Source organism: Vulpes lagopus, chromosome 4, assembly GCF_018345385.1.
Source record: "Vulpes lagopus strain Blue_001 chromosome 4, ASM1834538v1, whole genome shotgun sequence".
Classification (NCBI taxonomy): Eukaryota; Metazoa; Chordata; class Mammalia; order Carnivora; family Canidae; genus Vulpes; species Vulpes lagopus.
The window spans coordinates 28404661-28475663 of NC_054827.1; the positions used below are offsets into that span (position 1 = coordinate 28404661).

At 46.3% G+C, this 71003-nt stretch overlaps 2 protein-coding genes across 5 annotated transcripts; both read right to left on the bottom strand.

Annotated features, from left to right (window-relative positions):
* Positions 1-241: 241 nt before the first annotated feature.
* RNF122 (ring finger protein 122) lies at positions 242-15103 on the bottom strand. Of its 3 annotated transcripts, none has more exons than XM_041751233.1 (6): positions 14716-15103; positions 9795-9951; positions 4022-4067; positions 3669-3710; positions 1611-1693; positions 242-1344 (listed from the first exon to the last, which is right to left on the bottom strand). In XM_041751233.1, the coding sequence occupies exons 1-6, from the start codon at positions 14738-14740 to the stop codon at positions 1230-1232; spliced, it is 468 nt and encodes a 155-aa protein (XP_041607167.1). In that variant the 5' UTR covers positions 14741-15103; the 3' UTR covers positions 242-1229. The 3 variants fall into 3 exon arrangements, with proteins under 3 accessions (XP_041607167.1, XP_041607168.1, XP_041607169.1); XM_041751234.1 differs by lacking the exon at positions 14716-15103 and adding an exon at positions 13915-14360; XM_041751235.1 differs by lacking the exon at positions 14716-15103 and adding an exon at positions 10341-10722.
* Positions 15104-26604: 11501 nt separating this feature from the next.
* On the bottom strand, positions 26605-32599 carry DUSP26 (dual specificity phosphatase 26). 2 transcript variants are annotated; one of them, XM_041753377.1, is made up of 4 exons: positions 32360-32596; positions 30057-30352; positions 28654-28868; positions 26605-28117 (listed from the first exon to the last, which is right to left on the bottom strand). In XM_041753377.1, exons 2-4 carry the CDS (start codon positions 30275-30277, stop codon positions 27918-27920), a joined length of 636 nt encoding a protein of 211 aa, XP_041609311.1. In that variant the 5' UTR covers positions 30278-30352; positions 32360-32596; the 3' UTR covers positions 26605-27917. The 2 variants fall into 2 exon arrangements, with proteins under 2 accessions (XP_041609311.1, XP_041609312.1); XM_041753378.1 differs by lacking the exon at positions 26605-28117 and adding an exon at positions 28133-28281 and having other exon boundaries at positions 32360-32599.
* Positions 32600-71003: the final 38404 nt, after the last annotated feature.

A 71003-nucleotide genomic window follows, 5' to 3' on the forward strand; every position in this document is an offset into this window, starting at 1 on the left:
ACTGCTTCTCTGTCTGCCTGTGTCTCTGCCTCTCTGTGTGTCTCTCATAAATAAATAAAATCTTTAAAAAGTACATTGCTGTTAGTCCTAGGTCATACACATAATAACCTGATAGCAATTTTTCTTTTCAAGATTTAGGGTGCTCTGCGCATGGGGAAGTGAGAAGCAGCAGTAAGAGAACTCTTTCCTCTGCTGGCAGAAAAGTGCCCCAGAGACATAGGCCACAACCACAAGCAAAAAGTTAGAGAAACTTGTTATTAAATTTAATTTTCTTTAAATACATACCTTTGCCCCACCCTCACCTGCTCCAGGTGGGGGCGAGGACACCCCCCTCCCTCCATTCAGGGGCTCCCACATATAAAGCCTGAGATGGTGAGGAGAAAGTATAAAAATACTATTTACAAAGGGGAAGAAGGTACCTGTTGCTGCCCTAACCTTCAGACACCCCTAACCCCAGGCCCCTTGCTCCTTTAGAAAAAAGCCTTTAGGAATTCATCTGGATATAGAACAAGCCCTTCCTCTAGGGGGGGCACTCAAACCTCAACACGGAATAGGAAACTTGGAGATTAACTGAGGAAGAGAGTGAATGGATAGCACCTCAGACTCCAGCAGGGAGTGGAAAGCACGTGCCCTCCATGACCCTGCAGTCACAAAGGCCCCATGTAAACATTGACTTTCCTTTTCCCATGTCCCTGCTCTTCCTGACTTCCTACAGAGCCTTCCCTCCCTTCCACTGGAGGCACTTGGTTCCTTGATGGTTCCTTGACAGACCAACCTTCCTACCTCCCCTTCTCACCTTCCTATACAAGGAGTGAAGAGGGGAGGGAGGTTACAGGTGGGACACGGCCCATCTTGTCCCTTCTTCTAGGTCAGGGCAGCCTGTCCTCCTAAGGGGAATCCTCCAGGGGTAACTCCAGGTTCTCAGTCAGAGAAGAGCAGATTGGCTTCCCCAGCAGGGACAGGCAGGTAGACAGGCCAGTACCAGGATACAGTGTTTTTTTGATGGGTGACACCATTAGTTCTGAGTAGCAGGAAAGAAGGCTTCAGAAGGCAGAAAGGTGGGACAACTCTGGCCTTACCCTGATGGTGGGAGACCAGCCCTGCATTACTGCCCCTTCAGGTAAGCACGTCAACCACTACCCAACAGTTTAGTTCTCTGTAGCTGTGCAGAAGGACCAGGCACCCGTGAAGCAAGAGGTCTTCTCCAGGCCTTGGTGCAGAGGCAGCACTCACACCAGCTCATCCAATAGGATCCCGATGCTCTGTGTGGCCTCCGAGGGCCCAGCAATGGGTTTGTTACACATAGGGCAGACACAGCGTACTTCCAGCCACTTCACCAGACACCTGTGGGCAGAAGATGACCTGTTTTTGCCTTAAGAAGACACCCAGCCTGTTCCATTGGCCTCTCATAGGGCCCAGCTGCTTCCCAGAACAAGAACATCTGTCCTTGCCCCTGTCTAATCCCTCCGGTTGCCTGTGTCCAGACAGGATGTGGCGCATCACTGGCAAGGGGTAGATGGGAGAGGGTAAGGATTACAGGTTCTAGGAGACGCTCCCTGCTTATTTCTTTCAAAAGGCATCCCTGGAAACTCCCCACATTGGACACTTACTTCCGGTGAAAGGCATGTTGGCATGGGAGCACACCTAGCTCATCCTTCCCCTTGAAGTCTTCCAGACAGACTGCACAGGTCTGCTGTGGGAAGAAAGGGGCAGCATGAGAGGAGATTGGGGAAGAACCATCATCATCACCATCAGCTCATCCCCACCCAAGAAAACTAAGCTAGGCTAAGCCTGGTTTCCACATCAGCCACTGAAATTTGAGTCAGAGGGTAACCATTAACCACACATGATGTTTCCACTGATCAAAAGAAGGTGAAATTAAAAGTTGAGTTCCTCATTTGCACTTGTTAGATTTCAAGGCCTCAGTAGCTGCAATGTGGCTATAGCAGCTCCCATATGTGCAGATATATAACATTTCTATCATCACAGAAATTTCCATTGACCAGTACTATTCTAGAAGAACTGCTTTTTAAAAAACATTTTATTTATTCATGAGAGACACACAGAGAGAGGCAGACATCTAGTCAGAGAAGCAGGCTCCCTGTGGGGAGCGCGATGCAGGACTCAATCCCAGGACCCCAGGAACACAACCTGAGCCAAAGGCAGACACTCAACCACTGGGCCACCGAGGTGCCCCTAGAATATTTTTTAATCCTTTCTTGCCTAGTGTATTTGGCAAGGAGGCATGTATCAATAACTAGAGGTAAAGATGGGGTATGGTGTTTGGTTAATAGTCTTTAATAAAATCTGGGTTTAATAAAATCAGTCATTATATATTAGCCCCTCAGAGCTGAACTCTTCCTCTCAAGGAGGGCTCAGGGAACACTGGAATTTGCTGAGATGCAAGAGCAGGCATCACAAGGAGGGATGAGGGGCACGTGGGTGGCTGGGTAGGTTGAGCATCTCCCTTTAGCTCTGGGTCATGATCTCAGGGTCCTGGGATTGAGCTCTGAGCCCAGAGTCAGGTGGGATCCCCACTCAGTGGAAAGTCAGCTTGTCCTTCTGCCTCTCCCCTCCACTCATGCTCTCTCTCTCCCTCTCAAATGATAAAATATTTATTTAAAAGAAAAGGGTAGGCAGGCCAGGTGGCTCAGGGGTTTAGTGCCACCTTCAGCCCAGGGCCTGATCCTGGAGACCCAGGGTCGTCCCATTGTCAGGCTCCCTGCATGGAGCCTGCTTCTCTCTCTCTCTCTCTCTCTCTCTCTCGTGCTCTCTCATGAGTAAATAAATCAAATCTTAAAAAAAATAAAAAATAAAAAAATTTTTAAAAAGGGTAGGGGGATGCCTGGGTGGCTCAATTGTTGACCATCTGCCTTTGGCTCAGGGTGTAATCCTGGGGTCCTGGGATCGAGTCCCACACCGGGCTCCGTGTGGAGGAGCCTGCTTCTCTCTCTGCCTATGTCTGTGCCTCTATTTATTGATGACAGACACACAAATAAAATCTTTTAAAAAATAATTAAATTTAAAAAATGGTTAAAGGAGGCATTCCTAGGCCATCTTGTGTCTAGCAATACCTGCAGATCCTCCCAGCTTCCAGACAACCACAAACACACTGTGTACAAGTGTCTGTGGTTATGGGCAGAAGCCTTCAGAAAGAAAATGATTGATCTCATGGGCGCAAGTAGGAAAGGAAGAGGAAATGGTCTTCTGAAGCATCCGTGTGAGGAGACCCAAGGACTTGCTATATCAGCTGGGGAGAGGACTGAAGGGGAGACAGGGAAAACCACAGGGATGGATACACCTGTCAGATGCAGTCTGCTAGGACAGAGTGCATGCCTGTGGGTAAAAGGAAGGGCAGCTGGACTCTGTGGCATGCCTATGGCATGGGGTGGTGTGTCCTTCCTCCCCTTAAACATTATGCATGGCAGCCCTCCTAGGGCCAGGTCACCACTTACACCAACCCTTTTGTGATCTGTTTCCAGCCTGCGCCTGTTGCAGACATCATGAATTCCATACTGATTAGCTACTGGAACAAGTCACATTTATCTGACCTAAGGAGATAGGAAGACGGTGCCTAACATTCCCAAAAGGCCCAGGCTGAGAGCTGGAGGACGGGCTGTTTTGCTTTGCCAGCGGGGCCCTCCTGCATGCCGTCCTAGTACACTTACCCCATATAATTGCAGCTTCTTGGCATCTCCTTTAAGTACCACCTGGGAAGAAAGAGAGGAGGCATGGTGTCAGAAGGGGCCAACCACAGGGGCCGGGTGCTGGCCACCAAGGAAGGGAGTCCCCAGTCCTGCACAGGAGTGTCTTCCTCTCCCTCTGATGAAGGGAAAGGGCTTTGGACACAGCCCTCGACAAGCAAGAGGTGACTAGTACAGAGCCTTAGCCTCACAGGAAGCCAGAGGTGAGGCCAAGCAGGTGCCAGGCCAGGACTGCTTCAGCTTGCTTGCAGCCTGCCCTCCCTCTAGCAGGGCAAGTGGCAGGAGAGGACGTCTCAGGGAAAGGGACAGCACCTTACCTCCTTATAGCCGTATCGTTCACTCTGTGCCTGGTTCCGGAGTTTGCTGGGGGAGAAAGAGAGAAAGGGGAGAGAAGAGGTTACTACGCCTTGGTACAAACGGAGCCATTCAGAGTAAGAGAGGCAGGCGGGCTGTGTGGGCCATTCTTCTGGGGCTGGGAGGCTGCTGACCACAGGGCTCTCTTATCCCATAGATGCCACGGAGGATGGCCTGGACCTACGCAGGTCACCCAGAGCGGATTAAGGACTCAGACTCTTTCTCAGGCCCAACAGCCTCAGAACTCACCATCAGGTCCCACAGACTGAGGAATTCCGGAATCAGAATTGTTCATTCATCCTCCCTGCTATTTCCCAGGACATCAGTGCCTTGGAGCTCCCTGACTCTATGGATCAACAATCTGCTTACTGACCATACAGAAGAAGGTAGATATTCTTTCTTTTTTTTTTTTAAGGATTTTATTTATGAGAGAGAGAGAGAGAGAGAGAGAGAGAGAGAGAGAGAGAGAGAGAGAGAGGGAGGGGGGGGGGGGGGCAAAGAAAGAAGCAGGCTCCATGTAGGGAGCTCGAGGTGGGACTCAATCCCAGGACTCCAGGATCACACCCTGGGCTGAAGGCAGGCGCTCATCCACTGAGCCATCCAGGTGTCCCGAAGATAGATATTCTTAAAAAAACAGATATTGCCATTAAGCCGGGGGGGGGGGGGCAGGATAAATAAGCCTGTTGCCCCTGGGGGCTCTTCCTCTTGCAGAACAAATGCGCACTTTCCCCTTCACAACACTGGGCGAACACAGATGATCCCTCCTTTGGTTTACTTCCTTTTGGTTTCAAGCTGGTGGCCTGCACACAACCTAACTCTCCATAGCCAAAACACAGGGCGCTGTTAATGGCAATGACACAGTAGTTATGGAGGACTTGCTATGTATCCATCTCTGTACTAACATATGCACAGGGGCACCTGGGTGGCTCAGGGGTTGGGCGTCTGCCTCCAGCTCAGGGCAGGGTATGATCCTGGGGTCCTGGGATTGAGTCCCACACAGTGCTCCCCACAGGGAGCCTGCTTCTCCCTCTGCCTAGGTCTCTGCCTCTCTGTGTCTCTCATGAATAAATAAATCTCCTTAAAAAAAAATAGCATATGCACAGACTTTGAGAGAAACTTTCCTTTTTACAGAGGAAGGAAACGAAGTCCAAAGAAGTTAAGTACCTTGCCCAAACCTCACAGCTAGTTGGCAGCAGAGGCAGATTTGAATCAAAGTCTACCAAAATCAAAGATTTTGGAGCCTGAGCTCTTTAACGCATACGGTGGCAGCCTGTTTCCCCTATTAGGTGCATACAGTCCTAAGAATAATACCAGACCACTTGGGAAATACTCATCAACAGGGCCACAACTAATGGCAAGGCCATGATTATGCATTATCATCATCATTGCTGTTTTATTTGCAGTGAGAGAAATCTTCCAAATTAAGCAGGTAGTTCTGTGTCCTCCTATACTTGGGAGCCAGATGGAGCTCCCTCTCCACCAGTCACGCCTACCAAAGACCTGGGTTATTGGAAGGAAACATCAGAAGCCCACCAAGTTATAACAGGTGTGGCACACTATGGCCAAAGCCAGCTGATCACTGGTTTTATAGGGATTGTGTGCTAAAATTGATTTGTATGCTGAAGTGGTGAAAAAGTAGACATCAAAAGAATATTTCATGTCATGTGAAAAATATATGAAATTCCTATTTCAGTGTCCACAAAATTTTATTAGAGCACAGAGAGGCTCATAGTCCCCGAATTGTGTACGGCTGCTTTTGTACAATAGAGTGGGTAATTAAGATAGCAATTGCGTGACTTGCAAAGCCCCAAATGTCTGTCCTTTTGCAGAAGATGATTGCTGATCTGAGTTAGAGGAAGAGAGTCTCAAATCATAAGCCTCAACCAAAAGGAGAGAAGATGCTCGCTCCATGGACACTGGACAAGCTGACTTGCTACCAGAGCTGGGGAAGGTGCAGAACTCAGGCCAGAGCAGAGCCGTGCCCAGGGCACAATCAGGGAGCGGATCCGGATCTGGCTGCCAGCCACCTCCATTGTTCTTAATAGAAGTCTGGGGCCTGGCAAGGCTGTGTAACCAGAACTTCTTAAGATCTCCAGTCTAGGGGCACCTGGGTGGCTCTGTCAGTGGAGTGCCCGACTCTTGGTTTCGGATCAGGTCATCTTAGGGTGGTGAGATCGAACCCCCTTGTTGGGCTCTCTGCTCAGTGCAGAGTCTGCTTGGGATTCTTTCCTCCTTCCTCCCCCTCCACTCTTTCTTTTTCTCTAAAAATAAACAAAATCTTAAAAAAAAAAAAAACAAAAAAAAAAACCTCCAGTCCCCAGGTGCCTGGTTGGCTCAGTCAGTGGAAAATGTGACTCTTGATCTCAGGGTTGTGAGTTTGAGCCCCAAGATGGGTGCAGAGATTACTTAAAAATAAAATCTTAAGGAAAAAAAAAAAAGGCACTCCAGTCCAGGTGGACTCCCTCACCGTGGGGCTAAGGCCCAGGGCAGCACATCCACTGGAGAGTTTCCGGTCATTGGAGGGTTGAACCAAGGCCTAACAGGCACTCCCACTGTCCAGACCTCAGCTTTACAGGGAACTCCATAGTGCACAAAAGCCTTTCATATGCATGCCTTTCTGTCGCTGCCTCCAAGCCAGAGGGGCAGGCAAGGATGCATCCAAAGCTTACATGAACTGTTACCTGGCTGACACAGAATTAAGCTGGGGAAGGAAGAAAGTGTTCTCATGATCAAAGTGCTCACAGCCGCCTTCTGAGGGAGACACTGCTGCTGTTGTTGGCAGCTGTGTATGAGAGCAAAGGAGGAAGTGGTAAGGGGCCTGCTTTTTTAGCCCAGAGAAGGAGGGGAGGTCACACATTTTTTGGGGTCTCGACAGCCTCACCTGCAATGTGGCTCTAAGCAAGTGGTCTGTGCTGTGCCTTTCTGCTTGTTGTATCATAGGATGTGCAGGATGCCCGCTTGCCCACCCTCATCCCCTTTGTCTGCCTGGCTCCACCTACCCAATGGTCGGAGCTGAACACCCTGCAGAAGCAGGGCTGTAGCCCTCCCTGTACCAGCAGCACAGTGAAAGGCTTATAACCACCCCTTCCACCCTACAGTGTAGATTTCTGGAACAGGAAGGTATACATTGTGATAAAATGGGGCCCAAAGAGTTTGCAAGGGAAATAAAGCAAAAGGCAAACCAATACCCTGGGCCATCCCGGCAGAGGATGTGGTGCCAGCAACTTTGGACAGGTGGCCATCTCAGCTGTCGGGTGAGCAAAGCTACTAAAAATACTCTGATTTCAATGAGACCATTTCTAGCCACTGCCAGTGGGCTCTCCCTTGCTTCTTTTCCCTTTTGGCGCAAACAATGCAACCAGGTCCTGAAAATAATTGTTCCTTTCCTGCCTGTTTGTACCTCTCCGGCCCCTCCATCCTGTGTAGGGCCAGAGGTCAGCTCTTGGGGAACGGGGAAGAATGAGTGAGGGCCAGCCGGAGAGGGGAGGCTGGTGTTGGCCAATGAGCTCGCCAGGTGGAGAGCAGGGGGTCATGGGCCTATTTTGGCCGTGGAGGAAACTGAGAAGCAGGGAGAGGAAGTGGCTTCTGCGCTTGTGTATCTTTCTATATATAGACACCCACAGGCTGCCGCACACCAGCGAGCCTCTGGAACCATGAAGCTCCAGGGTTAACTGGTTTTGGGCAGGCTGCAGAACAGAAGGTGGGGTGACGGAAGGGGCCGATTACTGCATAAGGGACAGGTGGCACCAAGTGGCCCCGCAGTCAGGAAAGCTTTGGGGATCATGTGGTTACTGCTCTGTTCTTTGCCTCCAGCCAGACAAAAATAAATCCACCCTACCTAGCTCCCCAGCCTGTCTTTCTGTGGAACCCTGATCTTGGGCTGTAGGGGGTTGGTGAGCGAGTGCCCTAGCTGTTCCTCCCTCCCGCCCCCTCCCCCCCCTTCAAGGAGTGAGAATCAGAGAAGGCAAATGTATGGAATCTGAAGGGCTCTAACTAATGACCACCAGGCTAGCACACCTCTGGCTCTTCCTCGACATAGGACCTTGGGCAAACCCTTAACTGCTTGAGCATGAATTTCCTCACTTACTACATGGGCAATACATGCGCTGGAGGCCAGGGCGGGAAGTGGGGGTGGTTCATAAAACACCAACCACAATGTGGCACACAGAAGGCACTTGGTAAACAGCAGCTAAAACCCAGGGTCACACCTATTAGTGGCAGAATTAGGGAATGAACCCCAGTCACCCACATCCTGCAGAGTGCTTTTTTCCAGATTTTTCCTTACTCAACCCCTTTGCAGCTTGGGTGCACAGACCAGACATGAAGCTGCTTCTGCAGACTCCTCCCCCAGAAGCAGACAGAAACCTTTGGTATTTGGTATGTCTCCATCTTCAGTCTCTGGGGAACTGCCTGAATTGCTTGGTGGGGGGGAGATGGGGGTGGGGGTGGTCAAGAAGAAAGAAAATTTGAGGAAGAAAATATAGGGTTGGGGAAAGGGAACTGGGGGATGGAGAGCTACTAGAAAAATTGCCCCAGACTCCTATCTATGCAAATTTTAGGCTCAGCTGTACAAGAGGGAAAAATAAACAACGATCTTCTCTGCATAAACTTTTAAGTGAAAACTCTAGTCCCAGTCACTTTCTAAAGTTCTGAGAAAGAAGAGGCCCAAAGTAGCTGACGGGGGCACCCAAGGCACTTCCCCTTTTTTGGAGGAAGCTCTTCTAGCCTCAGGAATCTGGAGGAGTGTCTCTTCTCCCTAGCTTCCTTCCAGGTGGAGCACTCAGACCCACCAAGATATCTCAGCAGGGAGCCAGAACACCTTTGTTCCTTCATCCTAATTTAAATGATTAATGAGGAGACTCCAGCTGACAGCTATGCCAGCATTTGGTCAAGTGTGTGGCAGAGGGGAGGGGAGGAAGTAGTTATCAAAATGGCCCTAAGGATCCCTAGGGTGCTCTACTCAGGGGTGCTCAATGCTCTCCAGTCTGCAGGACTGGTCCCCTACAATGGGGAACTGTTAATACCAAGAGCAGGCCCTGGTCAGAAACACTAATTTCCACTCAAAATACCAGTCATGCCCCAAATTTTTGGTAGAAAACCAGCCACCAGTTCCCACGTCTTTCAACAGGAGGTGAAGAAACAGCTCATCCTGGAGCCTGGCTAGCCCTGCCATGCTCAGGTCCTTCCCTGGATCTCTACGCAGTAACAAGTGATGTTTTAGGGTTTTTTTGGTGTCCCCCACCCCCACCATCAAAAGAGCTTACAAGGCGGAATAAACAACCGGCTCTCCAGACATCAGCTTGCTAATATTAGCATCTGGAGGGCTGACAACAGGATTTCCCAGGAGGGCAGAGAAACATGCCACTGGTGTAACTGATGCCCACCTATCCCTGCTACCCAGAGGTTGTGAGCGGGGGAGTGGAGACACTGAACAGACGACTCACGATAGGACTTGGTCAGACAGTAATCCTAGGCCACCTTTTGAATAACTGGCCAGAGGTGCGATGCAGCTCAACCAATGGTGACCTTATATGCTCTGGGACAATTTGCTAGGCGGATGAAAATAGAAACAGCAGGCCTCAGGGGCCCAGTGAAGGGCAGGCTAAGCTATGTCCTCAAAGCAGGGGCCCCAGTGGGAAGCCAGTGACTCTGCTGAGGGAGTCTCACTTGGCTCACCCCACACCTGGCCTCCTTCTCCCTGACTGCCTGCCCCGGGTCACCCACTGTGCCACCTACCTGATAAAATAGCAGCAGAAGATGAGGCTGAGCATGAAGACAAAGATGCCCGTGCCGAAGATGACCATGTAGATGTTGAGGGGAAGGTCCTGGAAACTGATGGGTGGCATTGAGCAGGACTTGTTGGTACTAACCAGTCCCAGGCCACAGAAACACCCTGCAAAGAAAGGGAGAGGAAAAACGTTATAGTTGGAAGTTTACACCGTGGCTGATGTACTCAGTGGTCAGCCAGGATGCAGAGAGAAATGGCAGGCTCTGGGCTCCCACACCTCTTTGATGCAGGGGCTTAACTCTATATCGTAGCTCTAACACTGACCAGCCGTGTGATCTTGGGTAAATAAGTCACCCATGAAATGGGATACTACGCCTAGTACTTAACACTGCATCCCCCACCCAGGGGGATCAACGATTTGGCCAATGGAAGACTTGATCCCATCAGCCAGAAGCTCATAGAGAGCAGCAGCAAAATGAAGGCCTTAGGTGAGAAAATGGGTATTTGGGTGGCAACCCTGCCTCTCCCTAGAGATGTAACCTTTAAGGAGTTACCTATCTAAGCCTCCCTTTGTTATTTAAAAACAAGGGGAAAACAGAGGACCAAAGTTGGAAAAAGAAAGCAGCTTTGTAAATTGCAAGGTGTGGTTGTGCAAAGGTCATTTGTCACAAAGCCACCTGGTCCAGGAGACAAGCTGCACTAGGACCAGAATAGAAACTGTTCCCCCCAAGCCTGGGCCAGTGTTCCAGAAAGTGGTGGTTGGGGGGTGCAGTTTGCTTTGGCCACTTTTCCCTTGTCTACTCAAAGCCTCAATGTGTGGCTCCAAAGTGGCACTGGCATCCCCGGGAAGGTTGTTACAAGTGCAAAATCTCAGGCCCACCCTGAACAAAATGAATCCGAATCTACATTTTTTAACAAGGTCCTTGGCAGATTCCTAGGCATGCCCGGGTGTGGGAAACACTGACCCGCCCCTAGACGTTTCCCCTTTTCCCGTGACTCCGGTAAATCCCGATTAGCCTACTAATCATCCTAGTCACCTTCCCCTTGGCAGGGCTTAGGTGTGGAGGTAGGTAGGTAACAGGGCTCTGGCCAAAGAAGTTCTGCTGGATGAGGGAAGATTCCTAACTTTCTGAGACAACTGGAATGGTGACAGCCACATTACAGCCAGACCACAAAGCAGTTCAACATAAAGCCAATGGCTGAGGGTGGCAGAGGGGACAGGGAAAGAGGAGAAAACATTATGTCAGTTATGGCTGGATTAACCTATCCTGGAGCCACTCTATTTTGGGAATACTCATTTTTGAGAATTAGTAAATTTCCTGTAATGTTTAAAGTAAGAAAAAATATATATATGGAACATAAACAATAAGCCGGGTAGAATGTTCTCTCCTGCAACCAGGACAAAATATTATAGGGATCCAAAGACAAGCATAATAAAATTCTTGGATATCAGCAAGCGTGGAGACAAGAAAACTAGGATCTGCCATAAACCTGCTATACCCCAAGCACATTCTCATGCTACCAATTTAACTTACCCTTCAACAGGGGGGAGAAAAGGATCATTAAATAAGCTAACATCAAGCAGCTAAGAAGGCTCCTATCCAAAGACCTCTGTGCTCAAGTCTTCAACATGGGTTTTAAACACTGGCCTGACATCTTGGTTAGAAGCCAGGACCCATAAATATACTCCAGAACTCTAGCTTATAATTTCCAGTGCTATCACAACTCAGCAGCAGAAGACTGGTTTAAAGGACTGGAAGTCAATTTTGACATCCTACATGTCATGCCTTGTCATCCCCTAGATCAATCTGGTGACCATATCCTGAGCATCCCTTCAAACCTCTTTCAGATGTTGGGCCTAACTCTATTCCAAGTCTCTATCCTAAACACCTCAGATATCTGGTCCCTCTAATTTAGCCCATCACATATTTCCCCAAGCTCATGAGGAGCTTCAAGTCCTCCTAAACACACACACCCTGCATCTCTTCAACCTCCCCCCTACTCACTGTCTTCCATTCTGTCTTCCAATGCATCACCCAACATGGACCAGTCTATTTCTTGTCCAACCTGTCCTTCACCTGCCTCCATACCTTTGTTCATGCAACTTTTCCCTGCCCGAAACTCCCTCTTCCCTTCTAGAAGTTCACCAATCCTGGTCCTAATGACACCCCAGTGACCCCTCTCTTCCCTGAATTTTACAGTGCTCACAGCCTGTACCACATGTTCTGACTCTTGCACACTCAGTAACTGTCTTACATTGCCCAACTCTTCCAACCATCAACTTATTCTAACTCAAATATTGACTATATGACAAGTACCATGACACTGAATATAAAAAAAAGCAAAAAAAAAACGACTGGATGATTTTACTCTGTAGGGACAAAGACAACACAAAGCCTTTCACCATACAAAGGGAGGAATGGCAATAGAGATGGGACTAGAATCCTGAAATCAGATAGTCCTAACAAGCTCAAATGCTCATAAGTCTGAGGACAGCAGACTTGGACTTGTGTATATTCTCCAGTGCCCCGTCTAGTGTTTGGCTTCTTTTCAATTAACTAGTTAACAGATAAATAACTCCTGAGTTTCAAGACAACCTGGTACCCTTGGCAAAAACTCCCACTTCAAAGTAAGGAGAGTGATATTTGGGAAAATTGCCCAGAAACTGCCCTCAGCTAATGAATGACCAGTCAACCCACAAGTATTATTGAGGGCCTGATTTATGCTACTGACGTAGACATTGTGAGAAAACAAAAAACCAGAAGTAGTTCTTGTCCTGAAAGACTTTGTTGAAAAGATTAAATAATTAGCTCCTAACCTTGCTATGTGCAACAGGAAGCCCTTGCTTCTAGGCTCCCTACCTCAGCAACATTTGATGCCATAAGAGGGTCTAACGCCAATCTGCCTGGGCTCCCCATGCACATTTGTGAGCTGGATCCTGGTTATCTTTAGGGTCCCAGAAAACCTCATTGGTTTCCTGTCCTAGGAAACTGCAGGGCGGGCGGTGGCCACTGTAGAGATGTATTCGCACTCTGTGGGCATGCTGGCCTCAGTGGTCCTCTGGTCCATTTACCTTGACCATCTTACCTCTTCTGGCAGAGACTTGCCCTGGGGTTCCAGGATTGAGTCAGTGAGCTTGGGGACATTATGTGATAAAGAGATGTAGGTGAGAAGAGCTTCACAGACGAGAGGAGATGATACATTTTCTTATAATTAAAAATAAATGGTAAAGATACATATTGGCCAAAAGCTGTAGTAGGAGCCATTTTTCCTCCAAAACTTGTAAGGGCAGGAAGAATACCAACCCCTGGAAAGAGAGACTCCAGATATTTCCCCTCATGCGCGCGCGCGCGCACACACACACACACACACACACACACACACAAAGGGATGGGGGAAGGGACTGCTTCCTCAATGGAGTCAAAGAACAGGATCTATCAGTCACTTTAAGTGACAAGAAAAAGCAGCAAGTCCTCTGCTGGTCTACAAACCCCATATGAAATAGGAGTGCCAGAAAAAAGGGCCCGCCACCTGGGTTCTTCTGAAGCCTCTGTTCCATTGTCTCAGCTGACCTATGAAAGTCTTGACATCTGAATGCCTCATCTCGGTGGTGCGGTGCGAAGGCTGGGAGCTGGAATGACGTCAAGTGAAAGGCTGGCCCAGAAAGACCAGTGGGTCTGGGAAAGGCTTCCCCTTCCCAGCCAACGGGAATCTTTCCCAGATGCTGGGATGCACCGTCCTTCCTCACCCCCCATCCTCCGCCCCCTGTCCCTCCATGCCCGCCTATCACGCACAGCTTGGTTCATTTTCAGGAAATTAGATCCTACCAGCAAGAGGAAGAGGGGGATGGGGGACGCTCATACACATGCTCTCCCAACCCTGCCTTAAAACAAAAGCCGCTTGAAATAATTAATCCAAGATCTGGCAGGGGTCTGCTCTCAAGAAGGCTTTTTTTTTTCTTCTTTCTTTCTTTCTTTCTTTCTTTTCGTAACTAGCCAGCCTACCATAGTCAGATAAGGCCAGCTGCACACCCTCCGCCCCACTTCTCCAGAAACTCCAGGGCTCGGAACAACGGGGTCAGGACGCCAAAGCCCCGGGAAGGTTTCAGTACCCCAGACCAACCAATACCTTTCCACTGACCGGCTCCGAAAGACCCTCCTTTCAAGTGGCTTGGGTGGAGTCAGACCCACGCCCAACCTGTATCACCTGAAACGCCAAAGAAGCCTCAGGTGAGATGCATCGAGCATCACTCCGGGCCAGGGAGGCCGCAGGGGGGCGGCGTGGAGGGGTCACCGCGTCAGGAGGTGCGGCCCCCGCCGGAGCCCGGGGCTGGGACGGTGGGTCCGGCCTTGGGGCCGGGGAGCCCTGCACCCAGGGGTGCGCGGGCGCCGAGACGCGGCGGGCTCTACCGGGCCCGTGGAGCCGCGCTCCTTACTCGGGCGCCCCCCGCACGCAGCAGGCCCCCGGCGGCCGGGGAGAGGCCAACAAAGAGCCCTCGGCCGCCCCCGCGCCCGGCCCGCACGCCGCACCGTGCACATATTTAAAATAGGCTGCAAAGTTCCAGGCCGGGAACTTGAGCTCCCTCTAGGAGATCCCAGCCCGAGCGCCGATTTAGTTCTCCTCCGACAACCACAACAAAGACCAGAGTTTGAGCGCACAAAGGCGAGGGAAGGGGGCAGGGGAGCGGGGCCGCCACACAAAGGCCGCGAACCCCGCGGCTCCCACGCCCCCCGCCCGCCGCGCGTCCCGGGGCCCACCCGGCCCCGCAGTTAAGCCGGACGGGCGCGCGCCGGGCTGCAGACCACGCGCGGCTCCCGCTCCTCCTCCCGAGCTAAGTTTCTGGGAGATGGGACGGGGGGGGGGGGGAGGCGTCCCGGCGCCCCGCTCGGCTCCGCAGCCCGGCGCGCGCCCTCCCGGCCCGGGACTCACCGTTACACCACTGGAATGGGTGCATCAATGAGCTCTCGGCGGGCTTCCCCCGGGACGAAGGCGGGCGGCGGGGCGCCCCGGCGGTCGGGTCCGCTGCAGTCCGCGGAGAAGTCCGGCTCCCGCCGGGGTGGGGGGTGCTGGGCTTGGGTGGTTTTAGCGCAACAAAGAGGGGGAACCGGAGCAAACAAATGAGAGTGCCCCGGCTCGGCGCAGCACGGAGGAACGGCAGCAGGGGCCCCGGCGGGGCGAGCGCGCGGCGCTGCAGGGCAGGGGGCCGGCCCGCGGGGCAGGGGAGAGCGTCGGCGGGAAGCCCGGCTCACGACCCTCGGCGCGAAGGTGAGCGGCCGGGACGCCGAAACTGACACGGGTGCGCACGCCCCCGCCCCCGCCCCCGCGAAGGCGAAGCCCCGCCCCTGCCCGCGAAGCCCCGCCCCCGCGAAGCCCCGCCCCGCCCCGCGCCCGTCACCCGCCCTCCGGCCAATGGGAGCCTTCCTGCGGGCCCCGGGGATTCAGCGCGGCCGGCGCCCCGCGCCGCCCCGCGCCGCCCCGCCCCGCCCGGGGAGAGCATCCCTGCGCCCGGCGCCTCCCGCTCGGCCTCCCGGCCCTCGCGAACCTGAACTCTGCGGAGGCCAGCGCGCGGGGCCGGCGCCGAGGTCCCGGGGCCCTCGGACGATTGGAGCCACGCTGTTTCCCGCCTCCAGGGCGGGCACTGCGGAGCCTTCCCGCAGCTCTCGGAGAAGCCGGTGCGGGGAGGAGTTAGGTCCCTGCTCCGTGCGCCAGGACTCGGTCCCGGGAGGCGCCTCGCACGTCCCTTTGCTCGCTGCGAAAGGGGGGAACTGGAGCAGGAGGGGGAGGACGGCGAGAGATCTGCAAGGAGCTCCTTTCACGTTTTGCTCAGAGCCCGGTGTAACAAACACGGAACCGAGGCCCGAAGGTTAAGTTTAAGGTAGACTTCGCAGGGCGCCGCCCTCCTGAGCAGCAGAAGCAAACCCAGAAGTCGACATTGGCAATAATACCCCAAGGGCAGTGGCTTCTGGCACCAGCACCACATAGGTGTTGAAATAAATGGCAGTGGGGAGAAAGGCTGAATCTGACCCCCCGTCCAAAACACTTCCTTTTTATCTGATGTTGCATCGCTTGTCCGTCTCGTCTTGTCTTTTTTGTCTCTCATCTACTCAGAATGTATTGGCCGTGAGCCTATTTTTGTACCGAGCGCTGTGGCACCAGAGACCCATCAAGGTCGTGGGAGTCAGCGGGGTTCTACTGTCCTGCGATTTTCGGTGCCTGAGGAGACAGACAGTAAACAAGGAAGCAAACAGATAAAAATGACTCAATCTCATCTCCCAGTTAAGCTTAATCTGTTAATTGAAAGTGGTAAACACTTTCCCTAACTCTTGGGAATTTGTGACACTCAAACACGATTATGCATATGAGCGCTTTGTTATTTAAAAGCTTGGTGCTTAAGGTATTAAGTAACTTGGCTAAGATCAAGTCGCAGTAGGCAACGACTAGTTTAGCACTTAATTACATAATTGTCTTAAAACAATTGCTTTTCTCTATGAGCTGGCCTTGAGGATCTGAATCATGGACAGATCCAGCTCATTACACCTCTTATTGGGCAATCGCAAAAGCTTCCTAACCGGCCTGACACCAGTGTAGGCCTCAGACTTAGAGCCCACGTGAATCACTGCTATTAGAGATGTTACATATGCAGACTCCCAGGCCTCCAGCTCAGAGATTCTGATTCAGTAGTTAAAGGGTGGGCCCCAGAATGCCTTGTCTCCACCTCCCCCTACCCCTCTGCTGCCAAATTCCCTTGCAATTATGCTAAGAGAAAGAATGCTCTGATCTTATTCAAAATCCAGCCTCTCTGCTGGGCCAGCATTTTATATTACTGAAACATAAATCTGATCGCTTACTTATCTCGCTTTATTGGTCCCTGTTATTTACTGGATAAAGTCAAATTATAGCAGACTGTTTCAGTGTGGCCTTTGCCTGTTTTCCTAGTGCCAGATACACTCTTCTTCCTCACATATTCTTGGTTAGCTCCAAAGCTTTTGTTGTTGACATCCCTTGAACACAGGATAGATATTCTTTCTTGACTGTGATTTTGTACACAGTATGACTTATGTTTAAGTGCCTTTCCTTTCTGTAACTGACACAACTTGGCAAGATTCAGCTAACAATACACTTCTTCTGTGGCTCACCATTGTCATCATCCCCATCTCTGCATCTCTTTCAACACTTCGTGTACTTTGTAGTATATCATGAGATTATAAGGATAATTCCGTGATTTCCTAAGTTTGAACCTTTCATGAGCCTTCCTTAGAAGAAATTTTTTAAGGACACGAGCCGCTTTTGTGGTTCTAAGTGTTTGGTTCAATAATTTTAAGAATAGATGTATGTGTGTGCATGTGTATAAATTACCATACATTTCTTAAACCACGTTCTAGGAACAGTGTTGAGGATTTAAACATGGGTATAATTATTTTTTTAAAAATTTTTATTTATTTACAGTAGTCACACAGAGAGAGAGGCAGAGACACAGGCAGAGGGAGAAGCAGGCTCCATGCACCTGGAGCCCGACGTGGGATTTGATCCCGGGTCTCCAGGATCGTGCCCTGGGCCAAAGGCAGGCGCTAAACCGCTGTGCCACCCAGAGATCCCTAAACTTGGGTATAATTATTATGCAATAATGCTTTCTATACATTGACTCAAGGGAAAAGGTGTTGGTAGGTGAGCCTGATTGCATTAAGTTCCTGCTGGGCGCTAGATGCCTCTAAGGGCACAAAATTTCCAACTTTGAAGGAAAAATTGACAGAAGTGAGAAATCTTTCCTCTCTTCCATCTTCCTTAAACTAAAGAGAGCCCCAAGGTGGGAAGATACCTTGAGGGTAGGAACAGCAGGAGTTCTCATGGGAATAGAGCTGGTCAATCAGGACAGTGAACATCTCCGGTCACACCTACAAGGACCATGAATTCAGTCATCAGACAGAATGTTCTATAACAATTTATTTCCTAAGCCTGATATTTTAAACATCTGTAAGCTCTCCTCAGGCACTTTAAAGGACTGTAATTTGGCAAGCCCAATGCCTCCCTTCTCAGTCCCTCAGCCTCATCCTTCCTGGCCATTCAGAGGCACAGTGGTGGGCCTCAGATGATGGCTTAGATTGGAAGAGATGCAGGCCCAAGGGCTTTGGTCTTGTGCATCCTTGAAAAGATTGGTAGGGTCTCTCAGCATTTCCTAGACCAAAGATCTTACCAAAGACAAGCTGATTTCCCACATTGCGTCAATACAATTTAGGTAACTTACCCCCGCTCCCTCATCCAGATGATAATTCAGAGCCCCAGCCTCTTGTGAGTCAGGAAGACAGAACCGTAAAGATGATGGATTATATATTCAAAGTTACTTGAGAAATCTGAAGTAGAATTGTGTTTCTAAATCTTCCATAGAAAGAGGGAAAGGTAATACCAAGACTCCAGGAAAACTTCTAAGGAGTCAGGGGTTCTCTTCATTAGTACAACCCTACCCTAACATTCTCTTAGACACCCCAGGACCCTCCTCATTTTAAGGCCCTTGCAAGCACTAGAGAACCACTTTCTGGAGAGACAGGTAAATCTGTGGAGGAGCATGGGACCAGGAGAATTGATGATCCCATTTTACCATCGGTAAGTCTGTCTTCTTCTTCTTTTTTTTTTTTTTTTAGATTTTATTTATTTATTCATGAGACACACACACAGAGGGAGAGAGAGAGAGAGAGAGAGAGAGAGAGAGAGAGAGAGAGAGAGGCTGAGACACAGGCAGAGGGAGGAGTGGGCTCCCTGTAGGGAGCCTGATGTGGGAGTCCATCCTGGGTCTCCAGGATCATGCCCTGGGCTGAAGGCGGCGCTAACCTGCTGAGCCACCGGGCTGCCCAGGAGTCTCCTATGATCCTCCAAGTCCAGCCCTAAGATATGGAAGAGAATGCTAACCATGGTGATAATTAGAAAGTGATTGTGAAAGGGCACCTGGGTGGCTCAGTCAGTTGGGTGTCTGACTCGTGATTTTGGCTCAGGTCAAGGATCATGAGAAGGGGGGAGATCAAACCCCACATTGGGCTCCAAGCTCAGTGAGAAGTTTGCTTGGCATTCTCTGCCTCTTCCTCTACCCCTCCCCCAGCTCTCAAATAAATAAATAAAAATAAAATCCTTTAAAAAAACCTGATAATTAAGCCCAACTAAATATACCATACTTCAAAATTAAATTGTCACAACATTTTTCCAAAATGTTTTATTTCTTAAGAGAAGTTTGCATGGAGGATCATGTGATTCTTTGAAGGAGTTGAGAGATGTTCATTGGGCAAATGAGGTCCTTCACTCATTCTATTCTTAAAAGAGCTGGCCTTCCTCTGTCTAGATACCCTAGATGTCTCAGTACCAGGATGCTCTTCAGAGATTGATACGACTCTTGATGAAATGTATTCATAATTTCCTTGGTTCCCCAGGAAAGTGAAGCAGCAATTTCCTCACCTCATCCCTCAGCTTCTGACTCAGATGGGAAATCCAATAGGAGAAAAAGCCATTGGTATGACTGAAGAGACAAATCTTCTTTTCTCTCCCCATAGGCTGGGTCCATTCTGGGATGATGCCAGGGTTTCATTCTTAAGTATCTTGTAAACATTCCTTGATTCTCTCTCTTTCTCTCTCTCTCTTTTTATTAGAGTTGGGGAGGGGCAGAAGGAGAGGAAGAGAGAAAATCTCAAGCAGAAATTCTCAGCGTGGAGCCTGTCATGGGGCTTGATCTCAAGACCCTGAGATCACCCTGAGATCATGACCTAAGCCAAAATCAAGAGTCAGACACTTAACCACATGAGCCACCCTGGGGCCCCTCTGATGTTCTTAAGTATCAAAGGAGGCTGGAAGGAAACAGAAGCTAGTGAGTTTAGGGTCCTGTTTTTCCCAGGAATTATACATAATCCTGCTGTGTCTCTGGATTTCTGGAATGAAGCCAGTGCTCTAGGCCACAACTGAACCATCTCCTGCATGAGTGGAGATGAGATAATAAAGTAGTTGGGAGACGAGTGACACCTCTGACTGACCACCCACTACATGCCAAGTTCTGTGCCCAGTGCTTCTTGTATTTTCCTGTATTCTTCACCTCCACGTACGATTGTTTTCTACTTGCCTATGGGACAAAATGGAAGCCCAAGAAGGTAAAGTCTTAGGAAAAATCACAGAACTCTTAAATGTTAATAACAAATTTCCAACCAAATTCACGTCTCTCTCCACCAAACATGCCCTTTCCTCAACACTGGTACAATGGTTAAGAGTGAAGGCTCTGGAACCTGGCCTGGTATTGACTCTGCTAAACGTCCGTTTCCTTACCTGGAGAATTAGGGCGAGTCGTAGAATCTACCACAGAGGATCATATGAGGTATACTGTGTGATGATGCTTGGCATGTGACAGGATAAAAAAAAAAAAAGCCCCCAGTGAATGTTCATTTGTATTATCGTCAAACTGCATCATGAAGTATCATGGCTCAGAAGCAGCACTAGACCAAAGGGCCAGTATATCTAGTGTATTAATTAGGATGTGGGCTGGATTACTGGGGTGGTTTTGAAAACATGTCTACAAATTGATACTCCTCTCCTGAAGAGGTGGAGCCTGGTTCCTATTCCCTGGAGATTGCACTGGGCTTGTGGACCTTCTAACAAGTAGAATGAAACAGAGGTGATAACTCTTGACCTTGGACACTGGGTCATAAAAATGCACAGCAGTTTCCTTCAGAGGCACACACCTACGGAAAAGCCATGTGGTGAGGAAGGTCTCTGTTAACAGGGAGGTCTCTGGAGGTCTCTGTTAACAGCCATGTGAATGAGCTGGAAGGAGATACTTTTGCTTTGGTCAAACCTCGGATGACTGCAGCGCCTGCCAACACCCTGGCTGCAACCACACGAGAAACCCTGAGACAAAAAACCACACAGTTAATTCACATCGAATTCCTGACCCACAGAAACTATGAGACAATAAATTTTTGTTGTTTTAAGCTACTGAGTTTTGGGGTAATGTGCTGTTTAGCAATAGTTAAATAATACAGCTATTGTACCAAAGAGACATAAAAATGCAGAGGCTCAAAAAAAAATCTAGTTTATTTCTGTCTTGTAAATATTCCAAGAAAAGGAGGTGGAAGGCATGGAGGAAGCACTGCTTCCCAAAGTCATCTGGAGACCCGGGTTCTTCTCTCTTGCTACTTGGCCTCATCCTGAGATGTGTTCCTTTTCATCCATCCATCAGAAGCTGGCTTTCTAGTTACATATCTTATGTTTCAACCCCAAGGGAGCGTATGAAAGAGTTGAGGGTGGGGGGGACAGTATCTTCTGTGTAAAAAATAGAACATTACTCTTGTTCCATTGGTGAGAACTTAGTCTCATGGTTCTACCTACCTGCAAAGGAGGCTGGGAAATGGAGTCTCCAGGTGGATGGTCATGAGTCCTGTTGAAGCTCAGGGTGGTTCTATTAGCAACAGGAAGAAGTGTAGAATGGAATGGAATCTAGTGGATGATGAGTGTTTTCCCCCCCCCCCCGAGTCCTGGTGTTGGTGCCTTCCCTGAAACTTCCAGTTAGTTTCCTCTCCTCATTTAAGAGGCGAAGAATCAGACAAGATTGGTAGATTCCAAACCTTTTTTTTGGAGCAGAATCTTTTTATTTTATTATGCTTACAGATTTTATTTATTTATTGGAGAGGGAGGGAGCACAAGCAGGGGAGAGGGAGAAGCAGACTCCCCACCAAGCAGGGAGCCTGAGCACGTGAGGCTCCATCCCAAGACCCTTGGATCGTTATTTGAGCCAAAGGTCAGGCTCAGGTCACACCTAACAGACTGAGCCGCCCAGGTGCCCCGAGCAGAATCTTTCTATGAAACAATATTTTAAAACAAAAGCTGCATCCATAAAAGAAATAAAAACAGATCCGCTCTGTTTGAATCACCAAGGGGTGTCTCTCCCTGTACTTGCTCCACATGGGTGGCCCCGTGAAAAGCTATTTGAAATCCGAGGACTGTGTGAGGCACAGTCAGAAAATCACCGAGTGAGAAGTGCTCCTGGATTCCTTCCAGTTCTGGTATTTTTGAGGTTGTGATCATTCACCTGTGTGTCCTGAGCTGGGCTGGATCACAGCCTTGTCTTGCTTGGCAGCTGGGAGTTTGCTGTACCTGCATTTGTTGGCAGAGGACACTAAAAGAGCCTTTGCTCTGGGCATCTGGCCTCTCCTCACTTCTTTGACTCCTTTCCTGACTTTATGACATCTCTCTCCTTTCTCCTAATGCAAACGAGGGTCCTCCCATCCCAGGGCCAGGGGCCAACGTGCCTCAGAGCTAGGAAGGAGCATTCTAAGTTGCCAGGACAACGTAGCCTTGTGTTTGGTCCCACAGGTGGGGATGTGGAGATTGTTGAAGCGGACTCTGTCTTCCTCCCGGGTTAATATTTCTACTACCCCTCTGGCCTTGTCCTCTTCTGGGCTGCCATGGCCTCGACTGGGAGCCCAGGTTCTGTCAAGGTTATAAGTGGTGGGTGTGGACTTGCCCAGCCCTGATCCAGTTCCCGAGACCAGCAGGGAGAGCCCTCTCCCCTCTGATTGGACCCTCCCCAAATTAATCTCACCATTCTCCAAAATACCAACTGCCTCAGGGAAAGCCACCTGGGGGGAAGGAAGAGAGTTCCTTTCTTTCAGTCTGCAGACTTTCAGAACATGGCTGGCTGAAAACATTCCTCTCCCTGCTTGCTGAGGTCACTCTCCACTTGTTTCCACGGGCTTCCAAAATTTCTTCCAGAGAGACTGGCTGTGCTCGCCACCTCCTCTTGATGCTAAACAAGAATCGGGCAGAGGGGCTTAAGCATCCGCCAAATCAAGGGAACAATCGCAGGCCATGTCGAAGGCTAGTGACCACTGCCCACAAACAGAACATTCCAAGAACGGCTGGGGTTGAGGTGGGGGTTGGGGAAAAAATGAGGCATGTGGACCCCTCTGGGCTTCTTAGGATAAGGAACAGCTTATATTTCTGGGTGAGATGTTAGGCCACCGTGGGGTTGGTCTTACCACAGGGGCTGTTGGCAGATGATCTTACGGAGTGAAGCAGGCCCAGTGTAAGAACCTACACGGTGATGGGTAATAATGGGCTGGTGGAGACGTAGGCTCACTGTCCCTTTCAACTTTGTAAGAGAAACTAGAAATTAAAATTTTGTGGAACATTTCCCAGGCATTGACACGCTGCGTACAACACGGAACACCCTCTGCTGGTAGATTCACCCTCGGGCTGCCGCTTTGCTGGCCCTCGACGACAGCCCTTCCCGAGTGAGTCTTTCTCCCTCTGCAGCGTGTCACCAGCTCCCAGTGAAAAACAAAAAACAAACAAACAAAAACAAAAAACAAAAAACAAAAACAACCCTGTTGGAGATTAGTCTCCGCATTCTAAGCCAGTGGCTAGATGTACACAGGGAAAGGTCTTTACGGAGCGTCCAGGGGCTTGTACTCGTTTCCCATTGCAGTTGTAACAAATCAACACAGACCGAATGGCTTAAACACTGAATTTATTTATCTTACAGTTTTGTAGATCAGAAGTCGGACACGATCAGGGGCCAAAATCAAGCCCTGTCAGCAGGGCTGGAGGAAGAGGGGATAATTCATTTTCTTGCTTCTTCCCTGCTTCTAGAAGCCACCGGCATTGCTTTTCTCATTCATGGCCCCCTTCCCTGTCTTCTAAGCCAACCATGGGGCTCAGCCCTCACATCAAATCTCTCATCATAGTGGGAAAAGTTTCTCTGCTTTTCAGGGTTCATGTAATTGGGCCCACCAGAGAATCCAGTGTTATTTCCCCATGCAAGTACAAACTTTAAAACGGGTTTTTTTTTTTTTTTTTAATATATCTAAGCAATGCCTCCACCCGATGTGGGGCTCAAACTCATAAGCCCAAGATCAAGAGTTGCATGCTCCGCCAATAGAGCCGGCCAGGCACCCTACAAAGTTGTAGTTTCATCACCTCTGCAAAATCCCTTTTGCTACATGACATAACATTTTCCCAGGCTCCAGGGATTAGGGTATGAACAGGACTCTTCCCTAAACTTTTGGATCTTTGGCTCCTTCAAAAAAAAAAAAAGCTCAGGGGAGAGAAACCTAAGATAAACAGGAACTTTCTTTTCTGTTTCTTTCTTGTTTTCTTTATTATTATTTTTTAAATGTCAATTCCACATATAGTGTTATATTAGTTGCAGGTGTACAATAGAGTGATCCAACAATTCTATACATCAGGACAAGTGCATTCTTAGTCTCCTTCACCTATTTCACTCATCCCGCCACCTCCCTCCCCTCTGGTAACTAGGAGTTTGGGATAATATTTTCTTCTTTTCTTTTCTTTTTTTTCTTTTTCTTTCTTTCTTTCTTTCTTTTTCTTTCTTTCTAAGATTTTATTTATTTATTCATGAGAGACACACAGAGAGACACAGGCAGAGGGAGAAGCAGGCTCCATGCATGGAGCCCGATGTGGGACTCGATCCCAGGACCCCAAGATCACACCTTGAGCCAAAGGGGGATGCTCAACCATGGAGCCACCCAGGTACCCCTATCTTTCTTTATAACCAGTCTCACTCTCCCCGTAAGCTGTCCTCTCTGCAAGCCATTATTCCAGCAGGGCCGTTCTGTGCAGCCAGGCCTGGCCCTCTCCAGCCAATGTTAATGCCCAGCTGCCTCTCTGGTTCCTTCCATCTGCTGCCTCCTGGCTCAGAAGCAGCCGCTCTCCCTTAGCGCCTCTCCCCGTGGAGCTTCTCAGCTGGGATTAGTTCCAGGGTGAGGGACCGGACAAACATTCCTCCCTCTCCCCAGAGGCAGCAAAAGCTCCCCGTCTTGCCACAAAGGTTTGAGTCAACATCACGCAGGCCAGGGCTGGAGGCGGCAGGGGCAGGAGCAGGACAGAATGACAAGACTGACGCGGGCCACAGCCCCTGAGGGGCCGGGCCCAGCCGGCTGAAAGCACAGGCTGCATCTGACAAGAGCTCATTTATTCCTGTCCTTTGCTTAGGTTCAAGCGGTCAACTGCCCCCAAGAAGAGGAAGAGAGACTGGACTTTGAACATTGGTTTTGGCAGGTGGGAGGAAGATCAGCCTGTGACAGCTGTCACCCCCAGCCCCTTGGGAGGACAGCATTGATTCTATCTGTGTAATGACCAGGCTGTGAGGCACGCCCTCATCTCTCCCTGGAACACACACACACACACACACACACACACACACAGGCACACTTATAATGTGAAATGGTGGAGTTAGGGACGAAAGGCATAGCCGCAGGGTGATTCTACTCGGGCTCTGAAGCCAGAGCACCGGGTCTGAATCCTTCCACTGGCCACCTCTGTGTCCTGGGGAAAGTTCTTTCGCCTCAGCTTCCCTGTCAAGAGATGCCAATGACATCTTTCACAGGGTTTTCATGAGGATTAAATGGGTTGATATCTTAATATCTATAGAGGCAAAAGACTGCCTCAGCACAGCCATCACATGGCTTTGTTAAATAATACAAATATGTAACCTGCTCCGAGAGGATAATCTTTGGCCAAATATACTTTAGTCGCTGTACTTCCTGACTAGAAGTTAGAAATAAATTCTCAAGTGACTCAGCTTGAAACAGTTCTAGGGGATTTACTTGAGGCACATTCAGCCTGCATTCATACAGCTGTATTTTAATTTATTTAAGCAATATCTCCACCCAACCTGGGGCTCACACTCACCTGCTCTGTGAAGATAATCTTTGGCCAAATATTCTTTAGTTGCTATACTTCTCGACTAGAAGTTAGAAGATGCTTCAGGTTACATCAATAGTGACAGATATATGTACTGGACTGGAACAAAGGTGGTGCCAGGTCCACGGGGTACTCTGTACTGGTCAGGTCATGCTTAGGGTCTGTCTGTCTGTCTAAAGCCTGAGTTACTTCTGGGTTATTTGATCTTATTCTTAAATCCTCCTGCCCATGGTTCTGATAGGGAATCGATGCATTTTAATTAGAATCCACATTTCTAATGACGGCCTCATTCTACCCCTTAGATAAATTTGACCCTCAACAGTAATAGAAATTTAAGGTCCTGGCTACTAGATTTTGCCGGTCTAGCTTGAAGCACCGAGACCAGTGCTGGTTGCCACAAACAGAAAGAGACGCCTCTATTGGCAAGGCTGAGGGGGAAACTTGAAACATGACAAACTCAGACTCTTGGAGACAATCAGAGCTGCTAGGCGGAAAGTAAGAGGACGCACAAGAGCCAGGAGAAGCTGGCTTCAAACCAGGGGAGGCATGGAGCAAGAGAAAGAACACTTACTAAATACTGCCTGTGCTCTGAGCCTCATACTTGCATGTCTGATTAAATGCCCAGTGCAACACTGGGGAAGCAGACAGGACTATCGCACCTGACAGGTGGAGAAGGGTTTGCCAAGTGACTTACCCGAAGGCCCTAATAGCCAGGGAGCCCAGGCTGGCGCATCTTTTGGCCTCATGTCGCTACTACTGTAACCAGACTGCATGATGCATGCGTGGTATTAGAGCTTTCTCATATTCAGAGCTGGTAAAATAGTATGGACGTTATGTACTGGTTCCTTACCATCAACGGTGTCCAAGGAGGTGCTTGATGAACAGCATCAAAGGTATTTAAAAAAGCTGATTTATTTATGCCTTGTTGGAGGGTGGAAATGGATCATCTACGAAGGCACCTTCCAGCTTTGAGATTCTGAGTTTCTATACTTTGGGGTAAGATACACTCTTTAGGTATATTAAGTGACTTCTTTTCCCTGTAGTTTCCACATTCTCTTCTGTCCCCTACTCCTAGTCATGCAGATTTTCCATTCTAGGAACATGTCTTTTTCTTTTTCTTTTTTTTTTTTAAAAAAAAGGAGGGATGTGGTGGCTGGCACTTCCCAGCTGGGATAACAGAAAAACCAAGATGGTTCTCTCTGGTTAGTGAGTCTAAATTTTCACTAAGTTGACTAAGGAGACTGCATTACATTCTAATGAGGCAAACCTGGAAAGATTACAAGAGGAAGCAATTACATCACCTCTCTTTCTTTTTCCTCCAACTTCTGGGTACCAGGCAAAGTCCAGACCCCTGAATATAGGATTTAGGGCTGGGGTTGATTTAAGATTAATATTCGGCTAGCCCATCACGATGGGGACTTGACATAGAAGTTGGCAAATTTCTTGAAAATAAAGCTGTCTTTCTTCCACACCTGAGCTTGGGAACACAGATCTATTTTAAGCTTGGCAGATGGAGGCTGTGCCTTCCCAGCAGCTCCACGAAGCGGCTGCATGCCTGGTGTTTCTGGTCCTCTGCTGTCCCCGCGTGGACACAGCGGGAAATAACACACCAAGACTGCGCTGGTGGCCAGGAGTGAAAGTGAACTTGAGAGAAAGAAGCGCCGGCCCCCTGACAACTAGGGAGGTTTATGACCACTAGGAGGGAGTCAGGAACTGTTGCTGAAAAGCCCCCAGAAAGCTGGGGGTTTCCAGGAGGCAGGTGGGGAAGGCCCTACAAGCTGTCAACGACTTCACCAGGATCTTGTCTTGTCCAGCATCTTTATTTCCCCCCAAGACACCTGCAGCCAGGAAGCTAGCAAGCATCTAGACTCCCAGGCCTGCACCTCTGCAGCTTCTGGCCGCGACCAGCGCCCGCGGGCACAGCGCCAATCCTCCCACACCTCCTCTTCCCGCGCTTGGAGTAACAAGTCTGTGTGAGTGTCTCCTCTGGTTTCACAGCTTTTCACACTCTCTCTTTACCGTCTGTCTCTCCACCACCATCGACACACATATCTCCACCATCACGTTCGTGCTTGCAGCATCCCTGACTCCCCGCACAGGCACAGGACAGAGATGGCATTTTTGTTTTGATAAGTAAGCGAGGGGAACACTTGGGCACAATGGGCGGGGGAGGGGGCTCAGGGTCACGGGGGCAGCCTGGCTGGAACCCAGGGTGTCTGAATCTACCTACAGCTTGGCAGCTTCCTTTCCTGGTCAGCTCCTCCCTGGGTGCCCAGCACACTGCCCAACCTCACTCCCCATCCCCTCCCGACCAACAGCAACAGCGGTGGGAGCCGCAGCCCTCTTGCTCCCCTGCCCACAGGAGAGGATGGGACCTCTGGGCCTCCTCTCTGCAGCCGGGAGCCAGGGACAGGTGCACCTGGCCTGAGCGCCTTCCTCCGCCCTCAGGCCTCCAGACCCTGCCGCAGCCTGCGGTCCAGGGCCAGGAGCTGCCTCAGGAAGCCCCGGTTGGGGATGATGCCTCGGTGGTCCTTGACTTTCTTGATGGCCTCCACGAGGGTGAGGTGGTGGTAGAGCATGAGGTAGGCCAGGACCAGTGTGGCGGATCGGCTCACTCCTACGGCACAGTGCACCAGGATCTTCCCTGGGGGGACAGACACGCGAGGCAGCGGTGGGACGCTTTGTGGGTTGGAGGCAGCTAGGGAGAGGGCTACGGGGCCATGTGAGGAGGAAGACAGGTGAGCAGGTGTGCCCGGAGACAGGCTGGGGTGCCCCTAGGGGTTGGCAGTATGCGGATCCCTGGGAGGCCTAGACAGGAGAGGATGGACAACATGCAGCGGCTCAGCGTCCGGAAGCCTGCAAAGGGTCGACACTGTCCAGGTCGACACTTGTCACTCAGGTAAAACTGAGTCTAGCACAGAGAGGGGGTCCGATGACAGTTCCCAGGTGCCTTAGCATTGCCGTTCCGTTAGCGCTTTGGATTACTTCCTTTCCTTCTCATGCACTGCCTTTTACAAATAGTTGCGGGTATATTTCTTTCCTTACTCTCATATCCTGAGCATCCTGTCATGTGTCATGTCATTCAAATCTCTCTATACTTGAACACCCGGGTTTTTCCCTAACCCGATGTCCATCATCCCTGTCCCCCCCGCCTTTCTTCCCCTAGCTGTCCCCTCCTACCTCCTGGCTGGCTCAGCGCCCGGTGGATGAAATCGGCAGCCGTCTGGAAGTGGATGCTCATGTCAAAGGCTGGCGAGTCGTGGGCCTCGACCCCCAGGTAGCGGATGCCCAGCCCCTGGTAGACCTCGGGCGTGCCCCGCCACCTGCTGTGTGAGGCATTGAGGACGTGGGTGATGCCCAGGCGGCGGAGCTCACGGCGGTTGTTGGCTATGTCCCTGCATCGAGGAGAGGTCAGAGGGAGGGTGGGGGATCTAGGCTCCGGGGCCAGAGGCCCAGGTCTCCACCCCGTCTGCCACCTAGCTAGTGTCATTGGCTTCATGCCTCCACTTTACTTACTGATGACCCAGAGGGGAAACCAAGGTGGGCAACGACCTGGAGTCTCATCCGTGAGCAAGGGTGGAGGGTGCTGGGGACGTTCTGGTTGAGGAAGAGAAGACTAATAGGGTGGGCGGACGACAGCCATAATAAACTACTGAGAGTCCTCCCAGGCAGCGGGATTTTACTGGGTCTGTGGGAAGGACTGACCGGACCTGTGCTTTGCAGAAGGAGGCAATTCTCCCAGTTTATCCCATGCTCACACTGACCCTGTTTCATGATGTCACCTTCAGGTGTTCCTCTGGCCCATGCTCGTCAGCCTAGGCGCAGACGCCTCTCGGGCAGCCTGGCTGCCTTGGGGCCAACGCCCCGTCCAGTGCAAGCTCCTCAAGTACGAGGAGCCCTGAGCTTCAACCTCCAAGTCCTGGCCCTGCTACTTATGACCTGTGTGACCTTGGGCCAGTCACAACTTCTCCACGCTTCAGTTTTGCCATCTGTAACCTGGGGGTAGTGGGGCCTACCTCACAAGGCTGTTGTGAAGATTAAGAGCTAAAATGCATGTGAAAAACTCCTTGCAGACTGTAAAGCCCTTGAGAGAGAGAGAGGTGAGAGAACTCCTCTCTGGATGCTCTTCTCTCCATGGCCCCCATCCTGCAGAACCTCTGCACGCACTGTGGCTTTGCCTGGTCAACCCTTCGGCTTACTACCCACTTCCTGGCTCCCAGTGGCTGCCTTTTTTCAGCATCACAGCACAAGAGATGGAAGGTCAGAGACATCATCTATTATGTCCGCCACATGGCACTGGCACTCGATAATTAATTTTGCTAAGTGAGTGACATTATTACCTGAACAGAGACTTCCTGTCCAGAGTTGGGTATATTGATAATCTTGCCCAAACTCACCCGAACTCCCTCAAACTCTGCAGCCTCCACTAGCTGCCCAAGCACCCCTGCCCCTCCATCCTCAACCTGGATTCAACAACACGACTCAGTGCCTGCCTGCCACCCTTCTCCTTTTATCTTGCATGTACACACACACACACACACACACACACACGCAGCCATGACCCAGGGCTGCCAGGTACATACTGGTCTCCGAGGTAGAGGCCTGGCCAGACCTCATCGGCATGGTTACAGGCTGTCTTGCCTGTGTAGAGGAGCCTCTCCAACTCAAAGACATTGAGGAAGGGATGTTGAACAGCTGGCATCTCTTCCAGGGCCCCTCTAGTGCGAACAGGAGACCTTGAACTGCTCCGGGAGAAGCGGGCCATAAAAGTCATGGAGGCCCAGAGCCAGTTACCAGGGCACATCGTAGAGGTGCTGGAAACCGTGCCAGCTGCAGGGGTGGCTGCGCTGATGATGGCTTAGTCTCCAGGTAGCTGTTGCTGGAGGAGGAATGGAAGGGAGACACACCTGAGTGGGTCCAGAGCAGCTGCTTCCCTTCTTGCCAACTGGGCTGGGCCCTGGGGAGAAGCTTCTCAAGGGAGGGAAGGTTAAGTCTGGCCCTAGCAGGGGGCGACTCCACAATTACTCTTTCCTTCAAGCTGCAGCAGCTCCTCTCTGCTCTTTGGCTCAGCCAGGCAAGGAGGTGGGAGTCACATGTCCTTGTTTACGGGAGAAGGAGCTGCCCAGCTGCTGGCTTTCTGCTCCACCACTCCACCCCCACTCCCAACACACATACATAAACACACACACACACACACACACACACACTTGATATTTGGGTGGCAGTGCCCATTGCGGGAACTCTTGCCAGCCTGAATCTGGGTCTCATCTGTCTGGGGCTACAGGCAGAGAGCCCAGGGAGCTGGGATGGGAATGGGGGGTGGCTCTGGATCCATCCAGGGAGAATTAGCAAGAAGACAGCAGCTGGGGCCATGACATATGCCAAGCCTGTCCTCAGCGACAGAGACATGGGCTGCTTTAACCCTTCCTGCCCTACCACTGCCTTAGAGTTGAGCCCACTATGGGAAGTGCATGTTGTGGGCTGAGGTGAGTGGGGCATAGCAATAAAGATGAAGCGTAAGTTTTTGAAAAATACTTGCCGAATGCACACACTAGTGGAAGAAGGTACCAATCTATATGCACAACAGCCAAACCACTCTCCTTTCATCAGCACACAGAAATTATTGATCAAATCTCATCTCCAATGTGAGGATTTCTGAGTCAAGCAGGGCTGGACTAATGTGTCTGGGTGTGTGGGGGAGAGGCGGAGGCTGGGGTCCAAGGAAAGGAAAGGATGAGGGGTCCTGCCAGGCCCAGGGGCTCAGAGGCTGAAATTGCCATCTGTCTTACCGTTGGAGTCCAGTGAGCCTATGCAGGGCATGGGGTTGGCAGTGAGGGTAGCGGGTGTGCGTGCCTCCGACTGTCCGGGGACAGCTGGCCCTTCTGATAGTGGGAGCCTGGGCAGAGCTGCACAGCTGGGAGGTGCCAGCCTGTGAGACGTGTCCTGGGTCCTTCAGGCAGAGAGCCCACTATGGCAAGAGTCCCTCTCTCCTTCTTCTCTCCCCCTCCCACGACCAGGATGGGCTGGTCCCAAGGATTCCCCTTCCACTCCCTTCCTGGTCTTCTGCCCCAGGCACCTCAACCAAAAGTCTAGTAGCCAGAGGCCATCTTTGACCTGCACACACTCTGCCACCCACCCCTCGCTGTGAGCCAGGGTCCGGGCTCTCCTTTCCCCCAGACCAGGGGACACCATGCTTGTACCGGTGTCAGGGAGCAGGGGCATTAGGATCAGGCCTGCTAAGGGGAGCCTGGATCGCAGGGTGTTCAGGGAGATTTTTGCAAAGGCTGGGGCAGAAGGAGCACAGACACACAGCACTACAGCCACCATGGCCACCATCGCCGCCACCACCACCATCATCATCATCTGCCTTGTTTTCCTCGGGGCCTAAAGACACCATCGTCACTTTATTCCCAAACAGCGGTTTCTCGAAATAGGTTCTGCTGCCCGTGTGATGGGAGCGGTAGAAAGGGAGCGGGAAGGGACCCAGGTGTGGGGAGGAGCTCGGCGAGGCTCTGTCCCCCCGGGGCTGGAGGAGCCAGCCCCACTCCGCCCCCGGGCACCCCCCTGCAGTCCCACCCGCCGCGACCAGGCTCCCCAACACCGCCCCCCCCCGCCGGCCGCCCTCCCTCCCCTCCCCCTCCCCCTCCCCGCCCGGGGCGGCTGTAACAGGTTCATGGCTGTCGCCGCGGCGCTGAGGGTGCGGGGGGTGCGGGGGTGCGGGGGGTGCGGGGGTGCGGGGGGTCCCGGGGGCTCAGCTCGCTCCGCGCCCCGCCCGGCGCCTCCCCTCTCCCCGGGGACCCCCCCCCGCGGGCCCCCCTCCCCCTCCCCCTCCCCCCCGGGGGCGGCGCCCCGCGGCCCCAGCGCCCGCGCTCCCCGAGCCCCGTACCTCGGTGCGGGCGCGGCCGGGGTCTCAGTCCCGGAGGCCGATCGCAGGCGCCGCGGGCCCCGCGGCCATGACTCTCCTCCCGCCGCCGCCGCCGCCGCCGCCCCCGCCCGCTGCCGCCGCCGCCGCCGCCGCGACACCGGCTGACGGATCAGCCGCTATTTTTAAGCCATGACACGCACGTCGAAGCAGGTTCGCACCCGAGCGCGGGCAGCCGGGGCGCGGCGGCCGGGGCGTGGGCGGCCCGCGGGGGTTCGCGGCCCCGCCCCGCGTGCACGCCCGGCGGACGGCTGGGCCGAGGCGCCAATTACGAGGCATGTTGCTTGGGGAGGCGTCATGCAGGTGGGCCCAGAGGGGCTGCAGCGCGCCCGCCCCGCCCCGCCCCGCCCCGCCCGGGGCCCCGCGCAGACCCCGCGTAGACGCGCGTAGACGCCGTAGAGCCGGGCGCGCCTCGCCTGCCCCTGCTTGTTCTCAGGAGCGCCGCGTCGCGGGTGCCCGCGGTCCGTACCCGGATGAGTGTTTGCGAAGCACCACGTGTTTCACTTCGCTTAACTCGGTTTATTGTCACCACAGGTCTGCGACACAGGTAGCATGAGCGCTGTCCCCATTGCAGAGAGGAGGAGACCGAGGCACAGGGAGGAGGGAGAAGTCATTTGCCCAGGCCGCTCGCTAGTTAAGGGCGGAGCGGAGTTCCAGGCCCTGGCAGCGTGACTCCAAGTTCATGTCCTTAAGTGCTACAAACCAGTGACCCGGGCAGCCCGGGTGGCCCAGCGGTTTAGCGCCGCCTTCGGCCCGGGGCCTGACCCTGGAGACCCGGGATCGAGTCCCATGTCGAGCTCCCTGCATGGAGCCTGCTTCTCCCTCCGCCTGTGTCTCTGCCTCTCTCTCTCTCTCTCTCTCTCTCTCTCTCTGTGTGTGTCTCATGAATGAGTAAATAAAATCCTAAAAAAAAAAAACAAGAACAAAAAACAAACCAGTGACCCCACACCACAGAGAAGCCAGTTGCACCAGCTTGGCTCCTAGCGAGCACCTTTCCCCCCTCACTCTGGAAGGAATGCGTGTCCCCACCTCTTCACTTGTGTTGCCTTCTAGTGATGTTCAGGTTTACCTGCTTTTCCACGCCTTGTCAGTTCCGGGATGGTCAACACTCCCAAGGCAAGGGTGGTGCTACTGTCCCCAGTCTCTAGTCCATCCTGCGATGGGGAACGTGGCCCGGGGAATGAACCTCATCAGATGATGCTGTTGAAAACCAGGCAGATGTGGACTCTAGGAGAGTTGTCTGTCGCAGGGAGGCAGGAAGTTGATAAGGTCAGGCTGGACCTGGTTTCAGATGAGAAGACCTTAGCAACTGTAGCTGAAATCAGGATTGACTACGGTCCCAGCAGGGGCAGTAGGTGAGGCTTTGATCTCTGGTTAAAGAAAGTACTTACTGGCCAAAGTGACTGTAATCTTCAGGTCAGTTCTGTGCTAAAGAGGAGTTTCCATCACAGGCTACCGGCAAGGGGTAATTTCCCTCCTAGCCTTTTCCTCTCCAGAGAAGCAAACTCAATTCCTTTCCATGCCTTCTTGGCATGGCGGTTTACTTGAAGAAATGAAATCCTCATCACTGAAAACAAAGGATTGGCTGGGGAAATTTGAAATTTGAAATTTGTCATTCCAAGAAAAGTCAGTAAAAAATGGCCACAAATCAAATCGTGAAAGAGCACGTGTTATTAGACTAACCTCATTTTAAGTAATAGGATCCTTAGGGTTGGTAGGGTGAGAAGAAGATGTTGCAGGTGAGCTTGATCTTAATCTTTGGGAAGACTTCCGTTTCAACCCTGCATTTCACTTTTCTCAAAAACCTGGAAAAATATGCTTTAAAGCGTGCTATGGGTGACACGGGCAGATGTTTATGGGTAATCACAGATGTTGTCCATGGATCACTATCTTTACGAGGACCATTATTACCAGGAACAAACCACAACTCAGGTGGCTTTATATTTTTCTTTGTGGCTAAGAGGTTTATTATGTTTCCAGGTGACACCAAACTAAACTAAGGATGAGAGGTGGAGGGAGGATAGAGGAAATGGTTCATAGAGAGAAGGAAATGCAGAAGGTAGGACAGGAGAGGGTTGGAAGCTAGTAGAAGCAGCATGTATTAATAATTTATTAACTGTCAATTCCTTGGGCTTTCACATTTATCAACCCATTTAATCCCACGCAACTTTTGGGTGGGTGTTATTATCCTCACTGAGTCCATGAGGAGACTAACGCTTGGCCAGATAAGTTAATTTATCCACAGCTAGTCAATGGCAGAGCACAGGTCCAAACCCAGGGCTCTCTGATTCCAGATGTTTGTATTGCAAGATGAAGCTGAAGAGTCACTTCCTTTATAAAACCTTTCTCGATCTACTGTCTATTGTCTCTTCCTCATTTGTGTTGATACAGATATCTATCAAAGGAACCATGAGCTATATTTAATTTCACTTCTTTCTTTTTTTTAAGATTATTTATTTATTTATTTATTTATTCATGAGAGATACAGAGAGAGAAAGAGAGAGGCAGGGATACAGGTAGAGGGAGAAGCAGGCTTCCCGTGGGGTGCCCGATGTGGGACTCAATCTCAGGACCCTGGGATCATGCCCTGAGCCGAAGGCAGATGCTCAACAGCTGGCCACCCAGACATCCCTAACTTCACTTCTTTCTGTACTTCTTTACATCTCTGCTCTCCATACTAGAAGGCATGAATGGATACACTCACTATAATGGGATGAACTAAGACTTGAAAAAATGAGGTTACTAAAAAATAGGAATAGATTTCCAGGTGGTATCAAAAGAAATGCCTCTCTCCCCACAAAATATTTAAATAAGAGAGAGAGGGAGAAGAAGTAGAATGGGGAGAAAAACCCCAAGAAACACCAACAACCATGTATGTGTTAAATGGTAAGCCTAACCCCTACCATTAACCACAGGCTGGGCACTATGCTAAATGTTTTACATAGATTAGCTAATTTAATCCCATAAAGTAGGTATTAATTCCATTTTACAGTTGAGGGAACAGGTGTAGAGTGGTGGTAAATCCACTCTGCAGCAGCCAAGAGTAGCTAATAAGTGGGATTTGGGCATGGATTTAAACCAGGACTGTTTTAAACCAAAGCCTGTGCCAAGTAGGCATACCTGAAGATAAAGAACAGCAATAGTTAAAATGCACCAAGTCCTACTGTGTGGCGGGCTTTGGGCAGAAATTCCAGGACGGCAGACATTCCCAGACCTTGAGTCCTTGTCCCCTGGGGGTGTGACTCGCCGGTGGCAGGGTCCCCGGTGCGGGTGCGCGCGGGCGGCGGGAGGAGCAGGGCCGGAGGGGGGGCCGCGGTGCCCGGCTCCCCCCGCGGACAGGCCCGAGCAGCAGCCCCGGGCTCGTCCTCCCCCACCTCTGCCGCGGGTTCAAACAGCATTTCCCCCTCAAGGGTCCAGGAGCAGAAGACAGACCGTGGAGACTATTTAGCGATGGGCCTGTGGTGAGGGGAGGCGGAGCGGAAGCCTCCCCGTCCTTCGGGATGCCCCGTGCTGATTGTGATTTATTCCTCCAAATCCCATCCCCCAGGGCCTGTCCCTGGGCTTCCTCCTCGGGCCCTCGGTAGCGCCTCCTCTCCCCCAGGTCGGCAGGTGGGACTGGTGGGCCCTTCCCTCTGCGGGCTCTTGCTAGTTGTGAATTGGGGGTGGAGGAGCCTCTGAATTGGTGGGTCGAGGGACAATCCGGCTTTTGCTGAACTCTCATGCCTTGCTCTTCATCTCTCCTGCAATGCATTCTGTAGCCACTTTCCTTCTGGTTTACCTAAGGATGAACACTTTGTACCGCTCAGAATATTCACTTTCTTCTAAGAGCCACACATTATCGCAATGAGCCGATATTCCTTCCATTAGCCTGCCTTTGGAATGAAAATAAACTCTACAGAGGCTAGTGACTTTATAGCAGAAATAAGCCAGGACGCTACGTGCAAATAAAACAGGATACAAAAGGAATATGCAGCAAATCCCTCTTTAAAAAAAAAGGAAACAAAAGGAAAGTGGGTATAAATACACATTTTGAAAAAGACTGAAAGGGAACTATGCCGAATTTTTAAAGAGGGCAGCTCTAGCCAGAGTGGGATGACAGAAAATTTTTACCTTGTGCTTTAAAATATCTACATTTCCCAATTTTTCTAGTGTATATGAATTCATCTTATTTTTAAATTATTTTTTATTGGAGTTCAATTTGCCAACATATATATAGCATAACACCCAGTGCTCATCCCATCAAGTGCCCCCCTCAGTGCCTGTCACCCAGTCACCCCATCCCCCTGCCCACCTCCCTTTCCAACACCCCTTGTTTGTTTCTCAGAGTTAGGAGTCTCTCGTGTTCCATCACCTTCTCTGATATTTCCCACTCATTTTCTCTCCTTTCCCCTTGATTCCCTTTCACCATTTTTTATATTCCCCAAATGAATGAGACCATATGTTTGTCCTTCTATTGACTTACTTCACTCAGCATAATACCCTCCAGTTCCATCCACATCGAAGCAAATGGTGGGTATTTGTCATTTCTAATGGCTGAGGAATATTCCATTGTATACATAGACCACAGCTTCTTTATCCATTCATCTTTCGATGGACACCGAGCCTCCTTTTACAGTTTGGCCATTGTGGACTTTGCTGCTATAACCTTTGGGGTGCAGGTGTCCTGCCGTTTCACTGCATCTGCATCTTTGGGGTAAATCCCCAGCAGTGCAATTGCTGGATCATAGGGCAGGTCTATTTTTAACTCTTTGAGGAACCTCCACATAGTTTTCCAGAGTGGCTGTACCAGTTCACATTCCCACCAACAGTGCAAGAGGGTTCCCCTTTCTCCACATCCTCTCCAACATTTGTGGTTTCTTGTCTTGCTCATTTTCACCATTCTCACTGGTGTGAGGTGATATTTCATTGTGGTTTTGATTTGTATTTCCCGGATGGCCAGTGATGCGGAGCATTTCCTCATGTGCTTGTTGGCCATGTCTATGTCTTCTTTGGTGAAATTTCTGTTCATGTCTTTTGCCCATTTAATAATTGGATTGTTTGTTTCTTTGCTGTTGAGTTTAATAAGTACTTTATAGATCTTGGATACTAGCCCTTTAACTGATAGGTCATTTGCAAATATCTTCTCCCATTCTGTAGGGTGTCTTTTAGTTTTGTTGACTGTTTCTTTTGCTGTGCAGAAGCTTTTTATCCTGATGAATTCCCAATAGTTCATTTTTGCTTTTGTTTCCCTTGCCTTCATAGATGTATCTTGCAAGAAGTTGCTGTGGCCAAGTTCAAAAAGGGTGTTGCCCAAAAAGACATTAAAGGCATTCAAATTGGCAAAGAAGAAGTCAAACTCTCCCTCTTCGCTGATGACATGATACTCTACATAGAAAACCCAAAAGACTCCACCCCAAGATTACTAGAACTCATACAGCAATTTGGCAGTGTGGCAGGATACAAAAATCAATGCCCAGAAGTCGGTGGCATTTCTATACACTAACAATGAGACTGGAGAAAGAGAAATTAAGGAGTCAACCCATTTACAATTGCACCCAAAAGCATAAGATACCTAGGAATAAACCTAACCAAAGAGGTAAAGGAACTATACCCTAAAAACTATAGAACGCTTCTGAAAGAAATTGAGGAAGACACAAAGAGATGGAAAAATATTCCATGCTCATGGATTGGCAGAATTAACATTGTGAAAATGTCAGTGTTACCCAGGGCAATTTACACATTTAATGCAATCCCTATCAAAATACCGTGGACTTTCTTCAGAGAGTTAGAACAAATTATTTTAAATTTTGTGTGGAATCAGAAAAGACCCCGAATAGCCAGGGGAATTTTATTTTTATTTTTATTTTTTTTTTTAGCCAGGGGAATTTTAAAAAAGAAAGCCATAGCTGGGGGCATCACAATGCCAGATTTCAGGTTGTACTACAAAGCTGTGGTCATCAAGACAGTGTGGTAACTGGCACAAAAACAGACACATAGATCAATGGAACAGAATAGAGAATCCAGAAGTGGACCCTCAACTTTATGGTCAACTAATATTCGATAAAGGAGGAAAGACTATCTACTGGAAGAAAGACAGTCTCTTCAATAAATGGTGCTGGGTAGGGATCCCTGGGTGGCACAGCAGTTTGGCGCCTGCCTTTGGCCCAGGGCGCGATCCTGGAGACCCGGGATCGAATCCCACGTTGGGCTCTGCATGGAGCCTGCTTCTCCCTCTGTCTGTGTCTCTGCCTCTCTGTCTCTCTCTGTGACTATCATGAATAAATAAATAAAATCTTAAAAAAATAAAATAAAATAAATGGTGCTGGGAAAATTGGACATCCACATGCAGAAGAATGAAGCTAGACCACTCTTTCACCATACACAAAGATAAACTCAAAATGTATGAAAGATCTAAATGTGAGACAAGATTCCATCAAAATCCTAGAGGAGAACACAGGCAACACCCTTTTTGAGCTCGGCCACAGTAACTTCTTGCAAGATACATCCACGAAGGCAAAAGAAACAAAAGCAAAAATGAAGTATTGGGACTTCATCAAGATAAGAAGCTTTTGCACAGCAAAGGATACAGTCAACAAAACTAAAGGACAACCTACAGAATGGGAGAAGATATTTGCAAATGACGTATCAGATAAAGGGCTAGTATCCAAGATCTATAAAGAACTTATTAAACTCAACACCAAAGAAACAAACAATCCAATCATGAAATGGGCAAAAGACATGAAGAGAAATCTCACAGAGGAAGACATGGACATGGCCAACATGCACATGGGAAAATGCTCCGCATCACTGGCCATCAGGGAAATACACATCAAAACCACAATGAGATACCACCTCACACCAGTGAGAATGGGGAAAATTAATAAGGCAGGAAACAACAAATGTTGGAGAGGATGCGGAGAAAAGGGAACCCTCTTACACTGTTGGTGGGAATGTGAACTGGTGCAGCCACTCTGGAAAACTGTGTGGAGGTTCCTCAAAGAGTTAAAAATAGACCTGCCCTACGACCCAGCAATTGCACTGTTGGGGATTTACCCCAAAGATTCAGGTGCAATGAAACGCCGGGACACCTGCACCCCGATGTTTCTAGCAGCAATGGCCACAATAGCCAAACTGTGGAAGGAGCCTCGGTGTCCATCGAAAGATGAATGGATAAAGAAGATGTGGTTTATGTATACAATGGAATATTCCTCAGCAATTAGAAACGACCAATACCCACCATTTGCTTTAATGTGGATGGAACTGGAGGGTATTATGCTGAGTGAAATAAGTCAGTCGGAGAAGGACAAACATTATATGGTCTCATTCATTTGGGGAATATAAATAATAGTGAAAGGGAATAGAAGGGAAGGGAGAAGAAACAGGTAGGAAATATCAGAAAGGGAGACAGAACATGAAGACTCCTAACTCTGGGAAACGAACTAGGGGGTGGTGGAAGGGGAGGAGGGCGGGGGGTAGGGGTGGATGGGTGACAGGCACTGAGGGGGGCACTTGACGGGATGAGCACTGGTGTTATTCTGTATGTTGGCAAATTGAACACCAATAAAAAATTTATTATTAAAAAAAAAGGGTGTTGCCTGTGTTCTCCTCTAGGATTTTGATGGATTCTTGTCTCACATTTAGATCTTTCATCCATTTTGAGTTTATCTCTGTGTCTGGTATAAGAGAATGGTCTAGTTCCATTCTTCTGTACATGGTTGTCCAATTTTCCCAGAACCATTGATTGAAGAGATTGTCCTTTTTTCCAGTGGATAGTCTTTCCTGCTTTGTCAACTATTAGTTGACCATAGAGTTGAGGGCCCATTTCTGGATTCTTATGAATTAATTTTAAATGTCAGTTCTATGAAATTGGTTGAGATTTCCTTAGTGGCTTTCTATGTGGCCAATTTTAGCAAATGTCCTGCACATGCTTGAACAGGATATTTATCTCTATTTTGGAATGCAAGTTTCTATCTTTATCTTCCTCCTATATAAGGTTTTCTAAAGGATTTTCTAAGTCCTTATTTTTTTTATCTTGATTTACTAACTTTTGAGAGATGGATTAAAATCTCCCAGGTTTATGGGCATGTTAATTCCTTTGCCTAATTCTGTCCATTTTTGCTTGGGATAGTACCGAATTGTGTTATTAGATACATCAAATTCACAGCTTTAAAAAAAATCATTTATAACTTTTTTTTTTTTAGTTGATAGGTTGTCTGTCTAAGACTTTTTAAACACAATCTCTGTCTGGAATAATACATGTATATATATATTTTATTTTAAGTGTACCTCTTATAAACTGTTTATAACTAGGTTTAAAAAATCAATCTGTATTTTATTTTTTGTTTTTGTTTTTTAAATATTCTATTTATTTATTTATGAGAGACAGAGAGAGAGAGGCAGACACAGGCAGAGGGAGAAGCAGACTCCATGCAGGGAGCCCGGTATGGGATTCGATCCCGGGACTCCAGGATCACGCCCTGGGCCAAAGGCAGGCACCAAACCACCAAGCTACCCAGGATCCCTTGGTTTATTTTTTTAAAAAAGATTTAGTTACTTATTTGAGAGAGAGAGAGAAAACTCAGGTAGGGGGAGGGGCAGAGGGAGAGGGTTAGAATCTCAAGTAGACTCCCCACTGAGCTCCAAGCCAAGGCAAGATCCATCTCACCAACCTAAGATCATGACCTGAGCTGAAATCAAGAGTTGGCCACTAAACTGACTGAGCCACCCTGGTGTCCCCCCAATCTGTATTTTAATAGTGATTCTCTTTTTAAGTTTATTGTGATGACTGATCTATTTAAAGTAATTTCTACCATCTAACTTTGTTTTTTTGTTTTTGTTTTTTAATTTATTGTGGCTTCTCTTTTTTCTTTTTTCCTTTCTTGGGTTGGGTTTATCTAGTGTTTTGAATTCTCTTTACTGAGCTCTGTCAACTTTATTTAAACAAAGTCTACATTTAATTGGTCCTTTTACCCTCTGCAAGAGGATTTTTATCTCAATTTCCTTTGGAAATACTTTTTCTCCCATATTCTTTGTTATTACTATTCAGTATTTTGAATCCAGCTTTAGAAAAATTTCTTAGTTTTTATGGTCATCAGTCCTGTAACATGCATAAAGATCGATACTTTGGGGATCCCTGGGTGGCGCAGCGGTTTGGCGCCTGCCTTTGGCCCAGGGCGCGATCCTGGAGACCCGGGATCGAATCCCACATCAGGCTCCCGGTGCATGGAGCCTGCTTCTCCCTCTGCCTGTGTCTCTGCCTCTCTCTCTCTCACTGTGTGCCTATCATAAATAAAAAAAAAAAAAAAAAAAAAGATCGATACTTTGTGCAATACTTGCAAAACAGTAGCACCCTTCTGCCTAGGGCCCTGTCTTCCTCCTTCTCGGTGCTCTCTTCCTGGCTCCCTGCTTTCTGGAAGCAAACGTATTGAAAAACACTGGGTATTTCTTTCATTTTGTTTCTCAGTAATATATTTATATTGCTGGGGTTTTTTTGAATTTTCAGTTTTAGGCATTACCTATTGATTTCTTGCGATGAACACTGAAGATTTTTTTTTTCTTTTCTCTTTATTCCATCCCCCACAAGGTATGTGTAAACTTCCCCTTTCTATATATTTTTTAAACAGCTATGTGGTAATTTTGTTTATAAGTAATCAATGTTTAAGATGTTAAAACCATAGAACTGTGATTCACAGTTGAACCATGTTGTTTGTTTGCTATTACTTTTCCTTTCTTGCATAAACTTTGTACTTTGTTTTTTAAATGTTTATATTTATTTTTTTTAAAGGATTTTATTTATTTATTCATGAGAGACACGCAGAGAGAGGCAGAGGCACAGGCAGAGGGAGAAGCAGGCTCCATGCAGGGAGTCTGATGTGGAACTCGATCCCAGGACCCCAGGATCACACCCTGAGCCAAAGGCAGACGGCTCAACCACGGAGCCACCCAGGTACCCCTCTTGCGTAACTATTTTCATTCCAATTAATAGTTATTGTTTGTATGCTTGATTTTCAGCAATGTCTCACTAATTCAGCCCCATACTTTACCCCAGTTGCCTGAATCTCCTCTTGGCAAACATATCAATTACTTTCTCAGTGTCATTCCTTGCCCCTGTTCCCCACCCCCCCATAAGACTTTTCTGGAACTTTCTGACTTGTCCCATTCCAGACAGGTTGCTCTCTACTCTAGCGTTGAGCTATTACCCTGGGATTGCTCTTATTCTCATATGAGGAATTCCTTTCGCCTCTGGAAGCCCGGTTTTTTGGGCATCCTCCTGGTTTTTTTTTTTTTTTAATTTTTTTCTTTTTTTTCTTTTTCCCTCCTGTTTTTAGTAGGATACCAGCATGCTCAACTATGCCTGATAGTTCCCCAGTCCAGAGACCCTGTGTTTTATCTCTTCAGAGAATAAGCCTTCAGTCTCATGCTAGGATAGAGAAGGAGCAGTTGCTTGACTATGCAGTGAGAGGACATCTATGGAGTTTCTCTTAAACAGACTTCCAGGGAAGTGTGTGGGTTTAGTCCATCTTCAGACTTAGCCCTAGGGAGAGCTGGTGTTGCCAGTTGCCTGGCCTTTTGGGCGCTCTGTGGTGAAATCAGATTGATCACCAGTATTCCCCAAATGACATGCCTTTTGCTTCTCAGCACCCAACATTTTGTTGCTACTGAAATATTTCCTGTTCTTTTCATTCTGGTGGGTTTTATGTTTGAAAAAAAAAATCCTTTGACTGTCATTTTTGTGGGGTTTCAGGAAGAAGCAGAATCAAATGCTTGCTTTTAATATGCTGTCTTTAACTGGGAATGCCAGCTGGTTTTTGAAAACACACAAAATGATTGATATTGTAATTTTTTTCACATTCAGTATTTATTTAGACTTACCAGCATATTTTAACAATTCTTTTGCATACTCTTGCTTCTTTATCCTTTTCATCCCTTCTAGGTTCATTTTTTTCTAATTTAGTGTTTCTTTTTGTACGGATCTATTAGTAGTAATTTCTAAGTGCTTGAGTGTCAAAAAAAATTTTCTAATTTGCCTTGACTTGTAAATGATATTTTGCCTGACTTTAGAAATTTCAGTTCCAATTATGTTTCCTCAGCACATCAAAGATATTACTTCATTGTCTTCCAGCGTTTATTTTTGCTGATGAGAAGTCTTTTTTTTTTTTTTTTTTTCAGTGTCCTTGCCATTACTTTATTGTATGCTGCCTTTTTCCTTTGTTGGCTATGGAATTTTCTCTTTGTCCCTATAGAATGCTGGCTTCCCAAATAGTACCCAAGTAACCTCTTGGTAACACAAAACTGTATTTACTGCTTATTAGAGGGAGAGAGAATGCCAACTTCACAGATAGCTTCTCTACAAGTCCTGATTTATTGAGATTTTGAACTCTGGTTTAAGGCAGGTCTTTCAATCAGGGACTTGATTAGAATTGGGCAATTATCATGATAATAAGAGTTTAGAATTTTCATGCGGCGACTGGGTGGCTCAGTCAGTTAACTGTCTGCCTTCAGCTCAGATCATGACCTCAGGGTCCTGGGATCGAGTCCCTATCTGCTCCCTGCTCAGTGGGGAATCTGCTTCTCCCTCTGCCCCTCCCCAACTCGTGCTCACTTTCTCATGCTCTCTCTCTCTCAAATAAATCAATAAATGAAATCTTAATTAAAAGAGTTTAGGACTTGTGGAAACAGCAAGGTAAAGGTTTTGGGACAAGGCATTCAAAGCGTCTTGGCATATAAACTGTTGATGCTTTCTTGAATTGCTGGGTCTTTTGATAAGTTCCTACAGTGAACCATAAAGTTATTTGCAATTTTTTCTTTCTTAGATAAGAGTCACTTGGGTTAGCAAAATTATGCTAATGAATACAAGGGAATACCAAAGTTGTGTTAATTAAGACACCGAACTATGTGGGTGTAGACAGTTTTGATTCTTGGGACTCCTGGTGGCTCAGTGGTTGGACATCTGCCTTTGGCTCAGGTGGTGATCCTGGGGTCCTGGGATCAATTTCCATAGTGAGCTCCCTGCAGGGAACCTGCTTCTCCATCTGCCTATGTCTCTGCCTCTCTCTCTCTCTCTGTCTCTTATGAATAAATAAATAAATAAATCTTTAAAAAAAAGACAGTTTTGGTTCTCATTGTTCTCCCTTGTGTTCATTTTCCAGTCTGAGCTTGGGGATACTGATGGGCCATTAGTATTGGGGGTGTGATTAGTCTGGATCTTCACTGCTATTTGAGGGATCCCAATCATGTACCAAGCTTCTGAGAACATTCAGTTCAACCTCCAAAGTTCTGAGGATATTTGTTTCAACCTCCACAAGCATCAGATTTCTTGCTCTTTTTGTTGGATGATTATTCCTCCTAGCTCCTGACTGTCCACTATTTCTGTGCAGCAGCTGGTGGATGTGTGGGGACAACTCTTGTTTCTGCTCAGAAGTTGAATACTCAGCCCGTGTGGTCTCTGCCTGGTGTTTGCCCCACTGTGGGACCCGTGGCTTCAGCCCCCTCTTACCACTCTTCCCATTGCTGGTGTGTAGAGGTTATCTTTCCTTTTGCTATGTGTTTTTCTCATCAACATGTTATGATACAAAATTTCAATCTTAAAGAGAATTTAAAAATATAGCGGAATGAATACTATCCACCATTTAGATTTAACAGTTGTTAATGTTTTGTCACATTTGCTTTTTCTCTCTATTTGTGTACATGCAAACATATGTTTATGTAAATATGTATGTGATTTATTTCTAATTCCCTGCTTATATATATATATGCATACACACATAATTTTCTGTTGTTTTATAAATATAAATATAAATTAATTTGTGAACTCCAGCATGCTTACACCCCAAATACTTTAGCAGTACCTCTTAAAAATAATGACAATCTCTGGTGCCTGGGTGGCTCAGTGTTCGAGCATCTGCCTTCGGCTCAGGGTGTGATCCTGGAGTCCCGACATCGAGTTCCACATTGGGCTTCCTGCATGGAGCCTGCTTCTCTCTCTGCCTGTGTCTCTGCCTCTCTCTCAGTGTGTATCTCATGAATAAATAAAATCTTAAAAAAAATAAGCATATTCTCATATATACCCACAGTGCCATTGTGAAACCTAAGTGAATTGACAATAATTTTTCAATATACTTTAATATGTAAGCTCAATTTTTTCCAATTAAGGAGAAATTTGTATAGCTCATTTTTTTCAATGATGGCTTAACCAACATTCATGAATTATGTTTGGTTGTTATGACTTTTGAACTTAGAATATAATCCCTCTACCACGTTTCCCCTTCATTACACTGGCTTATTATTAGACATACCAGGCCATTGTCTTAAAGAATATCCCATGTACTGAACTTGTTTGACTATTTCTTCATAGTATCATTTAAATTTTTCTTTTACCCCTGTATTTCTTGTAACTCAGAGTTATGTCAAAAGCTGTGATCAGTCTTGGGCATCTGGCTACCTCAGTCCGTAGAGCGTGTGACTCTTGATCTTCCAGTCATTACTGGAGCTTTATGTGGGGTGTAGAGATTACGAAAAAAATAAATAAATAAATAAAAAATAAATCTGTGATTAGTCTTGAATGTTTGTTTTTAGTCTTTTATTTTTTTAAGATTTTATTTATTTATTTATGGAAAACACACAGAGAGGCAGAGATATAGACAGAAGGAGAAGCAGGCTTCTCACAAGGAGCCTGATGCAGGACTTGATCTCAGAACCAGAAACCACACCCTGAGTCAAAGGCAGCCGCTCAACTGCTGAGCCACCCAGGCATCCCTATTTGTTTTTTGGTCTTAAATGTTTTTGACAAGAACACTTCCTAGGTGGTATGTCTACTTCATATTATAACACTTTAGAAATGGCCATATACTTTTCAGGTATAATTTTACATTAAATGGATTTATATGTTTGAGCTGAGTAGGAGTGATAAGATTTCAGGATGTGCTCAAATCATCATTTATGGTGGCAGCACTGTTTTTGTTTTTGTCTTAAGAGGAAAGATACCCTACCATACAAATGTTGAACGAATGAGTGACTAAATACATACAAATTTAAGAGGTATGTGGGTTTTGGGTTGCATGAAGGGGAATATGGTTTAGAGAAACCATAAGGAAGATCATCTTGACATTTTTCTAACCAGTGGTCGAACTCTCCTGGTTTTTAATGTATATTCAACATTTAACTCAAATCAGCTTGGTGTTTAATTCAGCATTAGCTTAAGCAGTGAAAGTCTGTACCATGTGAAATACACAGTCCTTACCTTTCAGTCTTCTTTTTTTAAAATAGATTTTCTTTATTTATTCATGAGAGACACACAGAGAGGGGCAGAGACATAGGCAGAGGGAGAAGCAGGCTCCCCACGGGGAGCCCAATGTGAGACTCGATCCCAGGACCCCGGTATCTCCCCCTGAGCCAAAGGTAGATGGTTGATTACTGAGCCACCCAGGCACCTCCCCCTCCCCCGTCAGTCTTTTAACATTAATTTTAGCAACATAGATTCCAGGCATTAGACAATAAGATCACTAAAAACAAAACAAAACAAAAACTTCAGTGATGAATAATTTGGCCGCAGAAGGAAATATTTAAAAAAACTTTTAATTTCTCTCTATTTTTTGCTTTATCAGAATACCCTCCATCCTTGATGAAGTCAGATGTGCTTCCATATTAGAGGACAAGAGTAGATAGAAAGGCCTTCTGACAGTGTTATATCCATTACAAAATGTTCCTAGCAATTAATACTTGTAATGAATAAATAAATAGTATAGCTACAAGCCAGGATTAATTTTCTTCAGTCTGAAATAGTTTAACTTCTGTAGGTCATCAGGTCAATGGCTTTAATACCTTTAGGGCTTTCCATACTTCTGATTTCAGGTTCAAAATAGGTAGCAAAATTAATTTAGCTAAATTTTAATCACTTAAGGCAGGAAGAAAAATTAGGAGATTAAATGTATGACAGACTAAGCAATACTTTGAATGATGACATTCTTTACTAGTGATCCTGAGAAATTGTACCCCATGAACTCACTGAGATCTTTCCAGCCAGAGTCAGTGAAAGCTTGGTGAAAAGTATATGGAAGTTCCTTGCACTGTTCTTGTAACTTTTCTGTAAGTTGGAAATTATTTCAGCATAAAAAGTTAAAATAAAGGTTCTGGCACCTAAAATGAATGAAACAGATATATTAAGTGTATTTCTATCTGGGTACCACACATGCATTATTGTTACTATATTTAACTTATGTGCCCTTATCAACCATACTTACCTTTTACTGGATAGAATTCCAACATGATTGGCTTATCCTTCTAAATTTGTAGGAGATTGAAGAAAGCGAATCAGAAATCCAGAACAATGATATTTAGCAACCTAATAGCAATGGGAGACTCAGAAAAAGGGAAACAAATCCAAGAATTAAAAAGTATAGAGGCAAATGTCCCCATTCTTCAATAGTCTCTCAAACATTGCTGTTTCTTTTTTTTTTTTAAACTCTTTTTTTTTTAAGATCTTATTTATTTATTCATGTGAGAGAGAGGCAGAGACACAGGCAGAGGGAGAAGCAGGCTCCACCAAACTTTTTTTTTTTTTTTTTAATTTATGATAGTCGCACAGAGAGAGAGAGAGGCAGAGACAGAAGCAGGCTCCATGCACTGGGAGCCCGACGTGGGATTCGATCCTGGGTCTCCAGGATCGCGCCCTGGGCCAAAGGCAGGCGCTAAACCGCTGCGCCACCCAGGGATCCCAAACATTGCTGTTTCACACCACTGCAACACGACTGAGTGCCTTGATATTGATCAAAGAATGTATATATGCAAAGCAATTAGCACAGTGTTGGCACGTGGTAAGCACTAAATATATATTAGCTATAATTAGGTTTATTTTATTTTATTTTTTTTAATTATTTAGTTATTCATGAGAGGCACAGAGAGAGAGGCACAGACACAGGCAGAAGGAGAAGCAGGCTCCCTGCAGGGAGCCTGAGGTGGGACTTGATCCCAGGACCCCAGGATCATACCCTGAGCCAAAGGCAGACACTCAATCACTGACCTACACAGGTGCCCCTATAATTAGATTTATCATGATATTCTTGTGTTGTCACACATTCAGCTCTTTTATTTCCAAGGCAAGAAACTTTGCAATAGCTTGTGCTGGATTTGAAGGCAATACTGAAAGCTTGGTGCCTCCCTTGTGCTCTAGAAAAATGTAGACCCAATTTTTCTCCCCTTCCTACCAACTGACTTGCTATGACTCATGCCGTGTGCTCTGCTAGGGAACTTGGTCCGTGGCTGTAGCCCTGTGGATAGGGTGGAGGCTCTAGCTCACATTTAGAGGTAGCCAGATACATGACTATTCCAAAGAGTTTAAAAGTAATCGAGGGAAACAGAGGAGAGGAAGGGGGATAGAGAGGAGGAAGGAGTGGAAATGGGTGATAGGGAAGAAAGCCCTTAGCTATCTAGGAAACTCAGCTGTTCACAATGAGTCATTTCCTTCAAGTTCAGCTGGCATCTAGGACTTCTTTCCAAAGATGGAATGAAAGGTTCTGTGTCTAGTAAGAGAATTGCAGAGCACAGGAGAGCAGGAGTAAATAAAGGAACGCAGGACTTGTGTATTGGCTTGGGGCCATTTTCACTGCCTGTGGCAAACCACTTCATCTCCTGGAGCCTCACCTCCTCACCTGTAGAGGGATGGGGAATTCTCATCTCTATGTGGCCTGTGGCCCTTGCGAGGCTCCCAGGGAGGTCATCTCTGGTGACCACATTTCCTGAACCAAGAATCAGCATGCATGAGCTGACAAAAGCATGAGGGTCCATCGGGGGATCAGGGCACAAGACATTTGTAACCGCGTTGCCTCAGAAAATCCAGGCCTTGCTGTAAAGGAGTGAGTGAACTGGAAGAAAAAAAAAACAAAACAAAAACAAAAAGAAGGGGCTTGTGGCCAAGAGTCAGAAAAAAGAGGGATGCCTGGGTGGCTCAGTGGTTGGGCATCTGCCTTTGGCTCAGGTCCCGATCCTGGAGTCCTGGGATGGAGTCCCTCATCAGGCTCCCCACAGGGAGCCTGCTTCTCCCTCTGCCTGTGTCTCTGCCTCTCTCTCTCTCTCTCTGTGTCTCTCCTGAATAAATAAATGAAATCTTTAAAAAAAGAAAAAAGAAAAGAGTTCTAGGAGGAATTCACCTCTTCAGCCACTGGAGGTTGCTCTGGTTTTTCTTATAAGTAGCTCCATGCAGCCAATGTGCTTTCCTAGCCATGGAATCTTACACTGAACACCGAAGAGCAAAACTGGGACAGAAATATGACCTAAGGAGGAAATTGTGGACACAGGGCTCTCAGTCCCTGAGGGGAGCAGGAGAAAGCATGAAGAAGGGATCTCCCATGAGGCCGTAACTCCTTGTGAAAGGCCGGTGGAGCAGTAGGTGGGCTGAGCCACTGGACCCCTGCCCTGGTAGAAGGCAGACATCCTTCTAATTAGAGAACCTAAGGGGAAGCTTCTCACTGAGGTGCAAATGACTAACATCAGGTTCTTTCCTGATAGTGAACTTTTATGGACCAGAGGAAGGAAAGAAATGTATTTCCTCCTAGAAACCTATTTCTAATTATAAACCTTTCCATTATGGGGGAAAAGTGCAAAAACGTATAAGGAAAATCTATTGCTGTTGGCCGCACGATCCAGAGATAACTTCTGCTGATTTGTTGAATTTATTTTCAGTTTTAAGATTTGCCACTGTGGGTGTGGAATAAATTTATAAGGCAAAGCATTTGGAAACAATATGAATTTTTAAACCCCGGGACATTAAATATTCATTGTTTTGATTTTGGCAAATGCATAAAGGCACAACAAGAAAATAAAAAAATCATTTCAAATTCTCAACACTCAGATAGGCAGAATGATATTTTGCTGTTTTGCCTTCCATTTTTTCCCTATGTATATAGATGCACACATATTCTTATGAAAATTAGAATCAGATTGTATGTACTATTTTGTAACCTGCCCTCTTTCACTTAGGAGAACTTTGCAATGATTTCACCATTCATTAAATATTTTTAAATACAAACCATTTTAAATGGCTACACAGTACTTCACCAAGTGAATATATCACAGTGTAACCAATTAGAAAGGGACATTAAAAAAATGTGCAGCAAATGAAATTTCTCAGTATCTTTGAGCATTTGGAAATAACCATTTAAATCCACAATGATAGAATTCTTACATGTTCACAAAAAAAGATTCAATAAGGCAGGTCAAATAGGAGATAGGTAAGATCAAGACAAGACACAGCAAGGAGAACTAGGCTGGCTCAGTCGGTAGAACATGTGACTCTTGAGCTCAAGGTTGTGAGTTGGAGTGCTCTTTGGGGGTGGAGACTATTAAAAAAAAGGCAAATTAAAAAATTTAAAAAAATTATTTCTTCATGAGAGACACAGAGAGAGGCAGAGACACAGACAGAAGGAGAAGCAGATTCCCTGCAAGGCGCCCAATGTGGGACCCGATCCCAGGATCATAACCTGAGCCAAAGGCATATGTTCAACCACTGAGCCACCCAGGCATCCCCAAAAAGGCAAATTAATAAAAAAATAAAGCAAAACACAACACAATTATAATTTTTCACATAAAAGTCAATACTTTAGCTTTCTTTTTTTCATTTTTTTTTTTCAAGTAGGCTCCACACCCAACATGGGACTGGAACTCACCACCCTGAGGTCAAGAGTTGCTTGCTCTACTTGGCTGCTCTGAGTGAGCCAGATGCCCCTATAATTTAGTTTTCTATTAACTCAAACTACTCTCTGCCCAGTAAGCCCAAACTAATGGAAGGGCTTTATCCTATAAGCACTCAAACCCAATGTTCTCTAAGCTGCATTGATTTCATTCTTCTCTCTAGTCCTCTATTTCCTGTTTTATTAGCAAAGGGCATAATCCTAAGACCTAAACTCAGGCTCCCTTGGTTCCTTCCCTGTGCTCACCTTATTCAACAGGTCACCAAATACGTCTGTTCTCTATCCTTCATCTTTGAGGTCACCCCTCTGCCCCACTGTCATTGTGTCCTTGGGTTGGTCCTGCTCATCTCTTTCTTTGACTACACTATCAGCCTCCAGACTGGCCTCCTACTCTCCATTTTGAATTTACTTCAAATATATTTCTAAATTGCTGAGTAGGGACCTTTTTATTTTACTTATTTTTTTTTTTAAAGATTTTATTTACTTATTTGAGAGAGAGAGAGAGAGAGAGAGAGAGCATGCACCCATGTGAGAGAGCAGGAGCAAGGGGAGGGGCAGAGAGAGAAGAAGATGCCCTCCTGCGCAGGGAGCCCCACGTGGGACTCTATCCCAGGACCCTGAGATCATGACTTGAGTGAAAGGCAGACCTTAACCTACTGAGCCACCTAGGTGCCCTGAGTAGGGACCTTTATAAGTGCATGTTTCATTTTTGCCCACACTGATTAAAGTAGTTCCATGGCTCCCAGCTGGCTTCAGAGAAAAATCCAAGCTCAGCTTGGCAGCCTGTCGAACTCATTTCTTACTTCCCACTCAATCCGATCGTATACCAGCCCTAAGGAACCATGCACTCTAAAATATTCAGAGTCTGTGTTCTTTCTCATTGTCATTGCCTCATCATGCAAGTCAAGGATCTCTTGGTGAGTTTCCCCCCCCCCCCTTTTTTTAAGATGGCTATAGTGACTCATCATTTAAAACTCATCTCCAAGATTATCTTATCTGGCAGCGTTTCTTTTCCTCTCCTCACTCTCTAGTCCAGTGTAGTTATCTCCTTTGTGTGTTCTTAGAGCCCCAGAACCATCGTTTTGTCATAATACTTTACCATTGCCTTGTGACAAGTGGTTACTTACTTCTCATCTGCGTTCAACTTGGAGCCATTTGAACCAGGGACACTGTCTTTTGTCTCTGCATTCACCTCTAGCTGCTCAGTACTTGGGAAATAGAGAGTGTTTGGTAAATATTGTACTCAATAGTGAACGACTGACACTTTAGACTGAGCAAGGGCTCACACCATTCATAAATGGGTGTTAGAATCAAGAAAATCATTAATTCCTGATATGTGAGAATGTCTCAGGACCTGGGACAGCTTGGGTCACTTAATTGGGAGAGGTAAGATCTCCTGAGTGGGAGGAAGAGGTTTGTGTTGTTGTTTTGCTTGTTTCTGTTTTTAAGACTTTATTTATTTGAGAGACAGAGAGGGTGAGAGAGAGAGAAAGAGCACACGAGCAGGGGAGAGGAGTAGCGGGAGACACAGACTCCCCACTGAGGAGGGAGCCCAATGTGGGGCTTGATCCCAGGACCCTGGGACCATGACCTGAGCCAAAGACAGACACTTAACTGACTGAGCCACCCAGGCACCCCAGAGGTTTGTGTTTTTAAATGAATGCTCTCTTAAGTTGACAGAGGTGGTGTCATAAAATATATCCATTACTTGTTTTGGTATTTCTCCTTTTATTTATTTTTATTCTTAAATATATTTTTAAATTTTTAAATTAATTATTTTAAATAATTTTTATTAATACTCAATAAATATTAATTAATAATATTAATTATTAATTAATTAATAATATTAATAATTTTAAATAATTAAATTAATTTTTGCAGTCCCACATGGGACTTGAACTCATGACCCCAAGATCAAGAGCCACATGCTCCACTGACAGAGCCAGCCAGGTACCCCAATATTTCTTCTTTGAAAAAGTGGTGCCCAATTCTCCTCCCCTTGAGTGTGCATTGTACTTACTGATTTTTAATGAATCAAATGTTGTGGAAGTGATGGCATGTGACTTGGGAGACTAGTCATAAAAGGCACTGCAGCTTCCTTCTTGTGCTCTCTTGATAACTTGCTTTGGAGAAACCAGCTGCCATGTGAGGGTGATATTGTGCTTTATAATAAGAAATGCATATTTGGTCTTTTTCCTTATGTTTAGGCACAGAATGCCTAAAACCTTTGTGATTTCTCACATGATGAGAGTAATAAAAAGGTGTCTTGTTATGTGAAAGAGGTCTCATTTGGAAAACCTCTAGGTCACTTAAGGATGGGGATTAGTTGTGGGGGGAGCCAATCATGTAATTGGGAGGTGGAAGTTTAAGTCCCACCCCCTTTGACCTTTAGAGAGGAGGCAGGGGCTGGAGATGAGGTCAGTCACCAATGGCCAATGATGTAATCAATCATACCTGTGTAATGAATTCTCCATAAAAACATGTAAATACATAAGTATGGGGATTGGAGAGCCTCCAGGTTGTTGACCACACAGAGATGCAAAGAGAGTGCCATGCTCAGAAATCACACATATCTTCCCACATACCTTGTCTTGAATCTCTTCATCTGGCTGTTGGTTTGCATCCTTTAATAGCCTTTGTAATAAACCAGGAATCTAGAGAGTGAACAGTTTCCTGAGTTCTGCGAGTTGTTCTAGCAAATTCATTGAAACCTCAGGATGGGGTTTTGGGAACCTCTGATTTATAGCTAGCTGGTCAGTCAGAAACAGAGGTGACTGCCTGCACTTCTATGTCTGAAGTGGGACAGTCTAGTGAGACTGAGTCCTTAACCTGTGAGATCGGACACAATCTGCATATAGATAGTGTCAAAACTGAACTGAATTGTGGGACACTCAACTGGTCTTGGAGAATTGCTTGCATGGGGAAAGAACCCACATATTAGGATTGGTGTCAGAATCATAGGCTATTCCAGGAACCCTATGGAGATACTCAAATGATGAGCATCTGAGGCCTCTGCCAAAGCAGAGAGCTCAGGGGAGGGAGCCATCTGAGGAGTGGATCCTCTGGCGCCAGCCAACTTCCTGACTGCAACCTCTTGAGATACCCTGTGCCAGAGCCATCCGGCTAAGTCACTTGAATTCCTGACCCACAGAGATAATAAAAGTTCACTCCTTTAAGCTTTCATTGCGGGAGTAGTTGTTACACAGCAATAGATAGCATAATGGGCACAGCTGGGATTACCTTGGGCTCCTTACACTGAAGCAGGGCTGCTTTCTGGCAGGCACTACTGCGCATGTGCAAAGCCTGACCAGTCATCCAGTTCTTATGAAAATGCCCTTATCCTGAAATGGAACTGTGGCTTCTACAGGGACCCCAAAGGTCCTAAAGAGCTTTAGGCATAGAGTAAGTAGATGGGCAACCCAACCAGTCCATTGTATTGGCTCTTCTATATCAGCTAAAAGGGAAGGTTTTCAGCAAATTTGTCAGCCTTATTATTTGACATCAGGGCCCTCAAAACATATTCAATTGAAAGAGGAAAAAAAAAAAAAACCACAGGAAAAGGAGATGCCATTTATTTTTTTTTTCAACTTCTCTTGCCCGCCCCTTGCCCTCTCCGTCCCATCAGTGCAACTCCTGCCTTTGATTTATGTTTGTAAATATGAGTTGTAAGAATTTTTTTAAAAGATTTTATTTATTTATTCATCACACACACACACACACACACACAGACACACACACAGAAAGAGAGAGGCAGAGATACAGGTAGAGGGAGAAGCAGGCTCCATGCAGGTAGCCTGAGGAGGGACTCGATCCCGTGACTCCAGGATCACGCCCCGGGCCAAAGGCAGAGGCCAAACCCCTGAGCCACCCAGGGATCCCCAAGTTGTAAGAATTTTTGAAGGGTAGAGAGGGGGAGTTTTGATGGACCATTATGGTCAAATAAAAAAATAACTGAGGATTCCAGTGGGGCATTCTGAATAGTCCTTGATTAATTCAAATTCTCATGTACTTTGGTGGAGGGATTTGCTTCTGGTACAGGCTGGAAGGACCAGGGCTCAAGTCTAGGTGCTTTGCTTGCCAGCTCCATGTCTCTGGATGCATTTCCAAACCTCCTTAGCCCCGGGTTCCTCATCTCTAAAATATCAGGAAATAATACCTATCATAGCCATTGAACCGATGTTTGCTGAGTGCCTATCATGTGTAACAATTGTCCTGTGCCAGGTTCTGAGTGTGGTTCTGAGTATACAAACAGTCCCTATTCTTATGGACCTCTCAACTTAGGGGAGAAAACAGGCAAATCAATACAAACTTTCGTGATATGCTAAATGTGACACACCCAGATATAACTGTTATATTAGAGCAGATTGTGGAAATGTCTTAGCAAGGCTTGAAAATGTCAGATATAGAGAATGTGATTCCGAAGGAGAGATCTGGAAAATGCAGAGGTAAAATCTGGGCTTCAAGATGAAGAACCCATGTAAAACACCTGGTATACAGAGCACTCACTCACTGAATATTATGTCTTTGCCTTCACTGTGTCATGTTCTGCTCTTGTCCTGTCTGCCTTAAGACTAAGAAAGAGTCTATACCTAGAAGGGGTTCTGGAATAGTACTGTGTAGGGACAGCAGGTTTTTTGGCTGTTGTTCTTGGGTGCCTTGCAGGATTGCTGGGAGGATGAAACGGGCCAGAACAAATTCGACACACACAAGCTGAATACAAATGTGATTTGAATGAGTTATGTGCCAGGCCTTCGGACTGTGTGTGTGTGTGTATGTGTGTGCATGCGTGTGTGTGTGGAAGAGGAAATTTAATCACCAAATATAGTCACTTAGAAAAATGCCGTCCCCAAATCTGTTCTTGATTTTGAATACTAAATTGGTCTAAATCCACCTATTATTATTATTTTGTGTTTCCTTATTTTGGCAAAACATACATAAAAAATTTACCATTTTAACTATTTTTTTAAAGTGTAAAACTCGGTGGTATTAATTATATTCACCATGGTGTGCAACCTCCACCAGGATCTATTTCCAAATCTTGTTTGTTACTCCAAACAGAAACTCTGTAATCATTAAAGCAATGACCTTCAACCTCCCCATCTCCCAGCTCATGGTAATTTCTAATCTACTCTGTCTCTATGAATTTGCCCATTCTCTGCACCTCATGCAATGGAATAATATGGTATTTGTCCTTTTATGTCTGGTTTATTTTATGGAGCATAATGTTTTCAAGGTTCATTTATGGTGTAATGTGTCAGGACTTCATTTCTCTTAATGGCTGAATGCTATTTCATTGTGTGGATGCACCACATTTTGTTTATCCATTCATCTGTTGGTGGGCTCTAGGGTTGTTTCCGCTGTTTGGCTATTGTGAATAATGCTGTTATGAACATTAGTGTACAAACATCCATTTTAATTCCTGCTTTCAATGCCTTTGAGTACATACCTAGGCGTGGAATACTGGATCACATGAGAATTCTATGTTTAGCTTTTGAGGAACTGCCAGAGTGTTTTACACAGTAGCTGCACGATTTTAGGTTCCTACCAGCCATGCACAAAGGTTCCAATTTCTCCATATCCTCATCAACATTTATTATTTTTTTGATAATAGCTATCCTGATGGGTTATCAAGTAGTACCTTATTGTGATTTTGATTTGTATTTTCCTAATGACTAGTGATATTGGGCATTTCAGGCCTTAAGATTTCACACACATTTGATCACTTAGTTTCCAAACAATTATCGCCATTTTCTGGACATTGAAATTGAGAATCTTACACATTGTGACTTGACCAGTTTCACAGTTTAAAAAGTTGCAGCCAACATGGAAATTCAGGACTTTTAAAAAAAATATAGATTAAAGCTTTACCTTTATTTACTTTTTAATTTACTTTTTTTGAGTAGCCTCTGCACCCAGTGTGGGTCCCAAACTCATGACCCTGAGATCAAGAGTCTATGCTCTACCAACTGAGCCAGCCAGGTGTACCAAGGAAATTCAGGGCTTTTGACTCCAGGGTCCCTTCTTACTTCGTAGGTTGTTAAGCATCTTATACTATGAAGCAGTTATTTTTTTCTTTTTAAAGATTTTAGGGGATCCTAGGGTGGCTCAGCAGTTTTGCGCCTGCCTTCGGCCCAGGGCAAGATCCTGGAGTCCTGGGATCGAGTCCCACATCGGGCCCCCTGCATGGTGACCGATTTTCCCTTTGCCTGTGTATCTGCCTCTCTCTGTCTCTTGTGAATAAATACATAAAAATCTTTAAAAAAAAGATATTATTTTTGAGAGACAGCAAGCAAGCATGAGTGGTGGGGAGGGGCAGAGGGAGAGGGAGAAGCAGATTCTCCGCTGAGCAGGGAGCCTGATGTGGGGCTACAACCCAGGACCCTGAGATCATGATCTGAGCCAGAGGCAGATACTTAACCTACTGATCCACCAAGCCACCCCTACAAGGCAATCTTTATGCTATTTTTACATGATAAGGTGTAAGTCAAGGTTTTGGGCAAGACTGTTTTTAAGCATGAATATTTGGGGCTCATGAAAAGCAGGTAACCTTTATTGGTAAAAGACAGTAGTTCCCTCTACCCACATTTGAGGAACACAGGTGACTCATCACTGAAAAGCTTAACCACTTATTAAGCAGAAAGGTCAGGGGGAAATCTCTGTTCTCATTCATCAGTGATAGTTCCAGAGAGAAAGCAGAAGGCAGAAGTCAGGAAAAAAAAAGTCTTCCATAATTTTGGACCTGAATTCAATTTTCTTTTTCCTGAGCTTAGCCTCCCATTCCTAGAAAGCAAAATTCCTATTTGTACTTGGAAGGAAATAGTCACTTATGCAAAATCTTTGATTTTTATTTTTTTCAAAGGCTCAGCTTATGCCACCTCGTGGAAAGAATCTGAAAGCACAGGCTGCTTGACAATTGCTCATGATTAGTCCTCATGCATAGTCAGGATGCTAAGGTGGGAGGAGTCAGTGTTAGCTTTCTGGTGACTGTTTATTCATTTATTTTTTCATTTTTTATGTTTAGGACTTTGGGTTTGCGGACAGTAAGGAGTCTCTCGAGTATATGGAGAGAGTGTCCGTTTGTCTTTTAGGTGGGATGGAGATCAAAGTTCCAAAATGTTTTGAAATTCTAGTTCTGGCTCAGAGGCAGCAGAGGCCCACTGCTTCTGCTGGGAAGGGCCAGGTGTGTGTGTTGGGAGAAACCCAGGAAAAGGGGAGGGAGAGGATCACATTGGGCTCAGGACACAGAGCACCCATGACAGATCTGGTGTCCTCACCACAGATCTCTTTCAGGAGGGTGGAGCCTTTGCGTGGCCCTGGCCACGATCAAACTCACAATCCAGGGCAGAGCAGGAATCCAGCCACAGGGACATTGAGGAGAACAGCTCAGCACCCGCAGCCACAAAGCACATGCCCCACCATCCTGCCTGCCTCCTGCCCCCTTTGGCAAACACAGGACGGGCAATTGCTTCTGGGGTTGGCATCCCAGACCCTGAATACACCGCAGGCAACTCATGTTCTCATGATCATATGTTCTCCACTTAGCAATCAGGCGTGAATCTCTGTAGCTCCTTTCAGGCAGTATTCACACAGCTCTTGGCTGATGGCTTTGTGTTTTTGAAACATCGTGCAGATGTAGCAGGATTCCTGACGATGGAGGCAGCTGGAGAGACTCTGCTTGTCTCTTTCCTTCATAAGGTTCTCTCTCAACTTCCCTTCATTTTCTGATCCAAAGCACCCGGTGTTGGCCTAACCAGCTTCCAGCCCTCAGGGGAATATTCTGGATATCTGTCATTTTTCACAGGTAGGCTGCTTGCATTGAGCAGAGTGTCAGAGAGCTCATAGAAGCTCCCCTTCTGAGCCCTCTTCCCTCTGCTGTCCACACTTTCTGACCCCCTGTGAAGGGCCATGGGCTTTAGAGAGGGCTTCAGCTTGATCAACTCACACCCGACCAGCACCTGATCTCTCTTGATCAACTCAAAGATTTGAAACTTAACTTTCAGGATGCCTGGGTGGCTAGTGATTGAGCGTCTGCCTTTGGCTCAGGGCATGATCCCGGGGTCCTGGGGTTAAGTCTCCCATTGGGTTCCCTGAAGGGAGCCTACTTCTCCCTCTGCCTGTGTCTCTGCCTCTCCCTCTGTGTCTCTCATAAGTAAATAAATACAATCTTAAAAAAAAAAAAAAGAAACTTAAGTTTCCAGCAGCTGAATGCCTTCACAGCTGCCTCTCAGCTAGGGTTTGGTGGGATAACTGGGAGCCCATGTGTTATGGGCCATCCTGAGAACAAGAATCCCGACCAAGCCCAGCTTGTCACAAAGTTGTAACTGAAACGACTCACAGATCCAAAATCTAGATAATATGTTTATGAATTTAAACAACAGACTGGAAATGTTTTCACAGGTTTTGGCTCTTGCTCCATGAATCACCCCTTTATGTGGCAAGAATGATGCCATATTTTCTACAGTATGGATGGAAAATGAATTCAGAGTTTCCTCTAGTATAGGTGATCCCAGGGAGTTCTTCATGGCTGATCTTTTTTTTTTTTTTCTCTTCATAATTCTATTTTGTGCACAGATAGATAGACACAAGTTTTAGATTTAATGATTTCAGGTTTTCCCCATGTAAGAACATGCTGGAAATGAGCCATCTTGTTCTTCTTTCGATGGTTGATTGTTCAGAAAATCTCCTTTCGGCTCACGAACCCTCATTGGCAGTGACCCCTCTCAGTTTCCCTTCAAGCTTCTGGCCCAGCAAGTACCAGGTGCCAGGCCAGCCCTGGCAACCCACTCTCCCAGGTATGGGGAAGAACCTACATATCTGAGGACCCTGGTGGTAGGTGGAAGATGGTCTCCCCCAAAGATTTCATATCTAATCTCTGGAACCTGTGAACGTTACCTTAGATGGAAAAAGGATCTTTGCAGATGTGATTAAGTTAAGGATCTCAACATGGGGAGATTTATCCTGGATTATCTGGCTGGGCCCAACATGCCATTATATGCATCTTAAGAGGGAGGCAGAGGGAGAGTTGAACCAGGCAGAAGGAGATGAGGCAATGTGACCACGGAGGCAGAGACTGGAGTGCTGTGGCCTCAAGTCCAAGAGTGCTAGGGGTCTCTAGAAGCTGGGAGGGGCAAGCAACGAATGTCCCCTAGAGCTTCTAGAAGGAGTGTGGCCCTGCTGATGCTTTGATTTGGGCCTCCTCTAATGATTTCAGGCTGTGGCCTCTAACACCATGAAAGAATAGGTGTTTAAATATGCTCTGAAGCTACCAAATTTGTGGTAATTTTTTACAGTGGCTTAGGGAAATATTACAAACCTGCTGCTTGTATTTCATTGGCTTCTCACCCAATCCAACTGCTTTTTTTTTTTTTAGGCCTTTGGGTTGGGGATAGGGAGAGTGAGAGATTGAAGAGGGTAGGGAAGTCCATCTTCAGATAGTATTTGGTGCTTCTGCCTGTCTTCTGAGAAAGCAGTTTATGACTGGGGACCTCTGGAAACAGTGAACCCCACTGATTTCCCACAGCTGGTTATTTGTCACTGCTCTGTTTGCTTTTCTGCTTCAAGAATGGGAGAAGGGCTTGTGTGTCATTTTGGTATGAACTGTTAAGAAGGAGCAAGAAGGGAAAGTGAATTCTTTTGCACATTAAGCGTTGGGAGAAGTAGGAAAGAGGATCCTATAAAATAAAACCAGTTTTGGAGAGGGACTGGAGAAACAAGATCTAAGTTCTTGGGGGCCCAGCAGAAGAAGATGGGAAATCTGGAGCTACTGCTAACTCAGATGTTGCCTCCCCAGCACGGCACAACCATACACGGATTTCATTTGTACTAGTGGAGATGGAGGAGGAAAGCTATTGGCCTGTAGCAGATCGCATTATTGTTCTGGGTTATTTTCCCTGTCCCTGTAAGAGGAGCATACAGCTCTACCTATTGTGAGATTTACTGTGCCTGCCTTGGGAGAAGTGTACTTCCCCAGCTCGCCTGTAGGAGACGTAGCCATATGGTTTGATTTGGCCAGTATGATTGGAAAGGACTGTGTCTACTGCCAATTCCCATTAGACTCTTCAGCAACCATCAGAATATTTCTCCAGCTCTCTGGCTCCTCTCCTTCTGCCAAGAGGTAAGTACAACCCAGATGGAGACTGTTCCTCTGACTTAGACCCCAGAAGATGAGGGGTGGAACCACAACTGGACCCCCCCACTGCGGGCAGGTAGCAAGAACAATCTCTGTGATTCTTAGCCTTCCAGATTCTGGTGTTGGCTGTTCCAGCCTTAGCTCCATAATCCAGGTGAGAAGAGAGGCATCTTTCAGGAGCTCTCCATTACCTTAAATGTTAAGGCAAGAATTCTAGTTTTTTTTTTTTTTTTTAACTATTTATTTGAGAGATACAGAGAAAAAATGAGCAGGGGGAGGGAGAGGTCCACCCAGGACCCTGGGATCTTGACCTGAGCCAAAGGCAGACGCTTCATTGACCGAGCCACCCAGGTTCCCTCTAGTGGTGTTGTGGATGATTTTGGAACAGGAAGTGCTCATGGGGGGCAGAGGAGAGGGATGGAGGAGGAAAGACAGCCTATTGGGGTCAAGGGAGGTTCCTGGTAAAAGTGAACTTTGAACGTTAAGAGGGAACACTTCCCAGCAGAGACTGGGACTGTCTACCCCCAAAAGTGGAGATGTGCAGGATAGAATGGGGTCTACAAAAAGAATGGATGGAAAGGCGACACTTGGTCGTGTCTTGTGACCTATGTTTTCTGCAGAGGACTTGGAGTTCATCCCCAAACTTCTGGGGAGTTAATAAAAGGTTTTAAGCAGGAGAATTAGTATCATAGATTTTTAGAATGGATGGAAAGGATGATTTCCTAGGCCACAGTGAGAGCTACCACCTGTGAAATACTCCCAGGTATGTGGTTTGCAGAGGTGTTGCAGAGTCACCACATCACTACAGACAGCAGTAGTAGACTCCAAGGTCTCTGAACAAGTACACACAATAGTATTTATGTCTATCTTAGAAACGAAACAGCATGAGATCTTCTAGAGGTGTTTTAAAAGATGCCTTGTGATTCCCCCACGTGGCCGATGGGTTACGCTCAGCTGAATAGCAGTAGCTACTCTGGCGAGCTTTATGTACTTGTGATTTTTACTCTGTCAGTGATTATTTATTCCCATCGCATGGCATTGGTTGGAGAAGGGAACTGTTAGGAAGTTGGATTTTAAAATATAGCAAGTAAGGAGTGGGAACTGAAAACATTTCTGCCAATTCCCTTTAAGTAGATCTTTTTGTCTTTTTTTTCCTTCAAGTAGATCTTTGTCATCAGTTTGAGTTATCTTTTGCTGATCAAATGTTTTAGTGACATGTTGAGTGTCTTTGGACTAAAATATAGGTTAGGAGGGGAAAATATAGTGGTGCTTATATCCTAGTTTTCCTCTTCATTAAATGGGAGTAAATGCTATCTATACCCAAAATGTGTTATTTGCAAAGTACTTGCAAATATCACACCTTCTCACATCTTGTCAATTAGAAATAAAATGTACAAATATTAAACCCCTTCATATTTTAATGCAAAACAAATGCAGCATTTTAGAGGCAGTGAAGGCAGTTTTGCCTAATTTTGATGCCTTAACATAAGGTTGATTTGAATACAAATTTTGACATAAATTCAGTCTTCAAATCATGTGATATGGCATCAATTTGGAATGAGTCAAGAAAAAAATATATTTTAAAGATTTTATTTATTTATTGATGAGAGACTGCACGAGAGAGGCAGAGACATAAACAGAGGGAGAAGCAGGTTTCCTGCAGGGAGCCTGATGTGGGAGTTGATCCCAGGACCTTGGGATCATGACCTGAGCCAAAGGCAGACATTTACTTAACCACTGAACCACTCAGGTGCCCCAAGAAAAATATTTTTTATGTGTAATTTAAAATAAACACATCACTGGTGAAATAAGTTCAGATGCACCCTTATGAATTAGAATAATACTTGGCACACATTACAGCCTCAATTCATATTTATTGAATAAATGAATATATACTATTAAGACTGTTTTTATTAAAGATTTATTTATTTGATAGAGCATAAGCAGGGGGAAAGGGAGAAGCAGGTTCTCTGTTGTGCAGGGAGCCTGATTCAGGGCTCAGTCCCAGGACCCTGAGATCATGACCTGAGCCAATGGCAGATGCTTCACTAACTGAGCCACCCAGGTGCCCCTATGATGACTGTTTTTTTTTTTTTTTTTTTAAGATTTTACTTATTTATTCATGAGAGACACACACACAGAGAGAGGCAAAAACACAGGCAGAGAGAGAAGCAGGCTCCATGCAGGGAGCCCGATGTGGGACCTGATGCCAGGACTCCAGGATCACACCCTGAGCCAAAGGTAGGTGCTAAACTGCTGAGCCACCCAGGCGTCCCAATGACTGTTTTTAAATAAACTTTGTTATATAATCTTTCAAGAGATACAGAGCTAAAATAATATTCTTTGTACATAAAATCACTTAAATATCGAAGATTAAGTAAAATGGTGAAATGATTTTAATCTTTAAAAAGTTTGAGATTCCATTTTATTGTTTAAGGGGAAAGGCCACAGAGTGGCTATTCCCCACCCCCCAGGGATACTATTCATTTAGAGTATAATGTCAAGGGCACTGGAACAGAATTCAGAAGTCAAGTAGATTGATAAACAATTTCTTTACATAGATGGCCTCATTACATCCTCCCACCCTCTTGCAAAAGAGATCCTATTTTATTTTATTTTTTTAAAATTTTTTTAGAAATTAGATTTTTTATTTTTTTTTTAATTTTTTTTATTTATTTATGATAGTCACACACACACACACACAGAGAGAGAGAGAGAGAGAGAGAGGCAGAGACACAGGCAGAGGGAGAAGCAGGCTCCATGCACCGGGAGCCCGACGTGGGATTCGATCCGGGGTCTCCAGGATCGTGCCCTGGGCCAAAGGCAGGCACCAAACCGCTGTGCCACCCAGGGATCCCTAGATCCCATTTTAAATGTGAGGACACTAAGGCTAACAAGTTCATTACCTTGCTCTGATCTACTGGGCAGTTTAGCAGAAGAATTCAGCTTGGGTGCACGCCGAGTATGCAGCAGAGGCAAGCAGTCTGACTCGGCCAAGAGTCCCCAGGGATATGTGTGTCTACACAAGTTGTCTCTTCCACCCATGCGGTGTGCCCTGGTCTGACCGTGGGTGAGGACGTCCATACCCGGTTTAACGTGCTAAGGGGAGCCAGTTCGTGGCTCTCTGTTGTGAGTGGTTAAAACTCACTACTTGGTGTTCCTCTCTCAGCAAGAAAGACGGAGGGTGGTGGTGGTGGTGCCGCCCTGGGTGGCTCAGCCGGTTGAGTGTCTGTTGATCTCAGCTCAGGGCTTGATCTCAGGGTTGTGAGTTCCATGTTGGGCACGGAGACTAAAAAAAGAAAAAGAAAAAGAAAAAAAGTCATGGACTAGGAGAGCCACAATCCAGTTTCTTGCTGTCACTTGGAAACAAGGCAGGTCTCTTAAAGGTTTGAATGTTACCTCTTATAGGTCGAATTATGTTCCTCCAAATTCTTCTATTGAAGCCCAACCCCAGAAGCTCAGGATATAACCTTTTTTTGGAAATGGGGTTGTTGCAGTTATTTTTAGTTAAGAAGTAGTCATTGTGGAGAAGGGTGGTCCCATAATAATAATAATAATAATAGTAATAATAATAAAAGATGGCCATCTACAAGCCAAGGAGCAAGTTCTAGAAAAACTCCTTCCCTCTGCCCTGAGAAGGAACTAACTCTGCTGACGGGATTTTTAGTCTCCACGCTTGTCAAGACTATGTTGCTGTCTAAGCTACCCAGTTGTGGCACTGTGTTACAGGAGCCCTAGCAAACTCCTACACTGACTGTGTGGTCAGAGATGACAACCATGCATGTTGCAAAAGTCATTGAGTTTTCAGAATGTGAAAAAGCCTTTCCCATCATGGTGAGAGTTGGGTTGCCTTCTGAGCACCCCCTTGGCTTTTGCCTTAGAGCTTTATCCCCAACAGTCCAGCCTCACCCAATTTCTATTACTCAGTCATTATGATAATATATTTGTTCCAATTATTTATTCTTTCTCTACCCCTGCCATGTTTCCCTGAGCAGAGTTCACAGGCCCACTTGACTGGCTTTGGTCTTGGCCTTCTGACCTGAGTTGGCCAGTGGAGTGTGGATGGTTATAACACACACCATGCCAGACAGAAGCTTTCAAGGCCACTGCTGTTCCTGTGATCACATTTTTGCACCCTGCTCTCTGTCATGAGCATCTAGCCTATCTGCAGAGCTGCTCCATTGATTTAGGTCTTGAAATGAGAAGGCATGTGGAGTCCAGCCCAGCTGGAGGAAACCAAGCAAGGTAACAGGATTGAAGAACATGATAGGGCATTCATCTATTAATATGATAGAATCTGACGGATACTCCAATGAACAATAACCACTCTCATCTGTGTGCCAGGTTCTGTGCTAAGAATTTCCGTGTGCTATATTTAACACGGGTGAGATTTCCACACCTCTGCTGTATTTCTGTCCCCATGCTGAGGAAACAGGCTCAGGGAGATTAGTCAATTTCTTCAATTCCCCAGGCTCTTTGTGGCTGAGGTAGGGCACAAATCCATATAATGTTGACTCTAAGAGCAGTGCTCTTTCCTCTGGCCAGCATGCCTCTCTATTCATCAATTACTTCCGTTGTTCCTATATATTGCCAGTAATTTCCTATTGCAAGTGGTTATATTACCCTATTTTATTTTTATTTATTTCTTTTTTTTTTTTTTTTTTGGTCAAAAGCCTATTGGATCTCCCACTCTGTCTTTACACCCAGGACTGGAATTTGGTACTAGGAGTTTGGCAGGATAGCGGTCTCCATATGTTCTCAGTCTTCTCTCTTTTTCTTGCCACAGCTCTTTCCAACCTTTACATTCTCTTTACAAGTTCTACGGTGCCCCTTCCTCCTCAGTCTCAGGCAAGATCTGGTCTTTGACTATTAGAGTGGTTCTCAAACTGGAGCTGTATCTTGATCACCTGGAGGGCTTGTGAAACACAGATTTCTGGTTTCCACTCCATGAGTTTTTGATTAAGTAGGTGTGGGGTAGGATCTTAGGATTTATTTTTCTCATAAGTTCTCTGATGATGTTGATGCTGTTGGTCCAGGTACAGTACTCTGAGAGCTGCTTTAGAATAGATAATAGGGGTTAACAGAACTACCTTAATGACTTGCTACTACAGCCACTTCTTGACACTTACACATTTCCTACCCTTCCCTTCTTTCCACCTGTAACATTCAACAGAAGCCTCATTGCTTCCACCTGTGACTTGGGTCCCAAATCTGTCTACCTCCTCAGAGGTGGTTCAATTTTTCACTTTTATCTCCTTTATTTTCAAAATGTTCTTATTTTCTTTATCTTCTGGATATGCATGTGCTAGTCTTATTTTATACCAAGCCCAAAAAACTTCTCCTTGACACCAGTCTGCCTCCTTGAATATATGTAGGCCAATTCTGGAAACAGTGGATATACTCATTGTTAACACTTGTGGTAGCCAACATTCTCACGATATTTACCCCAAGATTCCTATCCCTTGGCTTCTTAATCAGACACCAGTCTAGATACTTCTGTGAAGGGGCTTTGCAGATAGAATTAGCTTACCAATCAGCTGAATTTAACATAGAGAGATTAACCTCGATTATCTGAGTGGACCAGCTGTGATCACTGGAGCTGTTATGAGCAGAAAAGATAGGAGGGATGAACCAGGAGGAGAGGTCAGGGAGATTCAAAGTGTGACCAAGATTTAACCAGCTATTCTTGGCTTTAAAGATGGAGCCACGGAATGTAGGCAGCCCCTAGAAGCTGGGGCCAGTCCCTGGCTGGCAGCCCCCAAGGAAGTGGGAAACTCAGTCCAACAACCACATGAACCAAATTCTGCCAACAACCTGAAAGAGTAACTTTCCCCCCTGGAGCCTCCAGATAAGAGCCCAGCCAGCCCACACTCTGATTTAGTCTCCTGAGACCTGCAGCTGCCTTCTTGGCTTTTGACGTACAAGCTATGGGAGGATAAGCTTATGTTGGTTCAAGTCAGTAAATTCGTGTTAATTTGTTACAATGGCAGTAGGGAGCAATATACCCCTTCCTCATCTTCCCTTCATTCGTCTCCCTGCAGATTGTTTTCAGCTTTCCCATCGCTGCCAAAACAATTAGGATGATGTTTCCAGTTGTATTTTGTTAAATCCTAGGGATGCTTTTCAGTTGCATCTAACTGGAGACCTCTGTAGCGTCCGATGCCGCTCACCGTAACCCTTACCTCCCCTGAATTCCATGAGCCCACTCTCCACATTTTCTTGTCCTTTCTCTGTCATTCCTCATATCACTTTAGTGGCTTCTCTTCCTTTGCTGTCATGGAAATACTGAATTCTCCAGAGTTCTATTTTTTTCTTACTTTATGACCTTTCCCTGATTCCTCATTGTTTTTTCATGACTTCTGCTCATGATGAAAGAAGTTAGGGAGGAAACGCGTTTCCTTGCACTCCTGGGTTTAGGGTCAAGGAGTCTGCGGATTTAACTAACAAAAGACAGATAAACAGGAGAAAAGGCACATTATTTTTATTAATGGGGGGGCCTGGGCCATTGATAGGGAAATATTAAGGGATGACAATACAAGAATGAAAAATATTGAAATTATCACTTCACCATAATGAGATATCACCTCACACCTACTAGAATAGCTGCTATAAAAAAAGACAATTAACAAGTGTTAGAGAAGAAAATTGTGGAGGAAAGGGAATCCTGCACTGTTGGTGGGAATGTAAACTGGTACAGTCACTGTGGAAAACTGTGAAGGTGCCTCAAAAAATTAAAAATAGAACTACCTTATGATCCAGCAATTCCACTTCTGGGTATTTATCTGAAGAAAATGAAAACACTAACTTCAAAAGATATTTGCACCATCATGTTCATTATAGCATTATTTATAATAGTCAAGATATGGATATGGAAACAGCCTAAGGGTCCATCAGTGGATCAATAAAGAGAATGTGGCAAGAACTCATGCACACACACATGCACACGCACCCACCCACCCACACCACACAATGCAATAGTATTCAGCCATAGAAAAGAATGAAATCTTGCTAGTTGTGACAACATGGATGGACCCTGATATGATGCTAAGTGAAGTCAGACCAAGACAAAAGTAGTATTCTCTCACCTGCATATGGAATCTAAAACAAAAAATCCCGAGCTCATAGATAAAAAGAACAGATTAGTGGTTGCCAGAGGCAGGGCATGGGGGGTGAGCAAAATGGGTGAAGGGAGTCCTGAGGTGCAAACTTCCTGTTACAAAATAAATCATAATTTTATATAACTAGGATTTAATATATAGCACAATGACTGTAATAATCCTATATTGCATATTTGAAAGTCACTAAGACTGTAGACTTTTAAAGTTCTTATCCCAAGAGAAGAAATTCTATACGTATGGTGACAGATGTTAATTAGACTTATGTAGGTGTCATTTTACAATATACACTTTTTTTTAAATTTACTTTTTAGGTACCATTTTATTCACTTCCTACACTATTTTTTAAATAAACAAATGTACAGGAAAGGAAAATTGGCATCACATTGTTTAAATGCTTCGGCTTTTTGTCCCCTGGTTCAACTGAGGCCCAGATTCCCCAGTTTATTGTGACAGGCTCAGCAGGGGATCAGATGAGGGGATCAAACATTATCTTGACGGTGTGTTTATGGTACAAGATGCCAGGCTTTGGGCTGCCAGTGGGTAACTGAGAGGTCAGAGTCTGTTCTGTTCTCTTTGTTGAGACACCATTAGCCTCTGTGAATATAGACAAATATTGAATTCTGTTGCACTGAATATAATGTATGTCATTTATACCTCAATAAGATAAAAAATAAATGATAAAATTATTAATGACTGGTATGATATATTTTTTTAAATATTTTATTTATTTATATAGACATAGAGAGAGAGGCAGAGACACAGGCAGAGGGAGAAGCAGGCTCCATGCCAGGAGTCTGATGTGGGACTCGATCCCAGGACTCCAGGATCGTGCCCTGGGCCAAAGGCAGGCGCTAAACCGCTGAGCGACCCAGGGATCCCCTGATGTTATGTTTTTGATATTTTTGTGTCCTTTCCTGTTGAGTAAGAGGAATTGCTTTCAAAAGAATGAGTATATAATGATAGGATTTACTTGAAGATACGAGACTATCAGCCCTATTGGCCAACTTAAATTATGTTAATGAGGTGACTCTCTTTCCATTTTTCCTTTAAAATTGCTACTATTCTCACTGTTCTTTTTCTCCCAGTTCTTTTACAAGTATTTTCCTTTTCATCCTTCTTGTGGTTCTTCTAGGGCCTCAATAATCAGTAAGCTTCCTTTCCTAAATGAGCTCTATTTTATTGAGAGTAACCATTTGGAGAAAATTAGTTGATATACTGTGTCCTGGATAAGTGAGAAATAGAGCCAAGATCAATTAGTCATATCTGCCATGGACGGGAGTAGATGCTCATGTATAATAAATTTGCTCTTCCAAATTTAACCAAATATTTGTATGATGCCATTAATATTGTTTGACTAGACTATGTATCTACAGTTTCAAGTGGCCAGAATTCGAAATTAAAACAGGAATTAGAAATTTAAAAATCTTCAGCTGATTTTTTTTCTTTATTAAAAAAACGAAACCTCGAAACCAATAGCTCCTTTTAACACTATCACAGTGAAAATATCATTTTCTTGGAGGTGGCAAATGTGGGATGCCCTGGACTTAAAGCTGAATTCCAGCTAATTATAAGTTTAATTAACTTGATGTAGTTAGAATTTGTCAGAAAAAGGCTGATTGTCTCATGTCTTGTGGCAAACTAAATGTATATTCATTAATTAACCTTAGAACGTATTACCAACTGGAGCTGCTAAGGCTTAACTCATTTATGTTAGCAATGGTGTTCTATATTTCAATGTACTATTATTAGATATAGAAATGCCACATGTAAAAAAATTAAAAATTTTTTTTTTTTTTGCATGGGGGTTCATGGAAAATGAAACTCAAACACAGTTAGACTTGGGGGCTTATGTACCATTTTTAACAAAGGAGAGGGGGTTTAGGCTTCTGGGGATGATAAATCAAGGGGAATTGGCTAGGAGATGCAAAGGCTGAGGTGGGGGTGCGGGTAGCTATTGGAAGATAAGGATAATTGTAGGAAGGTTCATTTGTACAAAGTTCTCTCCATTTCCAGTGATGAGTAGCTCTCCTTTATCGTGGTATGGGAGAGAGGGACACTTCACAAGGGAAATGTATGCCCTGCCTTCAGACAGATAAGAGAGGCCAGAGAACTCTCCCTGTGTCTGTAGATTTTCAGCTGCCTTCAGCTCAAAATACATCTGATGCCTAAGTGGCATATTTTGGGGTGGCATATCCTCACTCCCATTCAAAGTCTTTATCTAGAGCTCTTTGGCTCTGAGTGCTCAATGAACATTTGGCTTCTATTTGCTGCCATAGACACTTTAAGAAGGACTTGTCTTAAACTGAAGTCATCTTTCACCTTTACCAGACCAAAGTGTCTCCTCTTATAGTGTCTTTTGGGGAACAATATCACTATTCCCCCTATGTTAGCATCCACCCTGTATTAGATTAGGATCAAAAAATAAAAAAACCCCAAATAACAGTGCATTAAAATAGACATTGGGGTCTCACGAGAAAAAAATGCACAGCTAGGCCAATCAAGGGTGGTCTGATAGCTTCTTAGATACCACCCATCTGGGCAACTTCTATCTTTCTGCCCCAATATTGCAGAACAACATGTTCTCTGTCTTCAGGGTCACCTCATGGTCCAAGTCAGCTGCCAGCAGCAAGTCCTGCCATTGTGTGGGAGTCTAGGCAGCAGGAAGAAATAAGGAAGGTCGGCTAAGGCTGTATGGGAGA

Coding starts and splice junctions, on each gene's coding strand:
- RNF122 (XM_041751233.1), bottom strand. CDS start 14,740: ATGCACCCATTCCAGTGGTGTAACG. Junction 9,952..14,715: donor CCCATTCCAGTGGTGTAACG/GTGAGTCCCGGG, acceptor CTTTCTTTGCAG/GGTGTTTCTGTGGCCTGGGA. Junction 3,711..4,021: donor AACGATACGGCTATAAGGAG/GTAAGGTGCTGT, acceptor CTTTCTTCCCAG/GTGGTACTTAAAGGAGATGC.
- DUSP26 (XM_041753377.1), bottom strand. CDS start 30,277: ATGTGCCCTGGTAACTGGCTCTGGGCCTCCATGACTTTTATGGCCCGC. Junction 28,869..30,056: donor GGCCTCTACCTCGGAGACCA/GTATGTACCTGG, acceptor TCCTCGATGCAG/GGACATAGCCAACAACCGCC. Junction 28,118..28,653: donor GGCGCTGAGCCAGCCAGGAG/GTAGGAGGGGAC, acceptor CTGTCCCCCCAG/GGAAGATCCTGGTGCACTGT.